Consider the following 72,089-nt stretch of genomic DNA (forward strand, 5'->3'; position numbering starts at 1 on the left):
TCTCTCTCTCTCTTTCTCTCTCTCTCTCTCTCTCTCCCCTCCCCCTGCACCCCTCCCTCTAAAACACACACACACACACACACACACACACACACACACTAAAAAAAAAAGGCAATGGGAAGAATTCCCAGTTAGGTCCATTCATTCATTTAATAAATAATTATTAAGTACCTACTTCCTGCCAAGCCCAGTGATGGGCAGCATAGTGGTGAAAGAAACATACATGGGCTTTATTATCATGGGGTTTATGGTCTGAATTATTTTAGTTTGTAAACCAGAGGCATCTCAAAATACCCCAGAACCAAAAAGAAAGGACTCCCTTTGGTGACCTAATGTAGTCAGTCAGTCACTCGCTGTCTGGTGACGCAGGCTCAGTAGGAAGCACCCTGAGCCCAGCTGTGTTATCCATAAAACAGAGATAACAAACATGGTCCTGTTAACCTCAAGGTGGCACTAAGGAATAAATAACATAATGCATATGAAATCACCGTGAGCACTCAAAGACAGAGATGCCCCCATGGATAGATAAAGGGATCACTTTTCTGCTTACTGAGGAAAGAATACAATTCTAGCTTATTAAGAAAAGCAGTTATGTGACATGGAAATAGTTTCTACCCAACGGCAAAGTTCGGAGGCTTCTGCCCATGTAGACATTTAGGTAATAAATTGGAAATGAATTGTGGAAAAGAATAATTCATTCATTCAGGTGTTGTAGAATTGTGTACCTGAAACCTGTATAATTTTGTGAACCAGTGTCACCCCAATAAATTCAAATTTAAGAAAATGAAAAAAATGTGTGTGTGTGTGTGTGTGTGTGTGTGTGTGTGTGTATTACAGCTTTTACTGCAGGGAGAAACATTTTTTGTGCTTTTTTCTAACAAATATTATTTTTGAAAGTGCGTTTAGTTGGCAAGAATGGTTATAATTAAGAGATCACTTATTATTGAACATTTTATTATTTTTCAAAAGTATTTTTTCACTAAAATGTAGTGATGAAGCAGGAGAGAACGTGTTAAATCTAAACTCTCATGGAGTATTTTACGGTATAGGTCTATAACTTATAGAAAGGTTAGCTTGGAAAATGAATGCAAATAAACACGTGTGTTCTATTAAAAAGAGAATAATTCACTCATGATTTCAATTATTTGATATGATCATATCAAGGCAACTTGGAGCCTCATAAAATATAACTTTGGAGTTTCTATCTTGTGGGTTAGATTTAGCTAATCAGGCCAAATCCTTCCCCACATGTGGGTGGTGCGAGTACCAGATGACAAGGAAGATGGAGCACAGAGAGATGCTCGTGGTGCCCCAATGGCAGTGAAGACAGGATGATGCACAAGGGATGGTCCGTATTCTCGGGGAACCTGAGTCCCCTGAGAGCCATGGGACATAGACGCTGCCCGCTGTCATTAACTGTTAAATTAGGGAGACGGGGCACCACGGGTACATGGTCTGAAGACCCTTAAACTCATCCTAGTGTCTGAGAGACCCCTAAACTAAACACGGGGACGAAGAGGCCATTGCAGTCAAAGGCCAGTGCCTGGTGGTGGGAGAGTGTCCCAAGCACAAAGCAAGACTAACGCAGACACGTGGCAGGAGAGAAGGCAGGAGGCACTGGAGACGAGACCTTGTCGCAGTGGCCGGAGTGTGGTGCGCAGAGGGGAAAGCCCGCAGCAGAGCAGGCCGAGGGACAGGTTCACAGCGAGAGGCCCCCTGGCACGCAGACCCGGGGATGAATTAGAGGATGGAGTTTCCTCAGAGCAAAGGAACTCCTGTCCACCAGGCTTCGAGTTGGAGTTGGCTTGGCTTGCGGGTGGCGAGGAAGGTCACTGTCAGACCTGCTCCTAAGAAGCGCCCCGCTGGTTTCTGGGTGCACAGTGGCTGGGGAGGGTCAGCAGGAGGCTGATTGGGAAGATGCTGAAATCTCTAAGCGGGAGCTGTGAGTGACCCTGACCTCCAATTAGAGGTCCTTCAGACCACACTTAGATACCATGCAGATGGAAGTATTTTGCCCAAGAAACTGAACACAAATTGCAAAGCCAGGAGAGACCTGAGCCTGAGAAGGAGGGCCTGGAGGTACATGGGGTTGTTCCCTGTGGCCTAGGCTCCTGTCTTCCAGGACGGACTGGAATAACCCTCTGACCACCCCCACGTATACCTTTGGTTCAGACTGGGGGGCAGGGGCTGCTGCCTTTGGGGAAGTGAATTGCTAGCACCATCTGCGGGAGGTTGGAGCCCCCACTCCTCCCCGTACAGCATTTACTCAGAGGGCGTGGGGGGGCTGCACAGGGGGAGGATTCACCTGTGGCTCCAGCACTCAGACTGTCTCCTCTCTGCACACGTGGCTGCCAGGGACTGTTGTTAGATTTACCCATTTCAGCGGTAGCACGATCCTGAACAGCTGGCCACTGCGCCTCCCCAGGTCACTTCTCACACTCTTCTGCTTTGTCAGCTGCAAGTCCCCGGGATGAGCGCTGAGAAACCAGAGGAAACTTGTTATAAAAGCAATCACACCGACAAACAAAGCATGTAGGCCCCCTGGATGCAAGTGAAAAGCCCAACAATTCATGGTGGTTTTGTTTGTTTGGTTTTGGAATAAATTCTAAAAAATGGTTATGCTGATGTGAAACCTTATATTTGAAAGATGTATCTTCATAGCGATGGCGATCCCTGACCCAATTTAATTCATGATTTCAAAAGGGGTATATTCTTGGGCAGATCAGCTATACAACCAGAACATGGGAGCTAAACATTCAGAACGCACAGATTAGTAATTGCTGGTGTTTAAAGGCAGGTTACTTGACTCTGGGATGAACAGAGATTTGAAAATGATTTGAGAAAGACATCCACGCCATAGTGAACCCAGTACAAATGTAGCACCATTTGGGGAAGAATAAGCTAGTATAAAGGCCAAAACACATCTGTGAAGCAAGCATATAAACACATGTGGTTTCATGAAGATTAGAGCAAACGTGGAATTTAGGAAGATACTATCATGAATTGAGTTAGATTTAATCATCAGTTTTCATGTAATGATTCAGAATTAACACTGATTTCTCATTTAATGAGTAAGATTTATGGCACTATAAAAGATTGAAAATATCATTAATTAATATAAAAGGCTTGGTAAAGACATCTGATCATTCACTCAAAGACAATTCAGCATTGGAAATGAAGCATGATTACCTTACATCCGGCAGACATTTATAATACTAAATTGGTAGTAACATTGAACTATAGGAAGAGAATGTAAATTTCACTCGGAGTTCGCACTGTGAGTAATGAATAATCCACTGAGAAATAATTGCCCTCATAAAACATCATTATTCATACACTTTACCTCCCAGGGCATCTTTGCACAATATTGAACGTGATAAGACTGGATCAGAAATGGGAAAATGATCACTTCCCACTGGCATCTGGAAGGGTCTATCGGTCAACAGCAAAAAGGCACAAGATCATAAATGACCAGTAAAAGCACAAGAGCTGCAAGGCACATACCTTACAGAGTCTATGTTTTATTCCTTCAGGACATTTCCCTAGAAAGAAGGGGGCTATCATTTTCAGACAAATTAAAGATAAAGGCACCTATATGTGTAAAAACACAGGTATTGGATCATTGACATCTTCCTATGAAGAGTATTACATTTCCTCCATTGTTCCCCTTCTAAAAATCTACTCTGTAAAAATGCCCTTCAATTCTATCCAACACATTGTTTCTACTACTCTGACACTTGGATATGCCCACATGCTACTTTACACACTGTGTGTGAATTGCCGTATTCTGTGCCAGACTTAGGTTTTCCAAGCCTTGCAGCGAGATTCTGCTTTCTTATGGAAATAGTACACCACTGAGAAGACGAATAATTGATAAGAAAATCCTTGACATTTCTGGGGTTTTTTAAGTGTTTTTTTTTTTAATTCTTTATTGTTTAAAGTACTACATATGAATACTTTTCCCCATTGACCTCTCCCTGCTCATTCCCATCCCCCAGCACATGCCCTCACCCCCCACTACTGACTGTGTCCATGGGTTATGCTTATATGCATGCATACGAGTCCTTGGGTTGACCTTTCAGCACCACCCCGCACTTCACCCCCGACACACACACACACACACACACACACACACCTTCCCCCTGAGGTTGGATGGTCTGTTGGATGGTTCTATCTCTCTGGATCTGTTTGAGTTCATCTCTTAATTAGTGTTTCCTTTTTCCTCAGTGTGAGAGAGACACATTGACTGGTTGCCTCCTGCACATGGCCTGAACAGGGGTGGAAAGTGAACCTGCAAACCAAGTACATGCCCATGACCGGGAATCAAATCCGTGACCTTTTGGTGGTCAAGCCAATGCTCTAACCACTTAATAACACTGGCCAGGGCTGAGTACATTTTTCTTTTTACCAGTATTTAGTTCTAAGCTGTAGAGGTCACGTGAGTCACCCAATGGGAAACTCTTAGGCAGCTCCAGAGGCTCCCAGTGAAAGTCCGACAGGAAAATTGAGTCACATGCAATTGATATGCTGCCCAAAGTTCAGAGGACTTAAATGACAAAGTGGCAACCCACAAACATATGAAAATACATTTCCAACTACATTTAAGCCACAGGAGAAGGAAGGCGACTGTTCCAGTGACTAAGAATGTTAATAGATTCCTAGTCACTCTTCAGCTGGGGAGTAGCCATTCCTACTCAGCCTGCAAAGGCTTCCGGGAGAGGAGATGTGCTACATGTTCAGCATGTCCCAGAGGGTTAGGGCTGCTAGGAGACAGCGCTAACAACAGTGTGCTCTCCTGAACTCTCACTACTAACTAGAAAACCAATGCAAATGACAGGATTGGAGCGATTGACAAGAACGAGAACGCAGACACAATCAGCAAGTCAGCCCAACCTCCTCAAGCAAACGTTCTTTGCTGCACAAGAGCAAAGATGGTGCTAAGAAGTACTTGGCTGGGACTCCTTTGCCAATCAGTTGCTGAGACATGACAGGTTTGGAGGCAGAGGCCGCCTGATTTGAGCAGAGGCCTTATTGTTCATTGATTTCAAATTTGACTTAGAGGGTTACATTCCAGTGGGGGGGTCGGGGGAGGAAAGAATTCCCAGGAAGGAATCCATCAGCCACTGTGAACTTAACCCTTTGCATGCCATAAGCGTCTACTACAGACACAAGCAGTGGACCTTCCCCACACTCCACGGGCGTCTATAGCCGCACACCTCGCATATCAACTCTGGTCGCCCAATTTGAAAATCAGACTTGTTAGTGACATCTCTGGGTTTGTAAAGAAAATCATGGTAACTTAAACTCATAAATATTCCAGGGCACATGGAAGAAACGGGGATGGTTTCCGTTTTGAACACATGACACTTAACGAGTTAAAGTTCGATCATGTCTGACATTCACTTTGTTGGTTGCTCTGTCGTCTAAATATTACTTTTTTATATGTAACCAAGAGGCATGCACATCCAAGCACTCAGCTGTGGTGCCCCCTTCACGGGGCAGAGACCGACATCTTCTAACCATGGGGTCTCGCTAGTTGTGGCCCTCACGCTAGTGTTCTCTCAACGTCCGTCCACTCGGCTGTCAAACATGAATAACGGCACCCACCCTGTAGGGTTGTTGTGAGGATCAATGGTTTTGCATTAAGGATCTTTTCAGTAGCAAATAAAGACCGGACACGTAGGATCGATGCTGCATCCCAGCACTTCTTTGCATGAGTCGATACGAATGGGAAATTGTATCTTTGGCTGCAAGAGGAAGGGAAAGAAGGGTGTGTGGTGACCAGAGGCAGAGGGAATCCAGTTGAGTACAGAGAGGACACATTTGATTGCCCGGCCGCCTCCGTTCTGCAGAAGAGGGGCAGGCGGAAGCTGAGGGGCCGCTGTGTCCCAGGATGGTGAGGGACTGTGCGGTGGGACGCACTGCAGGGCTCAGGGAGCAGAGTTAGAGAAAGCTAAGTTCCGCCCAACCTGGGTTCCAGCACTGCGCCAGGACGCAGAACAGGCTAGAAGCATCCCCAGTGGCCACTGTGCCTGGCAGGGAGGCCAACATGTCAAGGAACCCACTGAGGGCAGAGGCCAGGGCGAGATGGCTCTCTCACGCGCTTTTGGGGGATAGATGCCCAAGAGCAGCGTTTCTCAACCTGTGGGTCGCGACCCCTTTGGCGGTCCAACGACCCTTTCACAGGCATCGCCTAAGACCATCCTGCATATCAGATATTTACATGACGATTCATAACAGTAGCAACATGACAGTTATGAAGTAGCAACAAAAATAATTTTATGGTTGGGGGTCACCACAACATGAGGAACTGTATTTAAAGGGCCAGAAGGTTGAGAACCACTGCCCAAGAGGATGCTCAGGCAAAGGGATAGAGCAGCCTTTTCCTGAGCTCCCGGGAAGCGCCTCTTAGAAATCCCGCAGGCATGGGAGGGCGGGGTAGGGAAGTGCAGCGGCTGCCGATGGAGCTCAGGAGCATTGGAAGCTGGACCCGGATGTGCTTTGCACCTGAAGTTGACAGCACCCGGGTCATGTGAGTGACCTGCCCCTCATCTTTTCATTTGTGCTTCTCATGCCAACTATAGACAAGCTCCTGCAGGACAGATGCACATCTCAAATGGTCCGTATTTCCCACATCCCCCCGCACGGTGCTGGCCCAGGTGAGCACATGGTCTAATTCGTTCTTATTGACTCTCATGGCGCATAGGCCAGAGGAGTTGATCAATAAACGAGAGGAGACTTTAGAAAAGAATCAACAAACAAGACATGAATAAATGACCAAGAACAGATGGCATCCAACCAAATGCTTTCGCAGCAGCCAGAGGGCACTGGGCTCGCTGGCCAGAGCGTTGAATCTTTCATTAGGATCGGACACCGCCCCCCACGGGCACACTGCCGTCTCGCTGGTACAAGAGGCTTGGAAAGTGACCTTGGAATTGGTTTGCTGCTACAGAGTTGAAATTTCATGAATTACATGATAAAAATTAGTAATGAAATAAGCAGCTTTTTCATTGTGTTTAGGAAGATAAAAATGGGCCAAAAAGTAGAATTAAACGTAACTGTGTGGTGTTTAAACGTTCGGGAGCAAAGGACAAAAGGGGAGCCCATGGGAATAATTCATTTCGGCTTTTAGCAAGTCTTGGGAAAGTTGCAGGCCAAGCAGTTCACTGGAAGATGAGAGGAAGAGAAAACTGACCTCGGGGGAGGAAATCGCGGTGGGGCCGCATGATTTTCCTTATCTGTGTCAGTGGCAACATTGAAGTACACGAGGTGGTGACAGGACAGGTGTGTGTAATATCTTCATAGCTGATTTCCAAGGGCAAGCGAACAACCTGGAAGAGTGATTGAGCTCTCACCGAATAGCGGAGAGGGGGAGGGACAGGTCAGGTGGTTGGGACAGCATGTGCCGAGGAGGCTGGTCTGGTACCAGGGACCAGCCTGGCTCAGGTGAGAAGCAGGTGGCAGGAGCGGGGTCTGGGCAGGTCATGGGACCCTCCAAAGGGCGACTGTCGTCCGACAACAGGGAAGTGCAGCGCTTCCAGATTGGACTGCGTGACCCATTAGACTTGTTCTGAAGAAAATATGAGAACTAGAATATGAAGGGAAGTCGGAAGAGATGGACAGGCGGACAAGGATTAGCAGTAACTAGAAGGTACAAGTGACAGGTGTGTTAATCAGCTTTCAGATACTGAGAAGAAAGACTCAAAGATGACGTGGACCTGTTGGAGCTGGAGAAATTGAGGCAGGAGGCAAAGATGAATAAATTACAGGAAGACAGTAGGCAGGGCAACCTATAATGAGTTTGACACCTGTCCTATCTCATTAGAGATGGAAACGTTAACTTAGCAGAAATGTAGGTTCATAAAAAGGTAGGAGGGTACACTTATATATGCGATAGTTACAATCTCAAGGATGCCCATCTTATGCTAAATTTTTGGGACATTCCTCCATACCACGGCATTGAGAACTTCCCAGCCTCTCACGCCACCACTGTGAGGCGGGGCATGATCATCTCCCCTCCGGGTTATCTGTACCTTCTCTCTGCTCCCAACCTGTGTCCCTTCCACGGCTCCTGCGTTCCGCAGTCAGTGTGTTAGACCGCCCGCTGCCCACGCCGAGAAGACAGCCTCCCGGCCCCTCTGGGACATGTACGTGTCACATCAGCAGTTTCTGAAAGCCCTGGAGGCCCCGAGGCTCGGAAATCTGCTTAGCTTTGTTCAACTCAGCATCTCTCAGATTTATTTAACTATGCAACATGCTTTATTTTTTATCTTTCCTGTTGTTTAATACTCAAGAAACTAGCTTTGACCGAAGTCCAAGAAGCACAGTGCACTCCCTCCCTATCATTCTCAGATTAAAAGGAATAACATTTCTATTATTTCCCTTCATTATCAATGACAAACATATGTTTTATTTTGTCAAATGACAAAAAGCATCAGGTGTTCAACTGGTAAATTACTAACCTGGTATTGGCTGTTGTCTTGTAAAAACAAAAGTATGCTTACTGAGTGGTGGGAATGGGGGATAGGAAAGATGTCAGGGTCAGAGATATGTGTGAGTTTCTAATAAAAATAAGCATACACATGTCAACCAAATGAGTCTGTGTTAAAAACTTCCACCTTAGAGGCTCATCTCGGCTCACCTTGGCCTTATCAATCTGGAAGAAACACAGATCCAACTCCCGTGGCCTTGAGACAAGGCACGCAGTGCTCCCCGGAGCACCGTGAAGAGCTGCGGAGTGCCAGCAGCCCATCACACCACACTCCACATGTCCTCACCAGCCCTCTGTGCGGGACAGACCTCTCCTCTCTGAACATGAGTCCCCTCTGGACCCCTCGCCTTCCTGATAAAGTCTTCCCTTCCTGGACTTACTACATCTCCTTTCTTATGTGCATCAACCCAACTTGTCTTCCCTCCAGCTCTTCTCTATGGGAGATTTCTCTAGTGCAGTGGTTCTCAACCTTCTGGCCCTTTAAATACAGTTCCTCATGTTGTGACCCAACCATAAAAGTATTTTTGTTGCTACTTCATAACTGTAATGTTGCTCCTGTTATGAATCATAATGTAAATATCTGATATGCAGGATGGTCTTAGGCAATGCCTGTGAAAGGGTCATTCGACAGCCAAAGGGTCGCGACCCACAGGTTGAGAACTGCTGCTCTAGTCGGAGACAATCCCAATGATCTGATCAGCATAAGCTCCCAAAGGTGAACAGAGAAGATGCAGGCTCCTTTTCTGCAGGCAGAAGAGGAGCCAGTGAATACTTGCCAGGTGATATTCTTGTCACTGTCCCATGGATCTTGCCAGAACCATTTTTGATGCTAATTCATCAAAAAACAAAAAACTATAGCATCAAAACAGCCATATCGAGATGTCCTACTTTACATCCTGTTCTCCTTAATGCACTCTGTTCTCTAGCCAACTACTTTCCGATATTTATTCTGTTACATCCGAGCTGACGTTCAATTACTGTGGGCCCTGACAATCCACAGCCAGTACTGGCTACCAGGGTTTCATCCGCTCATTCAACAGATATCTTCCGAGGCCCTGGGATCGATTGTCAGAGACCTGGGGAGGGGAGAGGCAGGCGGCAGCAAGACAGACATCAGTGTAGCTTTCAGGATAATTTACATCCCATGGCAGTGGAGCGGGGAAACAGGCCATGGAGGGCTTCTGAAGACAGGGTCCGAAGGTGGATTCCAGGAGCAGCTGCTGGGGAGTTCTGAACGGGGAATTTACAGAAGCTGCTTTATATGTTTTCTTTAATTTTTTAAAAGTGTATATACTTCAAATCATCTTCCTAATAGTTTCCCAGATATAGGAATGACACCCGTTCCTCAAAGCTCAATTCAAGCATTCCACTCCTCTCCTTGGGCCATTCCTTGCAAATCCTGACCAAATGTTTTTTCCTTGTTATGAATTTTGCTCGAACATCAGGTTTGGAGAGGCCAAGTTTTGAAACTCGGTAGCCTTGCATCCACACCCCAATTCCAGCACCTAAAACGCTGTGGCATTTAGAAACCTACCTGAGATTGAGTTATGACTCAATCCTCTCTAAAAAGAGAGAGAGTAGTGCTTGCCTTCCACATATGCCAGAGGATCCAACGATGTCATGGATGGCAAGGCCCGAGCACGCTGTGTGGAACATAGTGACAGAATCTAAAAGATTCATTCCACCCATTCCCACGCGGTCATGCATGTCCACCGAGTTCCCGGAGGGGAGGGGTAGGAACCGGGAGGTTACATGTACTGTGGCTTTACAGTCTCTCCCATCCTTCGTCCAACAGAGGGAGAACCATGCAGGCCATGTCCATAGAACAAGGTTTGTTTCTTGTTTCTCTGAGCTTATCTTTGGGGTTGAAAATGCCACACACACATGTATGATCAAGCTCCTCCCCTTGCACTTCAGACTGTGTCGAACCCTGGACTTAAGCTAGGAGACAGCACCACTGTCTCTTTAAATAGACTATCAGTGAGAGTCATCACTGTGTCTGCAACCTGCATAGATGAACTGCCAGCAGATGCCTCTCGCGCTGAAGTTCAAGCGCGCAGCCCATCACAGCCGCGCTTGAACGCCGAGTCCTGCCCCGTTGCAGATGGGAGCCAAGCCCTGTCGGTGCAGGCGTTGTGTTGTTGGGAAACAAGACGGTGCCCTTTCCTGTTTATTCCAGAGGCAGCGGTTTTACGAGTTCCGCTGTCACACTATATTTTTGCAAGGGACGATTACGACCATAAAGGGACCTGTGCGGTAAAGACGACAGAGCCTGCCTTAGGCAAGAAGATGACCTTTTTCCCCAGCTGCCCGGCTGCATTGGAACAGGTTCCCCGCATTGGGGAGAGATTGATGGCCACTGAAGGGAGCCCGGCTGCCCACCGCCAGGCTGAACGTCCTTATTCTTTTAAAAAACAAAAACAAAAACAAACCCACGTGCACACAGTAACAACTTGTGATTCATGTGAGTTCCCAAACTCTGTTGGCCGCACTTTTCTCCTGAGCGTTGAGACTAAGAGCGTCTTCCCGTTTTAAATATTAAAAAGTGTAATTAATGAAAACGGATACACTTAGAGATAATCTTGGAATGGGAAATATTTTTATAAAGCATACAGTTACAAATTTAAAAAAATGAAAGGTGCTATTTATTAAAAATTAAAGGTATCACCCCCAGGGGCCAGTGTGGTTGAGTGTGGACTCATGAACCAGATGGTCAGGGTTCAATTCCTGGTCAGGGCACATGCCTGGGTTTGGGGCTTGATCCCCAGTGGAGACCGTGCAGGAGACAGCCGATCAATGGCTCTCTCTCATCATTGATGTTTCTCTCTCTTTCTCTCCCCTTTTTTTTCTTTCTAAAAGTATGAAGACTTTAAAATGCTCTCAGAGCATATACATTTATAGAGCTTACCAAACAATCTTTAAAAAGAGATGAATAGGGTAGTAAAATTAACAGGCAAAGCATGTGACCCACTACTATGGGTTGACTTGGGCCCTAACCCAGGACCTGGTATCTTTATAAGACAGAAGCTCACAGACACACGAGTTGATGGCTGTTGAGTGGAGCAGAGATTGGAGTTCACGCTTCCACGGCCAAGAAACCACGGAGATACCAGAAGCTGGACGAGGGAAGGGAGGTTCCTACCCTGGTGGCATCAGAGGGAGCAAGTCTCTGCCAACACTTGGTCTCCGTCTCCCGGCCTCCAGGCCTGGGAGAGAACACCTTGCTGTGGTTTTAAGGCTCCCAGTCTTGGTAGTTTGTAATAGCAGCTCTAGGAGATCAGCACTCCAAGCAAATGGCATAAAAGCAAACACAAGGGTCATGTCTTATGAATGCATTCGTCATTGGTCATTTCGCCTCTCTCTTTGACACCATATATCCCATTCTCCACAGACCAGCCATAATGTTCTACTTAAAAAGTACATTCAATTACATCGGACTCCTGCTGAAAACCAACCCAGACTGCTATCTTAGGATCAGTTTGGTCATAAATAACAACAAACCCGACATCAGAGGCTTAAATAACGTCACTCAGCAGGGACAACAGTCATGTAGGTCAGGAACTCAACAGTAACAGGGAGGAAAGTCCTGTGATACCTATTATTGAAAGTCTAAAAACCATCCCTCTGCATATTTTGCCTCATGTTTTAGTTGTTTAAAATGGAGGTTAAGCCCTGGCTGATGTGGCTCAATGGTTGAGCATCCTCCAGTGCACCAAAAGAGTCAGGGTTTGATTCCTGGTCAGGGCACATGCCCGGGTTGTGGGCTCCATCCCCAGTAGGGGGCGTGCAGGAGGCAGCCAATCAGTGATGTTCCTCTCTCATCAATATTTCTCTTTATCCCTCTCTACTCCCCTCTCTCTAAAAATCAATAAAGACATTTTTTTTAAATGCTAGTCATTGGGTAATTGAGAAGTAACTGTGATACATATAGCAAATGGAATACAGCTCAGCAATGAAAAGGAATTAACGACCGCTGTGATCAACAACTTGGATGAATCCAAAATACGTTATTCTCAGTGGAAGAGAAACAGTGGCAAAAAGCTACATACTGTCTGATTCCATTGATAGGACATTCTGGGGGAAAAGCAAAATCATAGGAACAGGAAACAGATCGGTCTCTGCCAGGAGCTAGGGGGTGGGGAGAGATTGATCAGAAAGTATCAAGCAGGAACCTTTGGGAGTGAGGGTGATGGAAACGCCTTCTGTCTTAATTGTGGTGATGGCTACAGAATTGTATGCATTTGTCAAGACTCAAAGAGCTATGCACCTAAAAAGGTGAAACCTATTGTATGAAAATTGTTCTCATTTATCTGCTGCTGCTTAACAAAGTATTCTAAAATGTAGAGGCTGAAAACACCCAACTTTTATTATCTCATGATTTCTGTGAGTCAGAAGCCCAGGCTCGGGTTGGCGGGGTGCCTCTGGCTCGGGATCTCCCTGCTGAATCACTTTTCCCAAGTGCCGAGTAATTTGCATACAACATTTTATTTAATCCTCACAACAACCCCATGAGCAAGACATTGCAATCTCCATTTTTGCATCTAGGGAAACTGAGGCATTCGGAAATGAGATGGGAAGCCCAAGTTCGTACAACCAGCGAACAGTAGAGCTAAAACTAAAACCAGCATCTCTTAACTCCTGAGCCCAGTTCCCTTTTCATTTAGCATCTCTAGCTCAAGTACCACCATCCAATTCCTTTACGTATTTAGACCTGTATTTATTTGATCAGTAGAATTTTTGGTCTGATTTCATTCCTACAAAAGTATACTAAGGAATTCGTTGTAAAGATAAAGGTTTAGGTAAAATGATGTTCATCATATCGCTTAACAACCAACAGAAAAAAAAAAAGCAGCCTGAAATTCTAAAATTGGCAAGTAGCTCAAAAATGTTATGAAATGCATGAATGACATGGGAAGTGCTCACAATTATGTAATCTTAAGTGTTTACAAATAGGAAGAAGTTTGCAAAGCAGGACCACAGTGAGGCATGAAACTCGATTCAACATCTGCATTTCTTTTGAATGTCACTATCTGATTCTGAAGTTCCCTGATTCTGGGTCCATATAGCAAAAAAAAAGTCTTTTCTCAAAGATGATTCCAATAACAGAACAAACAGAAATATAAAACATTGCATAGTTTCAGTAGAAAATCAAGGAGAGACCATCTACTGGGAACACTGAAAATATAAAGGAGATGGCGTCGGACTAAAGTCAGAACCTTAGAGCAGCCCAAAACACGCAATCCCCTCAGGCCACATAGGATCATTTCTGAGGACAATCATTGTAAAATGATTTAAATGCCTTTAAAATGTGCCTATCTTTTGATTGGGCAATCCCGTAAGTAAAAATTCACTCGAAGGAAAATAATCTAAGTTTGCCAAACTGTCTCACTGGTGACTACAATTACGAAACACAACAGACGTACGTACCCAACAATAACAGCTTCAGATAACTGTGATGTGTACATGGGTACAGATTTGGATAGAGAGAGAGATCCACACAGAGCATAGAAACTTGTTATATTTACACATAGTTTACGGGATGAGGACAGTGTTTTATATGCTTGCGTTTATGGAAGACATAAGGTGGTTGTGCATAGAAAGATGTCTGAAAAATACTCAACTCCAGCAGTATTTATTAAGCGTCTAGCATTGAATAGTGGTTACCAGCACACTCTCTGTAGCAGGCAGCCTGGGTGAGTGCCGTGTCTACACAGGCCCTGGCTGTGTGGACCTGGGCGGGTGAGGCAGGCCCTAGCAACGTGAGTTACACCTAACTGCTCCCAAAGGAATTCATGGGAGCCAGTTCCTCTTCATACTTGCAATGCATTGCTCCCCATTGGATGTTTGCACTTCGCAGGAAAGCACTTCTCCAATGGAAAACAGCAACGATATTTACATTTGCAGAAGAAGAAAAGAAGGGCTGTTTGTGATCCCTCTCTCCAGTGAGTACTCTCGGTGCTCAGTTTCTGGCTAGGACACCCGCATCCTTTCCACGCGGAATTCAGGGCCATCTGCTGGCCCGGCTCTCCTGGGAGGGGCCCTGAGCAGCTTGCCCGCCCGTGGTTCTCTCTGGGGCGGTGCTGTGATCGCGCTTTGCTCTGTACCTTGCCTCCACCCTTCAACCTGGAGTGATTAGACACCAGTTTTTAACATTAAATGGCTGGTTTCCAATCGACATTTCCCTCAGGTGCCAAGAATAATGGAGCGTATATTTTGAAAGTAGAAAATGAATTTGATAAAATCTGATGCTCGGCTAGGAATGTTTTCAATAGCTCCTTCACTGCAAAATAATCCCCTGCTGGAAGCCCGAGATGCTGTGAAGGATGGAGTCCCGGGCGGGAAGGGGGGGTAGGGGGGGAGTAATCCCCATTCACCCTTTAATCACACCCACAGAGGGGAGCTGGGATGGGTGCCCACCCACCTTCCACACGCCGTCTTCATTTAAGGCAGAAGAGCTGAAGCGTGCATAGTCCGAAGTACCAGATCATTCCAAAAATGTGCATGGCGTAGTTGGGGTGAGTATAGCTTTACAGTGTAGCTATTGCCAATAATTTGAGAATTTACTCCCATTCAAGCCATGAAGCCACATTCCCAAGACCTGATGCCGGCTGGCATTCCCTGCTTATTCCTCTTGTCCATCTCTGCCCGACCCCCACGCTAGGGATTGACTATGCCCCTCCCCTCCCAACCTATAGATTTAGGATTTGCCAATAGCCAGGGCTTTTAAAAAATTAGAGCTTTCTTTGGGTACATCTTTTCAATCAGTTTCGCTCACAACTTCACCAATGCGGCCTGGACATCAGACACTGTTCATTCAACTGTTGTGCAAGTTGGGGGCAGGAAGTAGTGTCGTATTTACATTTTTATCTTGGGAAAGTAATTCAGTGTTCAGCAGATCATAAATGTTGTTGTTGCAATTAAAAGACAGTTCTGGGCCAGAGCAACTTGATACTTTATATGGTATTAACAAGAGAAATTGACAAATTTATTCCAATAGAAATATCCCTCCTACTCTCTTCCTAATTCTCCAACAGGCCAGGTAAAAAGGTCAACGAGATCACAGTACGATTGCAGAAATTTGTTTCTTTTATTAGTGAGTTCCATTCCAGCCTGCATTTACAGTTTCAGTTGTATATTATATCCTTAATGTTTAAAAATGTGTTTTCTCTTTTAAAGATGAAGCCAAGAGTAGCTACAATCAGAGATGATTCATTATGCTGAACTAAAATGGGTTTTGTTCACGGTGGGGCTTTGACACTGTTACGGAAACCTGAACTATTGGGTTTTGTTTTGCTTGAGGAGAAACAAAATGTAGAGGAGAGTAGGCGAGATTTAATAGGAGTAAGTGGATTATTCATTCTGCATGCCCCTTCTCCCCTCAAATCCACCCCCAATTCTATGGTGATGATTCATTCTCCTACAGAAGCAGCAGCAACAACAAACACCAGAGAGGGAACTAGTAAGAGCCAACTACAGCACTGCCATTAACCCTGCCTCCCCCAGAGCCTCGCAGAGCGCGGGCTGCTTGCCTTTCCGGCTCTTTCCTCCTTATCGCCATGAAAGCACCTGAGTGGGCATTTAAGCGCACTCCAGTGGCTACCTTCAGGGGTGCCTCTGCGTATTTTTATTCCTTGACATCCCCACCCTGCAAAACTCTACAAGGTAGCGGCATAGGCAGCAATCAGCCACATGGGCTGCTTTCTTGAGGAGATTTGTCTTCTTCCCACTAGTCACTATTCCTATTGCATGCTGGTGTACTATTCTGCCTTCTCCAATGGGTCATGGCAGTTTTTTAAACTATATTTCATTGATTTCAGAAAAGGAGGGAGAGGGATAGAGAGATAGAGGATCATCAGTGATGAGAGAGAATCATTGATCGGTGCCTCCTGTATGCCCCACACTGGGAATCGAGCCCACAACTGGATTATGTTTTTAATGGTAATTTGACAGCAGAACACAATAATAATGAATCTCCTTTCAAACACTTACGTTATCTAGTTTGTTGTTCCTTTCTCACCAGTAAAGTTAATACATGTGCTAAAAGATGTCTGGTAAAGTGGCACTTTCAATATTTTGTTAGTGTAATTAGCAAAGTCCTGGTATTTAAAGCTATCAGACTCTCTAGCTCTAACACAGAGAAATAGGGCCCGTAGGTATCCCTGGTTTTACTTTGGGAAGAATCTCTCACTTGGCCTCTTACATAAAAAGATCTGAGATAGTAAGTTCCCTTTCTATGCAAAAGGCATAGAATAGCCAAGACCACACCAAAGAAGAACAAAGTTGGGGACTCAATTTACTCAATTTTAAGGAATTTACTCAATTCCTATAAGCCATGGTAGTCAGGAAACCATGGTATTGGCGAAAAAAAAGACACAACAAGAAAAGGCATGGAATAGAGAGCCAGAAATAGACCCACACAAATATAATCAACTGGTGACAAAGGTGAAGAAGGAAGAATCTGTTAACAAGTGGTGTTGGAACCACTGGAGTTCCACATGTTTAAAAAATGAACCGAGGTACAACCTCACCACTTACATAAAAATGGACCGAAAAGCTTCATAGATCTAAAAAGCTTCTAGAGGAAAGCAGAGAAGAAAATTTGAGTTATGTTAGTTTGGTGATAAGTTTTTAGATATAACACTAAAAACATGCTCCATAAAAGAATACAACTGAGCCCAGCCGCTGTGGCTCAGTGATTGATCATCAGCCCGTGAGCCAGAAGGTCATGGTTTGATTCCTGGTCAGGGCACATGCCCAGGTTGCAGGCCTGATCTCCAGTAGGGGGCGTGCAGGAGGCAGCTGATCGATGATGTTATGCTCTCATCTGTTTCTATCTCTCTATCCTTTTCTCTTCCTCTCTCTCTAAAAATCAATGAAAACGTTTAAAAAAAACAAAACACTAAACATAGTCTTACACAGAATTTGACAAGTAAGCTCCTAGTTACCCAACTGATTTGAAAAATGATTTTCATTTAATATGAACACAAAAGAGTTTATAGCAACTTTATCCACAACTGGAAAAAAAAAACAAGATGTCCTTCAATAAGTAAATGGATAAAAACTGTGATAAATCCATACCATGGAATATTCAGTGATAAAAGGAAATGAACTATCAAGCCACAAAATGACATGGATGACTCTGAAATACATGTTGCTAAGTGAAAGAAGCTAGTCTGAGAAGTTATACATTATCAACTCTTGAACAATGCAGGGATCAGGGGCATTGGCCCCTGCACAGTAAAAATTCTTCGTATAACTTTTGACTCCCCAAAACTTTACTACAGTCATCCCTTAGTATCCCTGGGGATTGATACTAAGACCCCTGATGACCTCAAAATCCAAGATTTCTCAAGGCCCTTAGGTAAAAGGGCACCAAACAATGCATATGTTTGACACTCTGCATCCGGGAATACCTAATGGATAGAAAATACTGTCTCCTATCCAACCTACAGTTGGTTGAGTATGTAGGGACATGGAACCCAGGGATATGTTTATGCTGATCTATGGATAGAAAACAAAATCGCGTCTCAAAGATCATTGAAAGGTCTCCTCCTTAAGGTTCCCATGAACTTCCAAGATGCTCAAAGTTCATCACCTAAGCCAATTTTAAGCCCTTTTCCAAAACATTTTTTTAAAACGAATTTTTATCTGTAAAGACAAAGCTAATGTTTTGCATTTTCTGTCAGATTAAATTTTACTCTGCTTCTAATCTTTCTTGCTTGTATATGAAACACATTGCAGGTCTCAGAACAAAATTCACTTAGACAAGCAAATGACTTTTGTGCTGTATATTTCCACACATTAATAGCATCATTTGCATGCTAAAGAAATGAAATTTTTATTCTGCTGAGGTCACCAAGGATTAATTTAATGACTTCAATCGAGTTTGGATTGCCTTCTGAGAGAGAGAAGGTTAAAAGATACATTTTGCTAAATATTTAAAATCTTTAACCTTTGTGGTATAGCTCTCCATGATTAAGAAAACAAGATAGGTACTTAAAGCACAGTTGGACCTTACTTGAAATGTTTTCTTTCTAAATTCAGAGGTAATCTGTATACATGATCCTTTTAATTAATACATAATATTTCTACTAATGTTATAATTCTGCTGTGGGAGAATTTCCAAACATGCTTGTCAGATCTCCTGTGATTTCTACTTCTTCAAACCTGAGGGCATGGAAGAGTAACTTTTCCATGTTCAATAGTGCTCATTAGATGGGTGAATCAATCTGTTGACTAATATCAAATCCCACCGCACATGGAGATCAATCCCTTGCTAGATGGCAGTGTCCACAGAGTGGAGAGCACCAAACATCCTTGAGTCCACAGGAGCTCTCCATGAATTGGGAGAGGACAGTGAGTGACCAAATACACAAAATGCGAATGATCGGAAAGTAGGGGCAGATGTTATCTGGGGCCAACTCTGATGATCAGGAGGCACCATTCCGTCCCCAGCCCACACCTCGATCTAAGGAGAAATGTAAAGAAAGGAGGAGGGAACTCTGAACAGAGGATCCAGGGTAGATACAGAGGGGAAGGGGGCTGGAGGGATGGGTGGAATGGATGAGGGGGATCACCTGTGTGGTGATGAATGGTAACTAGTCATTCATGGTGATCACTTGGTAGTGTGTACAAAGGTCACGTGAATGGTGTACACCTGGCACTCATGTTGTATACCGCTTTTACCTCAATTTAAAAAAGAAAAGAGATAAACCAAAGAACTTATATGCATAGCCCATGGACACAGGCAATAGGGTAGTGAAGATCTGTGGGGGCTAAGGGCTGGAAGGAGGTGGGTAAAGGTGTGGGGGGTGGGAATGGGCAATATCTGTAATTTTATCAACAATAAAAAAATATATTTAAAAAAATTTAAAGAAAAAGAAAGAAAGGGATCCCAGACCCCCTCTCTACCCACCATATTTCACCAACGAGCTCTACTATCTGATTTTGGTACTGTTAAGATTCCTTAAATTTTTCATTTAAGGAGACTCCCCGCAGCAAACAAACGGCATATAAGCCATTTTGAATAATCACATGAATCTCATTGCCAAATGATTTCAGACAAATTATTTCCTCATTTCCCTTGTAGATCATCGCCTGGGGAAGCCTTTCTGACCTCAAGGCCTAGCACCCTTTACTCTCCACAAACTAGGACCAACCACATATCAGGGAGCGAAGGGTTGGGCAAGGACTTCCTCATTCATCATTCGATCCCTGGGAACATAGTAGGTTCTTCAATAAGTATTTATTGTATCATTGAATGAAAGCTTGTCGTCACTAAAACGCAATGTCAACAAACGCAGTGTTGCAGCACACCTTGCAACGCTTACCCCACTTAACCGTGCATGATATCCTAGCCAACTCGCCAAAGGTCTCCTTACCCTCTCATGCCCACATGGAGATGTTGATATGTTCAGAAAGTTACAGTTAGGTCTGACCAAGTCACTGAACCCATACCCCCTGCCCTGGGAACTGACCTTCAGACCAATTCACAACCGGCATTTCCTTTTGCTTGGACCACATGCCACTTGCTAAAACCATTCTCTCTCCCCTCCGGACTTTCCCAGGATCTGGACCAGCCCAGACAATTCTCCGCCCAGAAAAAGTCCTTTAGAACCTCTGACTCCCCATCCCTGGGGGCTGGTCCATTTGGGAGCTCAGCCCGTCTGGGTCCCTGGATGACCATCCCTCACCACTTCTGGCCTCATGCGTTCTTCCTTCAGCGACCCTGACACTTACAGAATGATCAGTGACAGGTTCTGTATCTGCTACTCTGTTCCCAGCATCATTTTTCCTGATAAAAATAACATAGGGCCAGTATGAAAACTATTTTTTTCCAATTTAAAGAATTACAAAGTTCAATCTCTAATGATAATATTTTTTTTAAAAACAGTTAAAAGTCCATTGGTTTCATACATAATAACCGTATTTAAAAGCTTTTGGCTTAATCACTGTTTTACATACTATAAATGTTTTAAGCATCCCGCTCCTGGCCTGCCCCTGGCTAGGAGTCAGGCACCTTTGCCATCTGCTTTTTATTAATTTAGGCATTTCCCTTCCCATTTAAGTGAGAAGAAAAGAGAACGGAAGTGAAATTTAAATGAGGAGTCTTTGTTACTTGATTATAATGCCAGTGAAAAGTTTGATATGGATCGAGGTGGAGAAGTATTACTAAATGCAGCTTTTCAATTATCTATGGATTTCGATTATCCAGGGATCCCTCTCCTTTATTAGAATAAGTAGCTGTGAGTGAATGTAACTTATTCGGATAGAATTTAAATCTCACCACGCTCAACTTCATTATCTGGAACTGGGCTTTCATTTTCAAAAACTGAAGGGAATTTAGGAAATTGCATAATTAGTTTTTCACTTTCTTTGAAAAAGCTGACACCAAGTGCTTCATGCATCAAGAAAACAATACAATAAACCAGAAAGATTGTCAGTTTGCCTCTTTTTAGTACTTTGCTCATTGTAAGAGTTATATCATAGCCCTGAAACTTACTAGCTATAATACTTGGGCACCATTTTGAGACATAAGAATATACGTAGACATACAAGTTTCATTCGTGTATATTACATGCATCTACACAAATAACCTGTAATATCAAAAAGTCTTGAAAGAAATTTCTAAACTGAAATAATTAAATGTGAAAATAGTCCACTTTTTCCTGGATGGGTGTGGCTGTCCCACATGAACTCCTGGCATCGGAAGGGCTTACTGGGATCCCTGTGGTTTAGTACCTGGGCCAAGGATTTGATTCATGACCTTCTGCCAGTTAGGACTGCTGTGAGACTCAGTTTTCTTCAGGATAAAATGGGTATAATAATGGGTTTATGAGAAATAGATTATATATACAGGGTGTCCCAAAAATGTATACACATTTTGAATAATTATAAAGGCAGTGTTTATTAAATACATTTCGTTTTCAACATGTAATAGAATCAGCTGTTAAAGTGTGTGTACATTTTTTGGGGACACCAGATAGATAGATAGATAGATAGATAGATAGATAGACAGACAGACAAACAGAATAAATAGCAGTTGCACTATGGTTGTTACTATCATCTTTGACTTCTCTCTTTCCCTCGTGTCCTTATCAAATCACCTGAGTAATCGTCTCAAGAAAACAATTTCTGTAACATCTGTGAAATGCATCCACTTCTTTGTTCCCTTCCACCCTTCTCACCTAGGGCCGCAGTACCACTTCCTGTGCTGTAGCAATAGCCCCCTGACGGTAACCGTTCTCGCTCTCTCCGGCCTCTCCCCCTTCATGTGCCCACAGTCCTGCCAGCGATTCCTTTTAAGAGTTGAGTTGGCCACGTGCCCCTCCGGGGAGGACAAGCCTTGGTGGTTCACCGTGTGGCATTCACCTCAGAGCCTCAGCCGGGCTTTCGGATGCACCTCGTGCTCTAATCCACGTGCCAGTGTCTTCACCCTCAGTACCGCCTTCCGACTTTCCCCTCCCCCGTCAGCCCCGGACACAGTCTGTATGTATCCATGTGGCCTGAATATGCCTCCACAAGGCCTTGCAGTTGAAGACGTTTCACTGGGAGGATCAGGTCCCTTCATGATTTCCTTTGGGCTCGTGACTGCCCTGAGACCAGAAGACCTGGCTAGACCTTAAGCAGCACAGTGCTTTCTGTGGCGAACCCACAGGCCGTCCCCAGCTCAGCATCTCGGCACTCGGGGCGCTGCGGAGGGCGTGAGCATGGCTGTCCTGTGGACACCGGTTATACATCCGGGTGAGCAATACCCGGGCAACACTCTGTTCCAAGTGTTTCTCTCTGACACGATCAGGCCTGTCCAGCAGTTTATGTTCCTGCCAAGTGGATTCTGTGTAATTTTTTTAGTTGATGCCATTCCCTGAGAGCCAAATCCCGGTGCTGAGCTGTACCTACAGCCCACTGTTCTTTGCAGCAGGCAACGGCGTGAATACGCCTGCGGACTGGACTTCCCCACCCCCCTGCCAAGCCCTGCATCTCGCCGAGGAGGGGCCTGGGTGGGAGAGGGACGAAGGGAGCGTTTCTGTGGGCTTGATCAGCCCGGACTTGCACGGGGAGAGACGTCGTCATCGCCTGGTGGCTGCCAGGTGACCTGTGGGTTTTCCATCTGAAAGAACTCGCCGGCCGCGATGCAGAAACACACACCAGGCACGGCTGTGTGACAGCTGGGCCAGAGCGACCTGCCGCTTATGCTGGTGCCATGAACACCGAGCGCTGGCGCCGGCTTCTTCATCTGCTCACGAATTTGACTGTGATCTGGACACTGGGAGCGTCCGCCATCAGCACCCTGGTTACTCATTTCCAGTCAACGGTTCTGGTCTCGGATGTGTTCAGCCTTCCTGTTCTCTGAGCTCCTGTCGTGGCTACAGCCTGAGTCACCCAACTCGGTGCTTAATTAAATGTAAGCCTTTAATTGTGTCTTGGACATAAAACAGAACCTTCCATTTCCGTAACACGGGCAGATGTAGAAAGTCCTGGAACATCGTGGGGTTTTTATGAAAACCTCAGGATTGGCTCAACCTTGCCATTCCTGACCGTTAGGCTCACTATTCAGAGGGTTGAAATATGATGGCAGGAAGGGGCTGGGGCCCACTTTGCAGGCGACAACGAGCCATTTTCCAAGGAATAGTAGGTTTTCTTGGCAGGAAAAGAAACAAACCCACAAAGCCCGAGATAATTTCCTTTCTGCCGCCTAAAGGACACTGTGTATCTTAATGCAAGATTTGGAGGTGCTTTTCAAACCTCTAAGTATTTTGCAAGAAAAATAAAAAATGCCCTCCAACCTCAAGAGAAATGAGAAAAGGAGACACGGCATTCAGGGCCACAGCATGCAGGGCCACACTGAGAAACTGTTGCTTCTGAACTAGGAGATGCCAGGGGCCCATTACTCTCAAATTACACACACAAAACTCAGGACAGTTTGAAGCAGGCTAACATTTAAGAAGAATACAGTCTTTTCAAAAAATCAAATCGTCATGAAATTAATAAAACCCCCTTATTTATTGAGTGCCTGTATTGAACCTGTATGACATTATTCCACAGGTAACCAGGCCCAGATATTCATTTATGTCCGAATATAGTCTAGCCAGCCTAAGTATATGTTAACTACAATATGGGATCCCTATTTCTCAGTAAAAAGTCGTGAATTTACAGACGAGGAACAGTGTCCCCATTTTTTCATGTGAGCTGAGCTATTCATTAAAACTGTGATATTCTGAGGCATGGGCCAAAGTCCAAAAGTAAAGGAAAGCAACCAAAAATGCTCCTGGTTTCATATAACCCCACTTAGTCCCAAAGGCCTTTGTTAAAATGGCATTCCGTTTGTTTTGTTTTTTAAAAAATATGTTTTTATTGATTCAGAGAGAGGAGGGCGAGAGAGAGAAACATCGGCTGCCTCCTGCACACCTCCTACTGGGGATCAAGCGTGCAACCTCAGGCATGTGCCCTGACTGGGAATCGAACTGGTGAGCTCTCGGTACAGGGCTAGATGCTCAACCACTGAGCCACACCATCCAGGCAAAATCCCATTTCCTTTCGGCGGCCCCTGCAAGTACCAGCTTAGACTTAAGGACCTCTGTGGCCCTTTAAGGCCTAGATGAGGAATCAAACGGAATCCTTCACTCTCCTTTCTTGGCACATAACTCTTCCCACGAAAACCAATGTGGTTTCCCCAAGTCCCTCAGGCCCCTGAGCATCTACCCTTTGAAAGGTAACTCCAGAAGCCGTGAGGGCATTTTGACAAGACAGAGTAATTCACCTCCATCTACCCTTCCCATCTGTAGGTAGTATGACATTCCCACACTCTGTCTAGCGCTGCACATCAGCTTCAGAGCTAGCAGTTCACATCTTCTGATTCATGCCTAAGAATGGCATTTAATTATGTTCTTCTGCTACAACAGGCATGGATGATAAGTTTACTAGGGACGAAGAGCAGGGAGAGACCAGGAACAAACATGAACTGCCCACAAGCTTTGACACCACCTTTGAAATATTCTGAAATTGGCTGTAAAGCAATTAATACCTGCGGTTTATGTATCAAAACATTTCCATGTACAGTATTTCACGTACAGTTCCTCCCAGGAGGGGAAGTGCCGTAATTATCCACCCCCACATGCATTTCCCTGTGAAGACACTGAAACCTTGGGTGGGTTGAGTCCCTTGTCCAGTGTCACCCAGCTAGTAAGTGGCAAAGTAGAGAATTGAACCAGGTCTAGTGAATCCATACCGTTGCCCCAAACCCAGGGAAAAGGAGAGAGACTGTGGTTGAAAACAATAAGATGCAGATTAACATCGACGAGAGAAGGTAAGGCATGCAGTCCCTGTGATCTATGGACCTTCCTGGCTCAGAAGAGCAGGCAGCAAATATAAATATCTCCATGAAATATGCATGCCGTTGCGCTTAGAGAGAGGAACTCTGTGGGCCAGACGCAATGTATAATGCTCCCTACAGTCACCCTTGTGTGACACTCATGATAATCACATATTCCAGTATATGTGCTGCCAGAGCGAGCACGATAATCACATCTTCCATGTTTATCTTCGCCAGCAGACTGTAATCTCCCCAGAGGACACACCATCAATTCCCCTGAGCACGCACACCGTGAGGGAACACACGGCAGTTCTTCTTGTCCTTCTCAATTCTGGCCAGTGTCAGCTCTAGAGTCCCTCGGCGGCCCGGGACTGTCCCCAACACCTCTGTCTCACCCTCTGCACACTGTTGAAGGGTAGGTTTATGTCTTAAACATGTGTTCTCTGAAAAGCGTTTTGAAGCCCAGACGTGGAGTAGCCAACCGAAGCCAACATACACTTATGTCTTTTTTCGATGAGCACTCAGAAAAGAGTCCTTAAAAAGTGGCAACCCATGGAATCAATGGGAAATGGCAGGCTGTGGAGATATATGGGGTCGTAAAAGACCAGTGGATGGCTAGAGCATGGTAAGGAGGTGACGTTATGCGGAATTTGGAGTCACACAAGGAAGAAGTGGGTTGTCTGGGCAGAGCTCAGCCAGCAGCAATATGACACGTTGGAAAGAGCTCTCGAGCCAGAAGTCTGCATTCCCTCCAGACCAGCTACGCAGCTCTAGACAAGCCATTGACATCTCTGTGACTTCCTCCCACGTGGGGAATACAAAGACATTGACATGCCAGGCACAAGCCCTTTAAGATACAGACACGTGAGAGGCAGTGACGGGTGAGCTATAAAATGTCCTGCAGGTTCAGTCTTATGGAAACAGACGTGACGACACAGGTGATTTTAAATGGCCCCTAAACCAGGGTGATAAGAGAAAACCGTGGCTCGGTGTCTGTCTAACGGATAACGTGGTAGCCAGTTTTCCACTGTATACGTTGAGCTTCAGTGAGCTATCATTCCCGCACACCCAGTAGGGCCAGTACCTAACATGATGCCTCTGGTCTTAGTTGAAACCTCCATCATTTAAATGGTTGTGCGGTTCCATCCCCATGACAGCGTTCAGAGAGCCACGGGCCACGGTCCTGAGACTCAGCAAGGTGTGTTTGCTTTCCTTGATTTTGTTTTCTTTAGCGGGAGAGGTCTACTGGCCACCGAGGCAGTGTTTAAAGGAGGCCCCTGCTCTCCTCCGCTAACAAAGATAAAGGCCTCCTGTCCAGATGGCCCCGGGAAACACTGGGTTGAAGGAAAAGAAGCGTCTTGGGCAGTGAACGGATCCATCCACTCCGAATAACTGCCCCAGACAAATGGGCTGTGAGATGGGCAGTGACCAGCCTTCCCGTCATTAGACAGGCCTGCAGGAAGCCTGCCCCGCAGTGTCTCCGTCTAATGTAATAAGGGCTCTTCTTAGGAACTTGTCAGGGGAAGTACTGGTGGCGGCAGCACAGCTCTGACCATGTGGCGGTCGGCAGACCGAAGCCACGAGTCGCCCATGATGCTGAGAAGTGGGGGAGGCATGCGTCACCTTTGGGCAAGTTTCTCTAAACAAAATGCGGGCGAGGTAACTGAGAATTCTGGACACCTTACGTGCTGTTTTCATAGAAGATTCAAGTCAAGGGAAGGTAGATGAGAGCCCACGTAATTTCCATTTATTTTTACAATGCGGTGCAGTGGAGGTGGGGATATTGAACTTGGTCTTGGGAAACCTGGGCCACAGTCCTTACCCCTTCAGTAAACTGAAATGTGAGCGTGGGAAACATTGGCATAAATAATTTTCTGAAGGCGTTTTATTTTATTTATTTTGTTAAAATATATTTTTATTGATTTCAGAGGGGAAGGGAGAAGAAGAGAGAGTGAGAGAGAAACATCAATAATGAGAGAGAAGCATTGATAGGCTGCCTCCTGCACACCCCACACTGGGATTGAGCTCACAACCCAGGCATGTGCCCTGACTGGAATCGACCTATGACCTCCTGGTTCATAGGTCAATGCTCAACCACTGAGCTATGCTGGTCAGGCTAAAGGCATTTTCAATTATAACATTAGATTAGTCTTGATTTATAGTCTTGATAACTAAAAACAAAACACCAACCCACTCTTGTTCATCTTGTGGCCAATCCCATGGCTATTTCTATTCCACGTCTGTCCAGAAGTCAAAAGCAGAGTCTAAATTCAGGCATCTCGCAAAGACAAACAGCCCGGGGCACCTTCACACCAGTGTATTCAGGTCACGGCCAAGGCATGATCTGAAGTCTATCCTCCAACTGCGCCCTGAGTAGAGACTTTAAAACTGTTCTCTGTGCTCAGAGCTCTTTATTGAATGTTTTATGAAATCAGGAAACTGTGGAGGAGAGAGCATCACTTTTCTTTGTCAGTCAACACGATGCCATGACAACGGGTTGAAATGTGAAACATTGTCAGATCAACAATTGTTTTTGTCTACATGATGCCAAATAAGGAGTTTGATTGATTTGTGGTGTGTGTGGTGGTTTTTTTCTTTTCTTTTTTTTTTTTTTTTTTGCACAAATTTGTTCAGTTGTTGAAGCACGTAGATACAAGCCTTTAAATAATCATAGGTTTTATTTTCCTCACAGAGTACAAGCCAATTTCAAGCATATTATCTCATTTTTATTCTGACTTGCCCCACCACCCCTGGACTCTGTAGAGCAAGTAGTATCCTATTTGTATAACAAGGAAGGTCATGTGTGGCATTTACATGGCCTGAGCATAACCATCCCCAATAATCTGCTGTATGTTCTCTAAGTGGAGCTGAAGAGACTACCATTTTTGGACATCACACAGTAGAGTGTAAATTTTGCCCAAATACAATGTCCAGTCAACAGTATTCAATTAGAGCCTCCACGTTCCTGTTAGGTTATCTATCGGCCGTCCATCTACAGGCAGCTGGTGGACACCCTCATTGAATAGCCCAGGGCGGGAAAAGCACAGTCCCATTCCACTGGCTTCCTTTACTTCCAGTTTAAATAGTTATCCCCTCCCATACGTGGACTCCTAATTCGGTTCCAGTGACTGAGTCTACCAGAATGTCTTCACTAACCTGGTGAAGATATGGATGCTTGAGAAAGTGGTACTTTGGTCAAGCTCACTTGATGATAAGGGTTCTAGTCAGGACTTTCTGCTCCAAAGCCTTTTCTTTCAACCACCTTTTAAAGTAAGCCAGTCAGAGAAACACAAATACCCTGTGATTTCACTTATATGTGGAATCTAATGAACAAAATAAAAACTAGCAAAATAGAAACAGACTCAGAGAGACAGAAAACAAACTGACAGTTTTCACAGGGGGAGAGCGTTTGGGAGTGCTGCGTGAAAAAGGTGAAGGGATTAAGCAAAAACAAACAAACAAACAAACAAAAAACATAGACACAGATATCAGTGTGGTGATTACCAGAGGGAAAGGGGGTTGGGGCAGGTAGCTGAGGGTAAAGGGGAATAAATGGTGATGAAAGGAGACGACTTGGGTGGTGAACACACGATATAATATACAGATGACGCATTGTAGAATTGTGCACCTGAAACATATAAAAGTGTATTAACCAATGTAATCCCAATAAATTTAATAAAAATATAAAAAATAGCCCTAACCGGTTTGGCTCAGTGGATAGAGCGTCGGCCTGTGGACTGAAGGGTCCCAGGTTAGATTCTGGTCAAGGGCATGTACCTTGGTTGCAGGCACATACCCAGTGGGGAGTATGCAGGACACAGCTGATTGATGTTTCTCTCTCATCTATGTTTCTAACTCTCTATCCCTCTCCTTTCCTCTCTGTAAAAAAATCAATAAAATATATTTAAAATATATAAATATATATATATATATAAAATATATTTTCGGATTATATGTCAGACCCTAAAACTCTGATTACCCTGGAGATTTCCCATCCACTGCCCCCATGGCCTCTGTTCCCCAGGGAAGGGCAGGTACCAAGTAGAAAGGGGAACTATTGTGCAGCTTAAACTATTACCCCCAATCTTGTGCTTATTTTATTTATCCCTGAGACACAATCTTCTTTAAAGCAAAGTATTATTTTTTAAATATATTGTTACTGATTTCAGAGAGGAAGGGAGAGGTAGAGAGCGATAGAAACATCAATGATGAGAGAGAATCATTGATCAGCTGCCCCCTGCTTGCCCCCTACCGGGGATCCAGCCTAAAACTCAGGCATGTGCCCTGACTGGGAATTGAACCTTGACCTCCTGGTTCATAGGTCAATGCTCAACCACCGAGCCATGCTGGCTGGGCTAAAGCCAAATATTATTGACCAAAAAAGATTTTTTTTTTTTATTCTTTGGGCTCCCATTAAAATAGCAAGAGCTGGCCTTGACCCTTGAGCTGTGGATGGAGAGGACCTGCTGTCTGGATCAGCCTAACCTGAAATCTACTCATCCCCTCACTCAGCTGGCATTATTGAGCGCCAGCCATGCAGGGAACAAGACAGACTCTCGGCAGTTCAGGGAACACGCAGTCCAAAGGTAGCTAAGTAACAAGGAGTGTGATGGGTAGACATGCAGGGTGCTGTCAGGGACATCTCACGGGGAGTGATCTAGCTGTTCACCCAAAGAGACAAGATACTTATCCTGAAACCTGATGTGTGACTGTGAGTTAGCAGGAGGGGAGCAGGGCCAGGCAGCTGGGAAAGCATAGGAAAAGGCTGCGATGGTTAGTTTGAGGTGTCAACGTGGCTAGACTATAGTTCTCAGTTATCCAGTGAAATGCTCACCTAAGTGTCACTGTCAAGGTATTTGGTAGATGTGGTTGACATCTGCTATCAGTAGATTTTAAGTACAGATTTCCCTCCTCCTCTGGGCAAGCCTCTTACACTCAGTTGAAAGGCCTTAAGAGCAAAACTAGGGTTTCCCTGAGAAAGAAGAAACTTCATTCATTTGTGGATTGAAGCTTCCACTCTTCCCCTGACCCCGAGAGTTTCAAACATGCTTGAAGCAACAAATTTCAGACTTGCTAGCCCCACAATCATGTAAGTCAATTCCTTGAAAGAAATCTCAGATATATTTACATACACACACACAAACACACACACACACACACACACACACAGCAAATACACAGTACAATTCTTCTTTTTCCTCACAAGTATATGTATGTATAGATGGTATCAGGAAGTGGGGTGCTGCTGTTAACAAATACCTTAAAATATAAAAATGGCGCTGGAATTGAGTAATGGGTACAGACTGTAAGAATTGGTTATTCTTTATGCTCAATGGTTTAGTTTGACGTTTTCTTGAGCCAGGAAATAGAGTTCATCAAATCTTAGTGGCTCAGCAGAACTCACCGAAGAACCTTTTCCTGAAATTAATGTGTATTGATTCATTAGCATAATAAATGAATACTTTATTCCTAAGCATACCCAGCTGGGCATATGACTGAGCATTATCCTCTCCAAACAACACAAACAACAAAGAGGATTCGAAACTCTGTGTGTAAACATTTCCAATCAAAGAAAGCTTAATCTCATCCTTGAAAACTGGAGTACTTTTTGTCAGTTGTTTAATCACTTCCAATTTACAGTCAGGGGCCTTCATTTTCAATCTTCATTAACAAGCACAGGGCAATAGAGATGGATCACTGTATTAATAAAGCAGAATTATTTTGTGTTATTTATACAGGACAGCAGTAAAGTCAGGCCGAGAAGATTAAGCACTCAGCATGCTGTAATTTATGTCACAGTAATGTCCTACTTTGAAATCAGATTCTGGCTTCAACAATGAAGTAGGACACATATTCAAAACAGAAAAGGGGGGTGGAAAAATAAAAAGCCAGCTTCACATAGAATATGGAAACTCTTTGGAAATGTTTAAAAGAGAGATCACTTGAGGAATATTATCTCAGACAAAGAAAGGTTAACCATGGCTTATCCTCTCTCTCCCTCTTTTATTTTGTTAAGGTTCATCTTTTTATTTTGTTGATTTTAGAAAGAGGAAGGGAGAGGGAGACAGAGTTGGAAACATCGATGATGAGAGAGAATCATTGATTGGCTGCCTCTTGCATGCTCCCTACTGGGGATCGAGCCTGCAACTCGGACATGTGCCCCGACTGGACATTGGACCATGACCTCCTTGTTCATGGGTCAGTACTCAACCACTGAGCCCCACCAGCCAGGCCTCTCTCCCCCTCTTAATCCTCCATATTTAGCCAGTGTCACTCTAGAAGCCACCGTCCTGAGAGCAAGTGGGGTCAAGTGTTCCAAGTGTCCTCTGACTGGTCTTTGATCTCCCTCTGGCCCTGACACTTCGAGTCACTAGCTGGGGAAACACAAAGAAAACACTTCAGCGCATTTAGAATACTCAGTTCTTGAAGGAAGAATCTCCACAGTAAAAACTAAAGGCTCAGAAGCGAAGCTGGTGCTGGGAACAGTCTTAGCCTTCCTCCTGCACTTGTCCTTACGAAACCGGTCAAGTCCATCTTCGAAATGACATTTGGAGAAGGAATGACAATAGGGTTCATTGCAATGTTCCTGAACCCTGATTTGGAAAATGTGTTCAGGCTGCACTTCTTAATCCGGGGCCTCAAGAGAGACAGGCAGCAGTGCATCAGGAGAAATGACCGCCAGAGATCGAAATCTGTGGCATTGCTCGGGTGAAACAATTTCACGAAATAATTTTGGGGGAAAGTTTTTATTTTATTTTTTTTTACACTGAAGAGGTTTTGTCGCACCCACAGACAACTGGAATTTCTTTTTGGGTGTGAGCCTAGAAAGGGGAAGTAAGTGGCTGTCAGATTTTTCACTTTTGTGCTAGAAGGAAACCCATTGGACCAGTGGTTCTCAACCTTCTGGCCCTTTAAATACGGTTCCTCATGTTGTGACCCAACCATAAAATTACTTTCGTTGCTACTTCATAACTGTAATGTTGCTACTGTTATGAATCGTAATGTAAATATCTGATATGCAGGATGATCTTAGGTGACCCCTGTGAAAGGGTCATTGGACCGCCAAAGGGGTCGCGACCCACAGGTTGAGAACTGCTGCATTGGACGAACAGCACTGCGGTTGAACGAGAGAGAACGAGTCCTCTGAGGGAGACAGAACACATTAGGGTCTTGTCCTTGTCCTTGAAATGGGTGTTTTTCCAGAACAGGAATCATAAGAGCTAATGCAAGCACTGACAAATGAATGTGTTATTCTCTTTTTTAAAATATATTTTTATTGATTTCAGAGAGGAGAGCAGAGAGAGAAGCATCAATGATGAGAGAGAATCATTGATCAGCTGCCTCCTGCAAGCCCCACACTGGGGATTGAACCTGCAACCCTGGCATGTGCCCTGAACGGGAATGGAACCTTCTGGTTCATAGGTGGACGCTTAACCATTAAGCCACACCAGCTGGGCATGAATGTGTTATTCTTAACAAATGAGTTTAGAGACTAGGGAATACTTTATTTCAACAAATCTCAATGAGTGTTATAGGAAAAGAAAAAAAAAAGGTGCTGTCCCAGAATTCACGTAAATACCATTCCCAGGGAGACAGACTCCCATGATCATCCGTCTCTAAGCAATGCTCCCCTTTAAGGCCATCATTTTCATAAGACCTCTCACTTTAAGTTGAACTATCTCCAAATTGGTATTTGTCACCAGGGGTCCTCTTTTTTTCTAAACTCATTAAGGAACGCTAAGGCTGGCCATCCTAATTAGTCTACAGGGTAATTACTTTTCACACATAAGAAAAATATTCATATTTTTCAGTCCAGATAGATGAAAAGTTATTTAAATGGAAAATACAGGGTAAATTTACTCTGGGGGATAAAACTTAGAAGAAAGAATTCTGATTCATCAAGCCTTAAACCATTGTACCTTGTAGAATGGGAAGGTGAGACAGGAGCATGTAGCTTCTTAAACGTGTATCTTACATGACACTATTCACTGTTTAACACTGGCTAACATGCAACACACTTGCTAAATACATCTCCCAGACCAAGCCCTCAAAGTAATAAGCAACATTAGGATTGGCACGAAAGAGTGAATTCCAAAACACCCACGTGTGTGTTTCACTGTGTGGCCATTGCCAGTGGAGGGCCATCTCCAAGGTCATTGCCAGGTTCATCAGGAATGTGCCTACTTGCTGTACTTTTCTAAGCATTCTCTCAGGAAAGTTCCCGGTTCTTGAGTGCTCCTTCTTAGTTTAAGTTGAAACAATAAATCCGACCTGGTTTGAAGGACAGAACTTGCACTCAATGAGGCTAACGCGCCCTATCTCATCACCTGCCTCCTTGACATGAGCTGAGCAGATAATCCAAGTAGCTCATTATCTAAAGTCTCCCTTCCCGGCCTTGGCCCCATCAGGCAAAGTGGTCATTATTTCCCAAGGATACAGGTTAGTCTTTTTTTTTTTTTCCCAAGCCCACATTTGATTGAAAGGAGAGAATGCCTAACACAACTCATTTCCTTTTCCTGTGCAAAAGCCATTGGTGGGACAGGCAGACTGATGCTGGGGACAGCTTTTGTTCTGAAGAATTTTTCAGTCTAGGAGGGATTGTCAGGAAAGCTTCTCCCTCACAATGGACAAAGTGTATTTGGGTCACTTGGTAAATAAAATTCCAAGATTGCCTGCATCATCAGGTTTATTTCATTTGAGTGCTCTTTTTTGTAGGAAGAATTTATAAACCAAGGATAAAAATGTCCTGATTATACACTGTGAGCCATAAGAGCTCTATTATAACATTAGAATTAAAAGACCATGTCAACTTGTATAGAAATGTGTTTGTATAGGTATAGAATGCATATTTACAACCACATATACCAAGTTACCCTTTTAAGGTAATTCATTGTTGTTGTTGTCTCATTCAGATTGCAAGCTTTGATCCCGTGTTAAAAACTAGCTAAATCTATGCCTTCTGTCTTCTTGTCTTTGTGGGCCATCAAGATGACACTTTTACTTTCCTTCAGCTGATGAGCATGATTCAAGTTCATCTATTTACAATTTATAACTATTTCAGGAAGGATTCAGTGAAACTTGGCCAGGGGTGGTGGGGGGAATTTCAACTTTCAGTTACTTTCTTTTATCCGTTATGCTACAAAGCCTCTGGAACTTCCCTTCAGCTTTGCCTCACTGCTTTCCCGAGCAAAACGCCAAGATCGCCCCTTGTCCTTCACCTCCCCGAACACTCCGTGGCGCCTCTCCTGTGTGCACTTCACTGGAATTACTGAGCAAACCAGTTTACCCTCTGAGGCCTGGCAGTGTGCTTCCCAGCGCGGGTCTCTCTTTTATATAATGCTTATCTGTGTGGCTTGATCAGATAAATATTCAGAAAAGGTTAGTCTTGTAAGAGAAACTTGGATTATACCAATTGATTCCAAAAGGGTCCTGCAAATTCTCTCATATCTCTATCTCTATCTCTTTTTATATATCCAGATAGATGATCGATAGATAAATAGATTACAGATAGATGAGAGATAGGTAGATAAGAGATAGATGATAGATAGATAGATAGATGAGAGATAGATAAACATGCTCTCTCTGCTTGCTGTACATAGTGAAATTGCCTGTCTTATAGCTATTTGCTTAACTGACTATCTTTCAGGTAATAGAAGCTATTTGGGATGTCTGTCTTTCTGTTCTTGTAGCATAATTTCTTTTGGTTTATGGCTCAATAAATAAAACATCCCATCTATTAAACCAACTCTTAAACTTTGAATTACCAAGGTAAGGATGTGGTGAGGATGCAGTTACACAGTCAGTCAATGGTGGTTTCCATGGGAACTAAATAAGTCCTGTGGCCCTCATGCCCGCCATTCCCGCATATGCCACCCTCCCTTACTGGGCAGTTACTGGCAGATGGTAGGCAACTGACGTATATTTGGTAAGGAACTGGATAAACTGAATACTTTCAAATTCCAAAGACATCACCTTATCTATTCATCCTCATCAGCGCTGAGCGGAAACCTTTCATTATTTATTAGTGCACCCAGAATTACATTATTGTTTACGGTTTTTTCTTTCAGAATGAGCCTAACACCTGTTTTGTTTTGTTTTATTAGTGATTCCTTATGGCATCATAAACCTCATCTAGAGTCCACGCAACTCACTTAAGCTCTTCTGTTGTTTTGAGATTCTTACTTAATTTGTCTTTTAATAAATTAACATGTTTCTCTTTAAATATTTAAATTAGAGGCCACTATAAATCACTCATTATTGCATGGGCCAAAGTTCACCCTTCTCTCGGTCAGAGGCCCTGCTGACATTGACGTCGCCCCCGCTCTGGCCAGAGAGCTAAAGTGGCAGCAGCAAGGCCGTGCTGTTCAGCGTTGCCTTGGCGAGGGAAGAAAGGAGGCAGGGAGGGAAATCAAACAAAAGTCTGTGGCTGGTGTGTCTCTTCTCTGTGTCCATCTCCCTGAAACCGGAAAAACAGAAGGAGAATTGAACTCAGAGAGGGTTTGGGGACCTACAACAAGTATAAAGATGACATAATGCTTCTGACCCCAGCTCTGTCTTTTACCTGAGAGCAGCTCATCCTTTTGCTGTAATAAAGGTGATGACCTAGGCCAGTGACGGCGAACCTTTTGAGCTCGGCGTGTCAGCATTTTGAAAAACCCTAACTTAACTCTGGTGCCGTGTCACATATAGAAATGTTTTGATATTTGCAACCATAGTAAAACAAAGACTTATATTTTTGATATTTATTTTATATATTTAAATGCCACTTAACAAAGAAAAATCAACCAAAAAAATGAGTTCGCGTGTCACCTCTGACACACGTGTCATAGGTTCACCATCACTGACCTAGGGTCTCACAAGGACGAAACCATCCATACACGAAGGCACTGGTTCTCTTTGCTGTGATCAAGGGACCTCAGTGTCTGTTTGGAGGGAGAGGCAGAAGCCAATTCCAGACGCCGTAGGAACCACCACCCGGTCAGGGAGTTCATTTTAGAAAGTTCCTGTTACCCACACTAAGGCCAAGTTCTTTCCCAGAACCTATGCATTAGTTTGAGTTCTTATTACCCGACCACTCACTATGGACTTCCAGCCCTATTTCTGCCAAATTCCCTGCGGCCCTGATGCATACGTCACACGTACACACAGGCCTTATGCTTCATGGTGTAAAACCCAGGGGTCTTGAAACACGCTGGTGGCTCACAAAGTCTACTTTGCGTAAACCGTTCCCATCGACTCAAAGTCTCCCTCTGCCCCTCCTGCTCCCTCTCTCTTCCGTGCTGCACTCTCCTCAGGCCTTCCTCCTTCAAGGCGGCATTTCCGTGTCTTCCCTGCTCCCCCAGGACATGTGGGAAGGCGTCCTCCTCCCTCTTCAGGCCCTTTGTCCTCCGGCGGCACCCTCTGCAGGCCTCCGCCTGAGCCCTGGCCACACCGGCTTTATTCCTGCATCTCTTCTCCGAGCCTACAAGGGCCTTAAAGGCAAAGACTGCTGATGGTGGCCTTTCCCTGTCCCTCGTGCATGAACCAACACTGGCATGCAGCCCCTTCTCAATCCGCATTTACTGAATAATGCATTTATCCACGAGAAATGTGTGCCCTTGACAGCAATAAATATTTCACACAAAGCGATGGTGCGCGAATAAAAGCGCAAGCAATAAAAGGACATTATTTTAAACTAATTTGGCAGGGCCTGGGATTCTATGTCTATAAAACCTGCTGCTTATCAGAAGCCGGTGCAGGGCCCAGCAGGTGCAATGCCGGCGCTTGGGGACTCTCACGAAGCATAAGGAAGTAGTAGGGGCTTTTTTCTTCCTAATGGCTAGAGAGATAAATTGGCCTTAAATGCTCTGGCCTCACGGGGCTGTACATAATGCCAGAGACTACCATTTCGATGGTCCTTTAAGTAATGTCTTTTATAAACATGAGCATGCAAAACACGGAGTTGAGAATTGCTAGACCAAGCCACATTTAGAGCAAACTTAAAGCCTTATAGAATTTTCCTGCTCTAATTTAATGTATATATTCCCAGAAAAATGTATACACACACTTTGAATGACTATAAAGGCAATGTTTATTAAAATACATTCCATTTTCAAAACTGAGCTATCAGCTGTTAAAGTGTGTATACCTTTTGGGGGATATATACACTGGTACATATATCACAATAATTGGTCTGCACTCAGACTGTCACCTGTAATAATGTCAGGTGTTTATGGCCGGCTTTCTGTGGATACCTGATGTACTAGGAAGCCTTAAGCGTTGGCTCAGTAAGGAAGTTTAAGTGCAGATTATTCGATCCCTCCTTGCACTGCATTCAGCTTTGTGCCCTTCCTACAGGGCTCGCCTTAGCCCGTGCCCTGCTCCTGCCCTCCAAGCCCTCGTTGCTTCAGACAAGCGGGGTTTAATGGAGAGAAAGCCAAGCTGGGACTGCGACTCAGGTGTGAAGGCTGTTTCTCTGGGCAGATGAAACCCCCTGACCTGACTGCGAGTTCCTCCCCTGCCTTCTGATGGCTCTGATAGCTTTGATCCTGTATATTAATTGTCACTCCCTTTCCTCTGCAAGGTGATGGTTTTCCCTGGGATCCTATTGAGGCTGATGGATGCTCGGATCATTCTGACCGTTTCACATAGAAAGAGAAAGATGAGCATGTGTGAGCGGGAATGCCAGGTCACGAGCTCTCAGATTAGCCTGACTATGAGCACATGCTTGTGCAGATTATACAAGGTGCAGTCTGATGAATAAAACGCAAAGCTGGTCATCAGAAGGAAAAAACAACAAAACCTGGTTTCTCTCTCTCTCTCTCTCTCTCAATTCTCACCTGAGGAGTGAGGATATTTTTCATTGATTTTTAGAAAGAGTGGAAGGGAGGGGGAGAGACAGAGAGAGAAACATCGATGTGAGAGAGACACATTGATTGGTTGTCTCCCACACTCACCCGGACCAGGGCCAGGGATCCAACCTGCAACCAAGGTACGCTGACCTTGACCGGAATCAAACCTGGGACCCTTAAGTACCAGGGCTGATGCTGTATCCACTGCAGGCTATGGCAAAACCTGGTTTCTTAGGTATAGTTTCTAATACTCTATCTTCGTGACCAACAAATAGATGTGCCTTTTGGTTTACCAGTTCACCCAACTGGAAGGCTAATTTGTGGATCATGTTCAGGGCCATGCTAACAGAATTGAGAGGAAAATACAGACTTTAGGCTGCCTGGTTCCACCACCACCTCACCCCTTGCTGAACTGTGTGGGTCTTCAGCACAGGGTTGGTGGTCTAGCTCACATTGTGCAGAGGCTCCATGTGTGTCTCTTAAACTAGACTTGAACTTCACTGTAATATATCAGTTTACTTAGTATAAGTGCAAAGGTATCATTTTTATGTTAAAAATATATTTTTATTGATTTCAGAGAGCAAGAGAGAGGGAGAGATAGGAACATCAATGATGAGAGAGAATCACTGATCGGCTGCCTCCTGCACACCCTACTGGGGATCAAACCCGAAACCTGGGCATGTGCTCTGACCGGGAATTAAACCGTGACCTCCTGGTTCATAGGTCGACGCTCAACCACTGAGCCATGCCAGCTGGGCTGTAAAGGTATAATTTTTTAAACCAACCCTCATTTTCTTTTCTCCCTGATTTCTTTATATATTTTTTTCTTATTATTGAGCACTTATTTTTAGAGGTAGCCTCACATTCATTATGCAACCAGGCAGAACATAAACACGGGATGAAATAAAGAAAGAACATTCAACATTTTCACAGAGGAAGAAAGAGGAAATTGGTAAATTTACTTTAGCATGTTTCTAGTTTACCTTACATTATAAGAGTATCATGAGCCGGAGGTTTCTGTTTTGGGAAACTAAGGGTTCTGTAAAATGTCTTTGCTAAACTGGACTCCTTAGGGTGAAGCAGGTTCTCTTGTGAAATCCAACCACATCTTTATTAACTAAAGGCCATAATGAAGGTTGAATTTCTTGCTGGAAAAAAAAACTGTCTTGGGTATAGATGCTGATCTAAAACCTACCTCATGAATTTGCTTATTTTCTCTGCTCCCTTCAGACATTAGCCAGCTAAAGCCATTACACATACATTAATTACTCCAATTAGTCCCAACTGCACATGCACATACATTCAAGACTTGATTCTCTGTGCTAAAAAAAAAGTGATTAGGCATGGCACAAATAATACAAGCGAGCAAAAATTCAAATCCCATGTACTTTGAACTAATGACTGTGTTATATATTTTTGGCACAGCTCAGTTAACTTATTATGCTTTGCTTAATTTAATAATGCAATTGCCTTATGTTTCCTTATTCCATCCCAGTGATGACAGGGAGAGCAGGCCCAGATTTGTAGCAGATTTGAGAAAAGCCAGCCTGCTAGGTAAGGATTTTGTCATAGTCTTTTCTTTATCTTCAAATATGTCTTTTTAATGTAGCTGCCCATCCTCCTTACTGTAGCTTTAATGCTGCACAGTGTCCAACACACACACACACACACAAAAAGATTATCCCCATGGGTGTCACAGTAGGGTCCATACATTCATCTCCTGTGGTTAAAAGAAGTTGGAGGGCAGCCAGTCCCCACCTAGGAGTCATTGCAACTTTCCTTGGATTGGGGCAGCTAACTCATTTTCTGAGTGTTAACCTCTATAAAGTTGGGCCCATTGGGATCACCCATTGTAAGATGGCACCGTTTAGTGCAGTGGCCCTCAGACTTTAGTGCTCAAAACCAAATAATGTGGAGAGCTTGTGAAAACCCGGATGGCTGGACTCTCACCCCCAGAGTTTCTTATTGGCAGGTCTAGTACGAGGCCCATCTTATCTAGGTTTTTGATTGGGTTGTGGGTGTCTCCCTCAACCCTCAGAGCAAGTACTTGAATGCTCCTGCACTTGGGTCCTTTTTCCCCCAAGGACACTGCAGGGTATGCCTCCGTTGGCAGCAGATGTTCAAGTCAGTGTGTCTGCTCATTTCCACTGGGAACTCAACCATTACTTATCTGCCCTTTCAGCACACACATCACCACTTTCTCAAAGGAAAAGTAACTCCTGCTGGGGCCGCTCAGCTGCCCCCTTCCTTCCTCCCATCCTGGTCTGTGAGCCTGAAGCCCCCTCACCCAAGTGCACCCAGGCCATTGGGTGATAATCTGAAATCAGCCACTCAGCTTCTGAATTTTCAGGGTTTGTTTTAATAAAAGCATCTTAAAGTCTATAGATTCTCTTCAAATGCTTTTTCTACAAACATGGAGCACACTTCAAGGGAGATTTCAATACATTTCTCACAATTATTATTAAGTATAGTAGCCAAAAATTAGTATACATATAAAAGATGGGAGCAACAGAATGAAAATATTAACCTAAGAGACCTATATCAAATCTGAATTGAAAATTTGGACAGTACAACTCATGAGTTTTGATGTCGTTTTACTGTTACTCAGTACTAAATTCTTACAAGGTTTCTGCATAATTTCTTCTTTGACTAATGAGTTCCCTAGACGTATGTTTTTTAACCAAGTACATGGAGATTTAAATTTTGTTTCTCGGTAGTGGTGTGCTTGGATTCCTTTGCCTTTTGTGTATCTAATATAGGTTTTGGTTTTAGTTTCCATGAGGCTTACATGAGACATTGTATGGTTATAGAGTCTGTGCCGAGGAATCCACTCGTCATCTCATGGTGGTTTTCACGTATGCAACAAATTGCTTTTCTTTTGCTGCTTTTCAGATTCCCCTTTCATCTTTAACTTCTGACAATTTAAATATGACGTATCTTGGAGTGAGTCTCTTTGGATGTATCGTTGGAAATTTCTTTAGGCTCTCTGTATTTTTATCTGTTTCTTTTCTCAGTTATGGAGGTTTTTAGTCGTTATTTCTTTGAAAAAGATTTCTGCCCTCTTTTTTATCTCTTCTCCTTCTGGGAACTCTATAATGCATATATTGGTCAGCTTGACCATGTCCCATAAGTCCCTTCCTCATCCTTTTTTTATTCTTTTTTCCTCTATATCTCTTACCACCTCTTACATATTTTTTATTTTTATTGTTCCTCTTTATTGCATTCTGGAAATTGTCTCAGAAATGTCTTTCTTTTATCTAAATCTCTTTCCAACTATGTCTGTTATGCTAATTAATGCACCCATGAGGGTCATTATATCATCAATTTATTTTTAACTTCTACATATCCACTCTGATAGTTTCTTTTTTATCTTTGTAATTACACTACTTTCCTTAAAAATCCCTCATAGCTATTCTATATGCTCTCTCCAATAATGACGTTAGTATATTCCTAGCTAATCTATGTATGTTGTTTCTCATCTCTACTGGCACAGTGGCTTGGTAATCTTTATTTGAGATCATAACTGTTTCATTTATGTGACTTTGATTGGTCTAATCTGAGAGAATTTTTCTCCAAAGAGGATTTGCTCTTGTTCTGACCACTTTAGAGGTTTAGACTCCAATGGGTGTTTAAGACTTAGCTTTCACTTCCTTGCCATTCAGGGATTACTGTGCCTGTGACAGAGTTCCTATAGGACGCAGTCTCAGCACAGCCATGCTCTGCTCTGCTTCCACACCCCTAGGCTGGCTCCCTGACACTCTTGATCCCATTCTTCTCTAAAGCATGACTACATTTTTTTCTTCTTTTGTTTTCTTTCACCCAGAAAGAAAAAAATTATAAGAGTTTGATCAGCTGTAGATGAGAGAGAGAGAGAGAGAGAGAGAGACTGACTCTGATTTTCTTGGAAATCTGGCTAAATTTTAAGCACAATAAACAATATTTCTGCTGGGATAGGAAAGGACAGCAAAGATCTTCGTTGCCATGGTAACACCAAAAATTAGATATAGAAACTTGTACTTCTATATAAAACTATTGAAAAGAGCTGGGTGCAAGAAAACCCCAAGGGACTGGTCTTTAGAGAGAATAGCCTTTATCTATGACTATCAAGTAGGGGCTGCTCCTGGAGACCCTGGGAGCAGAATGCCCGCTGAGGCTGAGATGCGTGAGCCACTGGCGGTGGTGGGGGAAGGGCCGGAGCTATTGACGTTCTGCAGAATCTGAAATACAGCAGCAACGTACTTGACGTAAAACTTCTTCCTGGCTCCCTGCTACTGCTTTGCTGGGGGTGGGGCAGTAGAGGAGTAGCTAAGGAGCAGAAGGGATCTCTAGTCTCATGGATCCAGTGTGAGAACCTTTATGCCAAGACATTTAAAAATATAGATGGAAAGTTAAACGCTCCTCAAGAAACACAGTTTTAACTAAGATAAGAAGATAACCTCTTACTAGCTTGGTATTAATAAAATTTGTAATATTATACTAGTAAATGTTAAATATAAAATACAGGGAACAGAAATAAGTAACAAATATTAAAATAATGTCATTAAAACCATCCCACAAAGAAAACTTGTAGCTCAGAAGGCCTGTTGAATTCAAACATGTAAAGAAGAAGTAACCAGTCTTAGAGCAAAACCTTTCAGAAAAGAGATAACAGTCCTAATTTAACTTATGAGGTCAGCGTATTTCTACCACTAAAAACTTACCACATAAACACAAGAAAATAAAAGTATACACCGCTTACTTCTTATAAACATAGAGGCACAATTCTTAACAACATTTAATAGGATCTATGCCTATGTGAATTTATCCCAGGTAAGGAAGATTGATTTAAAACCTAAAAATCAAAGTCACTCAGCTCACAGGTGGAAGAACTGAGGTTCCAGCCCAGGTGGCTTTGCGCTCCATCCCTGAGCTGTACCTGGAGCGCGTCGGCCCAAACTCCCCAGAAAATGCAAGAGGCAGGTTACCAGGCGGTCCAAAGGCTAATGGTCCTGTCTGTGCGGATGTGAGATCGAGTTGCAAAGAAAGGGAGTGGAACAAAAATCAAAAGTTAAGGAAGAAAATGAGGCCATCTCCAGCTCTCTGGCACATCCCCAACTAATTACCAAACCATTCTGCTGCGTTTGGTTTTCAGAATGACCTTCGGAAATTCCCGAGACAATCGGTGCTCCATGAAATGCGCCTCCAGCTGCAAGATCAGTTCCTATCCCCTCTGCCTCCCGCCTGACTGCCAGCCTCGCTCAGAAAGCTGCTTGTCTGAGCCATGTCGGCTCTTCATCAGCCACTGAGACCTCGAGCACCAGACACATGACATCCAGGGTGGGAGAGCCGCCGTCACTTAAATCTGGGCCGAGTGAGAGCTTACGATGGCCAACACACAGCATTAGAGTTGGGCGTTTAAGTTCACCGAATGCACCTTTTTAAAAATATATTTTTATTAATTTCAGAGAGGATGGGAGAGGGAGAGGGAGAGAGAAACATCTATGATGAGAGAGAATCATGGATCGGCTGCCTCTTGCACTCCCCCTACTGGGGATTGAGCCACAACCCGGGCATGTGCTCTGAACGGGAATCAAACCATGATCTCCCGGTTCACAGGTGGATGCTCAACCACTGAGCCATGCCCGGCGGGGCCTTGTGGGGTTTTTTGTTTGTTTTTTTAAGGTTCTTTACCTGTTTTTAATTCTGCAAGAAGACTGTGGAGCATGGAACAGATCAAAGGACCCCCAAGCAAGTGTGTGGGGGAATCAGACAGAGTCCTTTGCAATCATAGAGGATTTCTCTCCAGCCATATGCAAGCACGAAGGGAAAGATAGAGTGCAAGGTCAGCCCGCAGCCCCAGCGGTCCTTTCCCAGCATGCCCCGCCCAGGATAATTACCCTACGCAGGAAAATTACCTGTGCTGTCCCTCAGGCACAGACACCAAATAAATCAAAGTCCACACAAAGCTCGAGGTGGTCGGCCCGCCACGTTTCTGTTTCTAGGGCCTCCTGATTCTCTGAGTGATTTATTTATTTGTGTAAATGTTGAAAGTAATTCATTAATATTAGAGAAAGGCTGGGCTTGATCTTCAGTGCTTGAGGAGAGCGGACTGTTTGTGAATATATTCTCTTTCCTCTCCGCCCTCCCAAGAGAATCTCGTCTCCTTTCATTATATTCCAGGCTGAATTTCTTAGACTTGGGGGTCACCGGGCTGGTATGAAGTGTTAGCCTGCTATTCCCTGGTGAAATCTGAGGCGTATGTAGGAAAGAAATGCTGGTTTGGGCATTCGGCTTAATTTTTCATAAGTTCTTTTGAATCTTGAGAAAGTTCAACAAATGTAAAAATGAAGGCAGAGAACTATCGTCTCCAGGATCCCATCTCTGCTCATCTCTATTCCGAGTCAACTTCCTCATCTCTGCTGTTCCAGAATCTTCTATATGCTGGAAACAAAAGTAACTGGCAATATGGAAATACGGATGGTTGGAACCGAAACAGACAGCACAGATAATCCCGGAGGAAAACCACATCCCTTTGGCTTTTGCAAAGTCACGTGGTGGAGTCTGAGGGTGAATGGACTCCCCACCTGGAGAATTTTCTGCAACCCGTACTGGCCCTGGGCCAGCAGGTCACTGGCCATTGATAGTGACAATGAAAAAATCTAGTTGTTTTTCTTAATGAGGGTATTTACTTCAAATTTCTAGGCATTGAGTTCCTTAGGGAGAAAAGGAGGGGTCTAGAAAATGACAATGATGTTGTGAATTCCTTACACAAATATGTTTCAGATCCTCCAGCCATTAGAGGCACACACAGCACAGCATGGGCGAGTCCTACAGTGGCACTGACAGCCAGCGGTGAGTTAGTCGCAAGAGCCCATTTCCTCTAAGGGCAGCAGCCTCTGGGGTCCAGGTCCTAGCGCTGGGATTCCTGAAATGAGTGCCTGCCCTGCACAACACTCCACTGTATTATGTATTTTATGTATAAGGTTATATAGAAATATCGATTTTATAGACATCTTTTTATTATATAGCAGTCATTTGCATATCTGCCTTCCCAGCCAGAAGGAAACTCCTATATGATAGAAAGGACACTTGTATTCACTTCTTCATCCATAGAACGCTGCACATAGTAGGAGCTCAATAGATGGTTACGAATGAACAGATGAGTGATAAACAAAGGAACGATGAAAGCACAGTTTCCAGGCTGACCAGCAGCTATGACTCCCTGAATGTGTGCTTTCGCCATTCAGGTTCAAGGTCTTAAACTTGGTGATGATTCCTTAATATCCCCCTGCAGACCCCATCCCTGACCTTCACTTCAAACTAGTCTTTACTCTCATCCACAGCCAAGCCTTCGCTTGGAGCTCCGTTATCCCTCCGTGTCCAAGGAGACCCTGAGAGACCACCTTCAATATTTTAAGTGAAAATTTTTGCACAAAAGGAAGGGAAATGCCTTCTTGGAAAACACTGCAGTAAAAGCAGGGATGAGAAGTCCCAGGAAAGCCTGGCCCCCGGAGGCCATGCCCAGACCACAGGGACGTGCCGCCCGTGGGGAGGGAAGGGACCCGTCTCCTTTCTGAGAAGGGACACACCTTGCTCTTGACCGCCAAGGCCAAGCAGATGCACCGAGCAGGAGACCAGGACGGTTCAGGGACAAGATTCACGACATTCGTAAAACTGGTGGAAGCCCGTGGGCTTGAAGGGCCTGCGACAGCCCCCAGGAAGCCCCCGCATGGAAACATGTAGCAGGCAATCACTTGTTGGTCTCAGACCCACCACGGGACCACGTAGTGAGAGTGGGGATGCTAGTCTGTCTTTGGGGACACAAAGGAAGGGAGAAGGAAGACCTAGACGGATGTGCCCTTTACATCATTTCTCTCTAAAACTACACCCTGGTCCTTGCAGGCTTGGGGTGGCAGATTCTCACCCACTTCGCTCTTTTCTGAACGACGCACTCTTCGGGGGTTGCTGGCGATGGGCCTCTCTGTGTGATCTTGGTCCTTTCCAGGCGATCTGCCCTCCCTGCGCTGAGTGAGGCTCTTGGGTTAATTGACTTGCAGGCTCAGGCTCACAAGTTCATTGCACTTAATTGCTCTTGGGTCGACCCGTTTCTGTTTTGGTTCCTTTTTGGGGACGTGTTTCAGGAAGGAGGGTATTTCCTCAGGATCCCTGGGAGCAGGTGGCGGGGGGGGGGGGCGCGCGGGGAAGGTGCATGTCCTAGATCCCACCCATCCAGTGCCCTATCCTGGGCTCTTGGCCAAGCCCGGCAACATCCCCTCATCTCCATTCTCATCTCTGCACATAGGGCCAAGGCAACAGCAGCGCCGTTAGAAAATATCGTGAGCTTATTCCTTCCAGCAAGAAGAGAGTGACATTGCTCACACAGAAGAAGTAAATCAGTGTCAGTAACTGTACCGGCCGTTTAATAAGAGTCTGTATTTATTGAGCACTAATTATGGGCCAGGCTCTGCAATGAGTGATTTACAAACATTATTTCATTAAACTATCACTGCAGGGTTATGAAGTAGGTACTTTTATTTTCCCCAGCTTACAGATGATGTCACTAAGATTTAGAGAGGTTATGTAACACGCTCAAGGTCACGAAGCTAGGAAGTGGATGAGCCAAGATGATAGCCCATATCTGTCTTCCTCCCAGAGTTTGTCCTTTAATTAATATACCATAATGCCTTCCCTATTAATGCAGGAAAGCAGATAAAGCTCCAAGTAAAGGATAGTCGATTTTAAAAACAAGAGACAGGTACTTGCTAAAATGATAAGGTGATTGAATGTTTAAAAGAACTCAACAATCTCATGAGCAGAAACACATTAGCATGATGGTGTTTGGAAATATGTGAGTCTTTCTTAAGGGCCCCCCGTGAGGACATCTTCATGGGAATATGGAATGGGTCATAGTTAAGTCCATCAAAACTCAGTGGGAGTAACCAACACTCAAGTGAATGATGAAGGGCTAGCCCTTGTGTAGAGTGGCTAACGCACTCAGTCTCTATTGGCTCAGTGTCCCAGACCCCATCCACAGTGCTTAATGGGAGCTGGTGATTCCGGGACCCTCTCCCTCCGGTCTGGTTGGCACCACACGTCATCCACTCCTTCTGCTGATTTTTTTCAATATCCAGAATCTCAGTCGCTCTCCACTCTGTATCGATCTCTTACCTCTGTGTCCCTTCAGCTCTGGGTATGGGCCTCCCCTCCTTTGCATCCCTCTTCCTGTCAGGACTTGCTGTTGGCATGTGAGTCTCCAAAAATCACTGAGACAAGGACCTGTTTTAGAAAATATATAAAAATGGAGTTAAGTTGCAATTTTCTAGATCAAAAGTCAAACAATTTCTTAAGAAGTCCACCCTAGACACTCATTATTGTCTAAGTGATATCATTCAACTGTTAAATGACATTAAATTGTAAATCTGTATCATTTGTTCAGTAGAACAAAAATTATTATCAATTAGGTATATATTGACACAGCTGAGAGATGGGATGTCATGGAGTTTTAGAGAGTAGGCCCTGGAGGCAGACTAAGATTAAATGCTGGCTCTACTGCTTCTACCCATGTGACCTTGAGAAAGTTATTTCATTGCACTGTGCCTCAGTTTTCTCACATGTAAAATGGGGATAATTATATTAACTGGTCCAAAGGGTTCTTATGACCATAAAGTGAATTAAGATATAAAAACATTTATGAGATTAGCTAGTGCATGGTAAACACTCAAAGATGGTATAATTGTTATAATTCAGAATGTCAACAGACCTGCTCTAATAAACCAGAGAAATGGTTGACAGATTTGCGTAGGCTGACCAAGAAAACATATGCCTAGGTTCATAAATAAATATGTGCCTAACATTTATACTCAGTCTATGCAGTAGCCCAGGTCTTATAAAGCAACCACATAGAAGTACTTTCTACAAATTCTTGCCCAAAAATAGAAGAGAAAGAAAAGAGAACTGATCTATTTTAAGACTTTGTGGTGGTAGGAGGACTATGGGATTTGATATCAGAAGATTTAGATTCTGCCTCTTAACATTTTCATTTATGAGTTCTGAGAACTTCTGAGCCTCTTTGCTTTTAATTGCAAAAATAATACCACTAACCATAGCAATGTCCTAAACTTAGGTGGACAAAATGAAATGAAATATTGAAACCATGTTATAAATTAGAAGCCACTACATACTTCTAGCGGGTAGTGTTTTGTTCTTAAAGCATTTTAGAGCATCAGAGTAAAGCGTGATCCCTGTTAAACACCGCTTTGTGCCAGGCAGTCTGACATGTGCTGGAGGTCCTCATAGCAGCTCACCACGCAGATCCCATTAGCTCTGTTTCTCTGGTGGGAAATCCAGGGCTCAGAAAGCTCAAAGTCTCACAATTGTTAAATGTCACTGCAATTTTAGCACAATTTTTCAGTTTCCAAAGTCCAAATAATTCTTTCAGTTATATAAGAGCAAACTTTATTGCAGCGGTTCTCAACCTGTGGGTCGCGACCCCTTTGGCGGTCGAACGGCCCTTTCACAGGGATCGTCTAAGACCATCCTGCATATCAGATATTTGCATTATGATTCATAGTAGTAGCAACATTACAATTATGAAGTAGCAACGAATGTAATTTTATGGTTGGGTCACAACATGAAGAATTGTATTTAAAGGGCCAGGAGGTTGAGAACCACTGCTTTATTGTATCTCTTTACAGGTACAAGTGATTAAATACAGGCATAAAACATAGTAACTTCCTTCAGAGAATGTATAGTCAGTCTGCTGAGGAATAGTAATTACATATTTTTAATAGTTAGAAATCAGTACATGATCACATGGCAGAATATTTGCTTATCAATGAACATGATTTCAGCTAGAAAAACAAACCCTAAAAATGCAGAGGTTTACACCAAGGAACTGATGTCTCTCTTGTTTAACAACACAATGCGGATGTTTCTGGGCAGTGAGCAGCCTTGCTCCCTATGGTCATGCACGGACCCAGGTTCCTTCCACCTTGTGGATCTGCCTTCTCCTTGGGCCATGGAATCCTCTGCCTTCAGACAACAGGAGAAAGAAAGAGAAGCTCTGCCTGCTTCTTAAGAAAGTCTCAGCCCAGACATAACTCTTCTCACCACGCTCATTTCCCATTGGTGCTAGCTAGTCCTGGGTCACACTGGCAGCAAGATGGGCTGGAAAACGTAACCCCAACAACTACTCCACACTATATGAGAGGGTTCCAGTTTCAGCAAGAGCTGACTGAGTATGCCACATACAACAAGTAACAAAAGTTCCCTAAAGGAACACCGTGGGACCCGTTGGGATTTAGAATCTAGAAATTTTCAAATTTCAGCAAGTGTGCCCAGCCCCTGTACCATATTCTACATAACACCCACCTCTGAGTCTAGAGGAGATCTCTCTACTCAAACAGCCGTATTTCTGCAGTGAAACAAATTAATATTCACACTAACGTGTGGTCATCTCACATTAGCTGAAGTCAAGGTTTGCCACTAAAGAGGCTTTCTGGAAACATAGGACACATGGATAAACGTTGAGATTTCTGAATCGCAGGTAAGGAGCTGTGAGCTTGCATCAGGACTACTGATAGGGTTCCCAGACATAGACGGGAAGGACTTGTGTGGGTGCAGAAGAGCTCTCACTCAAAAGGGAGGAAATCAGGCCCTGGCCCATGTCACTCAGTAGTTAGAGCATCCACCCCATGCACCAAAGGGATGTGGGTTTAATTCCCAGTCAAGGGCATGTATTGGGGTTGAGGTTCCATCCCCAGTCCCTTTCAGGGCATGTGCAGGAGGCAACCAATCAACATGTCTCTCCCACAAGCCATGTTTTTCTTGCTCTCTCTTTCTCTCCCTTCCTACCTCTTCCTCTCCCTCCTACTCTCTCTAAAAATCAATGGAAAAAATATCCTCCAGTGAGGATTAACAACAACAAAAAAAAAAAAAAAAAAAAAAAAAGGGAGGAGATAGGACTGGCCAGTTACCACACGCTTCAGCTCCTGAACAACTTCAATGTTCTGGTCTCTTGCATTTCCAAATGCACCGAGCTGTTAGGCCAAGTGACAGAAGAAGTACTTAACCATTTGTTACGCACGCCGAGCAGCTGATACACAGCACTTTGCTCCATTGACACCACCAATTAGACGAGCTGATACCTTGAAACCTATCACTAAAATGCCCTTCCCACCAAGCCTGAGTCATCGCCAATAGGCACCTGTCAATGAGTCATAAATCTTTCAACTCAGTAGTAGAGCAGCTTATGTTTTTACTTTTAGGAGATAACGGTTCCATGTTGGACTCCTTTTTTTCCATTAAAAATTAAGAGATCATTTAGGGGTTTCACGGTGCTCTTTTTAAGCTGCTTTTAAACCCCGCATATTCTCTTTGACCGAGGACATGTCTCAAGCCAAGTTTTTTGATCTATGTGCCGAATGCAGATGACCATACAGAAACACACTATATTGCTACAATCTCTAGCAATTCAAGCCTGATAATAGCAAAATCTGGCGATGTGACCTTGATGTTAATTTTTTTTATTATATAATTTTTTTTCAAATATAGGCCAGTTAACTTTCTCATGACTTTAGCTATGTTATCCGATCCCCAGGTTTCTAACAAAGGCACTAACCTCAGGCAATTTGGAAAGGCTTTGTTGCATGATAATGAGAAACTGAGCAGCACATACAAAAAACCTGATATTTATTTAAACAGCATCATGAATTAAAAAAAAAAAAGCTGTTAGATTGCAATATTCATCTCCTGACAACAAACTGGTTGAAAATGCTGTAAAACCTAAAAATAATGCATTTTAATTTTCTTAACAGCTTGAAGCAAAATTGGATGTTTTAAAATTAAATCCATATAGGGCATTGACTGGTGGGTCTTAATTCAAATAATGAAGCTGTCTATGATATAGTATTTCATATTAAATCTAAGACATTAGCTCAGGCATTTTTTATGAGTATAAGAAACAGATTATGACAATGTATATGGCTCCCCTACCCTCTTAATTGTTACCACACTCTTTAATAGAGTAGTGATAATATCTTCGATATACAAGATGTGCTTTTGTGACTAGTAGCCTGAAGATTCTCGAATGAATGTACAACAGAAATAAAACACAGGGAAGCCCAAAGGTGGTATCAAAAGACCAGCTTTAAATACCAGCTGTGATCTATGGGTGTCCGTGGGCAGGTGACTCTTTCCTCCTTGGTAAACCAAAGACATTAGGCTCACTGATACCAAGAATCCATTTCCACTCTAGCATTTGATGGTTTCAAATAGTATTACTTCAGGAATAGGAATCAGTTTTACTAGAAAGGATGTGTACAGACTTCTGTGGTTTGTGACTCAAGTGGCCCACATGACAGGAACTCTTCATCACCACTTTCTGGTTTTCCTGGCTCCTCCGTACCCATTGCACATGAAACAAAGTCACATCAAATGGGTTAAACAGGCAAACATGTCTTCATACAAGATTATCGCAATAGAGGCAAGAGATGGAACTCAACTCCAGTAAAAGAAAAGGCAGGTGGATGTTTCTAGCAGTAGTCTGAGCCAATGGAGAAGTACTAGGGGACTTTAAGAGTAGGTTGGTCAAGTCATTAGATACTGGGAGGTAGGAGCCCTAAAGTCCTTGAGAAAGACATTCCTGGTTGTGGGTGCAGAGACAGAATGTGCAATCTCAAATTTGCTAAAGTAAGTGTTAGAGGAAAGAAAAGTTTATAGCCAGAAAGTAACCTGCCTAAAATTTAGTCAAGCTAAGAAGAAAATGAAGGCCATCTTGGTCCCTGTAAACTGCACATTGTAGGATGAAGGAGGCCAAGCAGGAAGTCCCCAGAGGCCCACGAGACCTGGAAACGAGCCGCACTGTTGTTCAGATGCTCACATACAGCACAAGACACTTAACCTCTTCACAGGCAGCTCATTTACCACCGTCTCTCCAGTGCCCAGCAGGTGCCTGGGCGTCGCTATTACACTTATATTAGCATATAAATATTATTTTCATGTAATGTTATAGTTATATAAAAACCTATAACGTACAGATATAAACAAAGAACTGAGGAAGCCTAAAAAAAGGAGCAATGAATTCTTAGTGGTCGCTCTGATCCTTTCATATCACATTTGAATCTTCCAAACCACCATGATTACATCTTATAAAAAAACAACAACACAACAGTCATTCAGGCTAACTCACTGCTGTACTTTAAGGATCCAACCAGGAAATTTAATTTCAATCAAAGATCCGTAATTCCCTAAGTATGCTCCACCCCGGTTTATGAGTTATATCAAACCCAAAGGCATTTTCTGACATGTCACTTTTTTCCTCTTCCTAAGTCTGTTCAATTCATTCTTTTTGAAAAATTCAGAGCTTGTGTGAAAAAATTACGAAGGATGTCACACCCTTCCCGGCACTTCCACAGAATTTTAAATAACTCAGAGGCCATCGGTGAAAGACCCTTTCAGGATCTGAAAACACTCACTAGGCAATTAATGATTTCCTTCCTCTTTCAAGAAGCAAATGCATCTAATCAAATAGGGTGGTTATGCACGGCGATAAATAAAGTAACGCCCACCAGTGTCTGCCCACAAAGTATATATATTGCAGATAACAGTGGCAACATTCTGAGAAAAGCTCCCCTTATCCAGAAAGTGCCCCCGTTTGCTGTTTAATAAACAGAGGAAGCACTGGTGAAAGCTCCCTCCAGTGTTGTCATGAAGAAGTGATGAGTGAGCATGACGGTCTATTATTTATGTCCCAGAAGAGATCAAATCAGAACAGCTTTGTGCCATGGGAAGCCATGCCATCATGCAGGGAGCTCGGCCGAGATGGTGACCAAACCTCTGCATCCCCCTCTGCCTCCCAGGGCACGCTGCCCGCGAGGAACCCAGCGATGCTCAGACACAAAGCAAACCTCCCTCTGGGCACGTGGCTGAAAGTCAAGGGCTGGTGTCTGAAGTTGCTAACACACTAACCTTTTCATTGCATTTTTTCTTTCCTGTCCTTGAACATCCAGTTTTTGTTTTTGCTTTTACAAAGGAGGAGAGCGAGGCCTTGTCCAGAGAAGGAAGGCATCCCTAGTTGGGGCGATTCTAAGCCAATGCAAGAGGCATCCTTGCCATCCATCATATTACCTTGGATTGTCATTAGCTGGTTACCTATTTGTTTGTGCACCAGCCCGTGACCAACTCAAAGGGAATTTTATCCTAATGGGTCTCAGTACTGTGTTTGATGTAATATTTAGTGCGTGGATGGCATACACTAAATATTTCTTAAAAGAATACACAAAAGTGAAGCTCATCCAATCTGTGAGTGATATGAAGCTAAGGAAATAGACAGCTCATTCATTGAGTTACAAAATCAATAGTCCAAAGTATCTCAAATGGAGCTGAAATCTAAGAAATGACACTTTCAAATCTTCTATTCAGAATTTTTTTGAGAAAGTCCCCAAATACAGACATGAAGGGAAATTGGCTCAACTGCAATTCCTAAAGAAAAACGTATGGATCTTGGCTCACAGCACACGCAACATGAGCCAAAGCGACATGGTCTGTGAGGGAAAATGACAGAGGGCTGTGGTTGTAGTGCCGGTCTCAGCATCCTCACCCCGAACCCGCCCATCGGCCACCAGAAGCGCGAGGCTCCCCTCCCATGTCAACAGGGAAAGAACATTTTAGCTCCAGGGAGGAAGGAACTTGCTGCTGAAAAGATCTGGCAAAGACAGAGAAGCAAAGGGCGGAGGATAGACAGGGGTCTGCAGGAAGCCCCCCCAGGAAAGCAAAAAGCGAGAGGGAGACAGAGCTGAACAAATGGAGCATCGGAACAGGACCCCCTGGTCAGAAAGGACGGCCTCCTGACGCAGCTCGCATCCCTCTGAGAAGCAGCCGTCTGACATCTCCCGTGGAATTTCCGCGTGAGAGAGTGGCCCTGGGAAGACTAAACGAATTAAAGATGAATTACGAAAATATATTAGGGCTGGACAAGCAAATGATGTTGCGAAAGAAGCGAAACGAGTTGGGAATAGTTTGAGCTCAACTTGTATTAAACCGTGAAAAGGAGCACCTTCCCGGACCGAAGACTTGCTGTGGAGAAGAATGGCCCCAAACCTGTTCATCAGATGGAAGATTGACGGCAGACACAGGCAGAACAGTGGAAGCAAGAGAAGCCTAGAGCTCTCCTGCCTGCCCTCCTCGGTGGAAGCCATGATGTTGGACGTGGCCATCCGAGTCCAAAGCAATGGCTCCATGGAGTTCCAAGAAGGGCCTGACTTTGGTCTAAACATATCTAAGCAAATGGAGGTGAAACCCGGAGCATCACCCAGCCCCCCCCCCCCCCCCCCCTCAGGCCCCAATGGCTGTGGCCTCCATGTCTTCACTCAATCTCAACGTGAACCCACGGCCATAAATAGGCTATCCTGGAAGTACCCATGTGCTTTAGAGCCATAAAATGTTGGGCCATGCGTGGAATTTGGGATGCTACCTTCGAGAATGTCCTCCCCATCACTGTCATCGCCACAGAGGATAACCAAGGTGTTGTTTAAGGACACGGGGAAAGCCCATGATTGGTCTGTCCATGGAATGGGTTCACGCCTGGCCTTCATGTCAGTTAGCTCTCAGTCACTTAGATCTGCAAACTCTCCCCCGTGTCTACTAGAACCGAACCTCCAGTGCTTGATGACACCTTCAGAATTAGCATTTGAGATCTGAGTGGCAACCAAGCAGATAATTCTTTCTTCTAAAATGATAGCAAGCTCCTCAATGCCTACCTAGAAACTGATTAATCTGCCTTTGACCGGGCCATGAGAGGGGTTCTAACATCTAACTTCTGGTTGAGGCTGAAGGTGAATTTCATTTTGACCAAGGTCAGGGAGAGCTTTCATTTTTTAGGTGCTTCCTGACTAGCAGACTGCCTGAGGCTCCGGTGTGTGGTTGGCCTCACTTCCTGGCCTGCTGAGGGTCCCGGGTCAGGGCAGGCTGGCCTTAGCAACATGGCTTCTGAGAATAGGGCTTCATTTAAAACCGATTGAACTGATAGAGACACCTTTCACAGGAGATTCACACATGAAGATTGTGGCTGAAAGCTTGTTTTTCAAAGAAGTAAAATAACACAGGAGACCAAATGACCTCCAGTGTGTACGCTCATCATTGCTTGTCGTGAATGGAAGTCTGACATTTTTTAGACGGGAGGAAAAGAACACACTCATTTCAGGGGCATTATTCTCAGCTTAATAACTTTCCTTTTGTTACTAAGTTATTTTCTAGGGGCGGGGGGGAACAAAAGCACATGTATCTTTGAGCTGGAGACATAATTTTTATGTACTACCAAAATTCAGTAGAAGAAATAAGTCAATGCCAGGCTTCTTAACTTAAAAAAAATCTTAGTTCGCATAAAAAGAGGGGCTTTTATGTTTTAACAACAACAAGAGAAAGTAATATTCAATTTGTTTCCAGCTGAGTGATAACCCCATGATGATGTTTAATACTGTAATATACGCATATATCTGTCATCTCACAGGGTGATGAAAAGCTATTTGGGCTTCTGTTTGCTTTTATTTAACTAAGTCACCAAATATGAAAGATCAAATATATTTTTAAATTTTTTCCATTTGAGTAGGCTTTTAGTAACATGTTTTGGAGAAGTTTAGGCTCTGCCAGAAGTATTTTAATATGTGACCATTGAATCGAGTCTTCTAAGTGTCCATCATGGATGGTAACTGTTGTGTGTCCTCCCAGGGGAGGAGGCAGGGAGAGGGGTCTGTGTCCTCTGAGTATACCATTGGTCACACTGTATGCACAGTTTTCTTTTTTTTTTTTTAATATATTTTATTGATTTTTTACAGAGAGGAAGGGAGAGAGATAGAGAGTTAGAAACATCGATGAGAGAGAAACATCGATCAGCTGCCTCCTGCACATCTCCTACTGGGGATGTGCCCGCAACCCAGGTACATGCCCTTGACCGGAATCGAACCCGGGACCCCTCAGCCCGCAGGCCGACACTCTATCCACAGAGCCAAACCGGTTTCGGCTGCACAGTTTTCTTTTCAAATCAAAATGTTTGAAGTAAAAGTTACATTAAATATGAGCCATCTCTCCATTTATTTGGCTGTTTCATGTCTCTCTCTGAAATTTTTATATCATGTGTAGTGTAGTTCTTATATATATGTAATTCAACTCATGCTTAGCTAGTACATGCTTTTTAATGTCAATTGGACATGGATACATTTACAGAGCACTTTTTAATTTTATTTTTTAATGTAATGTTGGCTGGGATAGAGAAATAAAGTTGATTTATCTCTACTGGTTTTGTAGCTTGTGATCTACATATGTTTTGACTTCGAGTAACTCTTCCTGTACACAATCACATCTTCTGCAAATGAAGACATATTTGCATCTCTTTTTCCAGTTCATTTGGCTTTTATGTCTTTTACTTCCCTATTATAAAGACTGGGAGCTCCCATGGAAAGCCAAAGAGAAATGTCAAAAATGGAGACCTTTATCTTTCCCCCAATCTTACAGCCAGTGAGTATGATGTTGGGGAAGGGTTTTGCTGGTGCTCTCTTTCAGTCTGAGGAAGTTCCTCCCCCTTCCTGCTCTCTTGAGAGCTTTTCTCATGATTTGGGTTGTTTCGTCAATTTCTTTTCCCACCTAGAGATTATTATATGGTTTTTGCCCTTCATTTTACTAAGCAGGAAGGAAGAGATTTTAAGAATTGTTCATGGGAGTGAACAAATGGAGGGAACAACAGCAGTGAGGGTTCTCCAGAAAGACAGAACCAATAGGATAGAGAGTTGGATAGAGAGGGAGAAAGGGAAAGAAGGGAGGAGGGAGGGTAGGAGGTGAGAGGACCAAAAAGAAAAAAATCCTGAAGTTAATAAGCAGAAAATGGCCTGATCAGGTTTGCGTTTTTGAGGGGGTCATTCTGGCTGCAGTGTGGCGACTCATTAGGGGGCAGAGGGTGGAGAGGGGCCCAAAGAAACGGAATGTAGACCAATGGGGGGTTAGTGTACTGACTGAAGGCTGGAAGTGGTTGTGACTTAGAAAAGTTGATGAGGGAAAGAAGTTTGGGTCCTTAAACTTATTTAGAAGTAAAACAGACAATCTTGTTGATACATTGAACGTCCCCTGTGTGTCACCCATGAGATGGGGTGGGCAGGTTGGTGATGATTCCATCCAGAAGTATGAGTGCCATAGAGACATTTACAGATGAACAAAGTACAACCAACAAAACACAGCGTGTCTGTCCTCACATGAAGAAGAAATAGAAAGCCCATCATGAGAAAAACACTCCTGATTTTCAAAATAGGTATCAGAGTGTTCTTTGAGTTTCACAGCAAAATCCGCAGATTACGTAACGTGCTCTGCTTTGTCACGGAGCCTGCAAGTTAGAGAGCAGTTTCTTCTAGAAGGAACAAGCACCCGGCCTAACTGGAGCACCGAGGAACAGCTCTCAGTAACATTCTCATCAGAACTCATTCTGGCATCGCGCTAAGTTCCCCAGACAAATGACCGACTTTTCCACATAAATTTCCCTTCTCCTCGGTCCTCTCAGCCAAAGCTCTACCCTGACTTACTTTAAATTCCCTTCCTGTTTTTCTTCTTGCCCATAAAGTAAATGCCAGTACTTTCACCTCAAAGTGCCTTCTCCATTTTATTGTCTTATAACAAATTCTCCTCAGTCTCTAATAGCGTTTTCTACTGAGAATGAAGCCAGAATAAAACATCATGGGAGTTTAAGTTCTTTGGAGGATCTTGGTTATGTTTTTCTCCAAAATATCCCTAAGACCTGAGATGGCACCTGAGATACAACCAGGGTTTAATAAACACTTGTTATATAAACAATAAATAAGGAAGGAAGGAAGTTAGCTTACGTGTCATTTTCTCAGATCAGTCTTCTCCAACCCCCAAGAATAGCTCGTGTTCCTGAAGGAAAGCAGAATATGTTACCTCCATATTCGCCGATTTGTCATATTGATGATTTTGAAGGCACTTAAGAAACAGCAGTGCAAAAACATTCCGACTTTCCTTTCTCTTTCTAAAAGCGAGAGTTAACACGCCCATGTGAGAGGTACCCTTCCTCCACCAGGAGGAAGAATCCCTACTCATCACAAACATACAGAATTCGGGGAAAGAATTCTGTACAAACAAACCCCGGTCAACTCACCCTTATCTTCCTAGTTACTTCTTCACCATTTACAGCTCTCAGCCCAAACCCCTTATCTCATCATTTATTCACAAATGGATGGTTTCTTTGTTGAAAAGGTATAGACAGTTGCTGCTCTAGTCCCTTCTGCCTGTCTTCATTCTCTTACGAAGGCTCCCATGTAGCATTTTAATAGAATCTGTGTGCTTTTTCCCTGTTGATTGGTTTATGTCAGGTTCAGTCTTCAGCTCGGCAAGAGACCCAAAGAAGGAAGAGGAGAATTGTTCCTTCCCTGCATTCCCTACTGATCACTCTTTTATTTATTTAGTAATTCTTTATTGTTGAAAGTATTGCATATGTCCCCCATTGATCCCCTCCAGCCCGCCCCTTCCCCGCCTTTGTCTGTGTCCATAGGTTATGCATATGTGCATACAAGGTCTTTGGTTGATTACCTCCCACCGACCCACCCTCCCCTGCCTTCTCTCTGAGATTCCACACTCAGTTCCATGATTCAAGTCTCTGGATCCGCTCTGTTCATCAGTTTATTTTTGTTACTTAGATTCAACATATGAGTGAGATTATGTGATACTTGTCTTTCTCTGATTGGCTTATTTCATTCAGCATCATACTCTCCAGGTCCCTCCATGCTGTCTCAAAGGGTAAGAGATTCCTCTTTTTTACTGCTGCATAGTATTCCATGGTGTAAATGTACCACAGCTCTTTTATCCACTCATCTACTGATGGGCACTTGGGCTGTTTCCAGATCTTAGCTACTGTAAATTGTGCTGCTCTTAACTTCCCATTCTTCTCCTTCAGGGCACTATTCACAATTTCAATGAAACAATTAACTAGGTAGTTGTCTGTTGAACTTACTGTATTTGATAGAAAGCTCTAAGGTCCACACCAGCAGGGATGATGCTGTCTTACTCACTGTTATCTTCCTGGTGCCTAGTACTGTGCCTGGCACACAGCAGGTGCATCAGCTCTAGTAACACAATAATGTCACTATTTGAATGTGTGTGGCCAATAAATGGAAAGCAAAATAAGCAAGACTTGCAGCCTCTTAGATAAGGGGAGGGACCTGTAGCTTCAGGTGTACCCCAATTTTGCCATGAAGGGCATGGAGACCCAGAGCAGTTAAGCGGCTTGCTCGGTGTTTCGTACCTAATAAGTAGTCTGGGCTGAATTTCAATCCCAGTTCTCTCCAGCTCCGTGCCTGGAGCTTTGAAATGGAAACACTATGCCCTGCTGCACCATTTAAGCAATGATATATTCATTTAAAGCGCGAGCGATCACATTTCAGTAAGAAAAAGAGTTTGTAGTGTGAGATGAATCAATCAGCCATATGGAAGGAAGAGGAAAAAAAGAAAAAAAGAACAGGCCAAGAGCTTCCTTTCACTTTGTACAATATGAATTGTCCCAGGAATCAAATCTGGCACATTCTGTAGAGCAGAGAAGAAAATTACCCCACGATGGATGCAAAATGCATCTTGCATTTTGTCTGTGTTTCTGAAACCCTGAAGAGGATACCCAAGGGCTTGTGGAGTTGAGGCCTTGATGTTGTGATGATCGGTTTTTGTGACTTACCCTGAGGCAGCAAGATGAGGGCCGGAGAGCTGAGAGCCAACCTCGGGCACAATGAATTCCTTAGGCAGTGAGGCAGCGGGCAGGGCCAGGCAGCCTCCTCAAAGCAGAGTGGCTGGGTCTCGGGACTCGGAGTCTCCAGACAGAGCCAGGGGCAGGAAAATGGCCCATCAGCCATAAAACATGGACATCCGTCCTCCTTGGGCTGGTTCCCCGTCTTCAGCAACATCCCAAGTTCACAACCAGATGCTTAAGCCTGCTACTTAGAACAGAGGTCTAACAGCATCGATCTACCCTCTGCTTGTGACAGGCACCGGACTCTAACCATCGCAAGTAGCTGATGGAGTTCATGGGTGTTAGTTATAACTCCATCCAACCTGCCACATGGGCTTCACAGCGTGTCACTTTCTGTGTGGTTCTGCAGCCCAGCCTTCGCCATCCTAGGATCTCATTCCCACCTTCCCATGGTCCTTAGCACAGAATTTCAGAATCTGAAGGCATTTTCAACATCTGCCTCCAGTAAAACATAGAACACACTCAGTAATGGTCATGAAAACATCGGTCTTAAAGACTCAGAGCCTGTGTTGCAATCCTGCGATGGAAATCACTGCCTCATGAGGCAGCCTCATGCCATCCATTGTCAGACAGCTCAACGTCACTGGAAAAGTCTCCCGTCATTCAACGAGCACTGGAAAAAATACTGATTTCTTTTTATTCCTGTCTTTTTAATTCATCATGATCGTCAAGAGAGGGGGGCAAAATATAGGTATTTATTTCCAATTGATTGGCATGGCTCCTGCTTCCAATGGGAAGGTGAAGAGCTTAGAGTTAAAGAAATGTGCGCAATGAGACCCTTACAGCAAAGAGAATTCTACTTTAAAGAAATGGAATGTAAACATGACTGTAACCACAGCTGCCTGAAATCCACAGATGTGCCTGAAAGCCCTGAGCCTCCAAAAGCCTTCACTAGCTCCTTGGAGGGCATTGCTTACACAGGTGCATCTTTAGCGGGTGGCATCTTCCCGAGACTACAGACACTCACCCATGAAGCCCTGTTGTCCTATTGCTCTCAGCCTCTTGCTGTTACCGTCTTCCTCTCTCTTCCTGCCTCCAGATCTACTGAGAGTGGGAGAGAGGAAGTTAATCTGTCATTTTGGGTCAGGAGGGAGACTAGAAATAGGTAGGTGAAAGGTCATCATGGCATTTTTCTGCCCCCCTCCTTTTTTTGTTTACCCTCCCTTTTTTTAATCCACTGTTACTTCCATTGGCTACTCTAAGGGTTGCATAAGAGAATAAATGTTGTATCCTTCATTTCCACTGTTGAATAAACTTGTCATGGCTATTTAAAGTGCAATTTGGTTCTCTGATGCCATTCTCCACATCACATTTAGAATCTTCTGCTCATTTTCTTTTCTTTCACTCAAGATATTGATGAATATGTATGAGAACCAGCGCTCGGACCACCCCTGCGGCATGTCATCAATAAACAGCTAGCTATCGACAAGGCCGCCAGAGAAACAAAACTTCTCAGAATAGATGCCCCTCCAGGAAATTCCGACTTTGACAACTTAGAGTAGAAATCAGAAGCTAATAGTAGCCTTCCCAATGGCCAAGTCACTATCAGATACTCCCACAGAAACCCAGGCACCTCAAGACCCTTACAATCTAATTTCCCCAACGTTAAACACCATCCAGCCCAGTCTATCCATGCTCCAGCCTCAAAAGGGTTCCACAATTCTCTTATTCCTGAGAATCTATTTGACCAGGTAGGAACATGGGAATGCAGTTCAAACAAAGGAGTATCCGGTCTTGAACACAGAAATAGAGCAGAACCCAAATAAAGCATTATTTCCATTGATATGTGCAGCCAGTGCTGGTTTGGTACCCAGGGAATTCTGGGACGAGGTGATCAGAGGTGTGCACCCCAGTGCAGCTAGAGGTGAGGCAGGCTATGCCAGGGATAAGGTGCTAAACTGGAGGAGCAAGGGGCTGAGTTCGGCACATTTTCCCTCTGCCTGGGATGTTTCTCGTTGGTATTCCTCAACTCTCAGGTCAAATGACCCTTCTCAAAAAGGCCTTCTCTGCTCCCCCTTCTTTTTTAAAAAATATATATATTTGTATTGATTTCAGAAGAAGAGAGAGATAGAGGCATCAATGATGAGAGAGACCCATTGATTGGCTGCTTCCTGCACACGCCCTACTGGCGATCAAGCCTGCAACCTGCGCCTCTGCCCTGACTGAGAATTGAACTGGGACTTCCTGGTTCATAGGTTGATGCTCAACCACTGAGTCATGCTGGCCAGGCTGACCCCCCGTCTTTTATATACTCTCAGTACCCCATACATTCTTGATTTCATGGCCAGATTACTTTTTTTTTCATAGTTTTTACACATCTTAACTTGTCTTACGTAGAGTTCTGTTTTTACTTGTCACTCCTCATATAGAATGCAAGTTTCATAAGACCCCGGGGACTTTTTCTTCGGAATATGACTGTGCATGGTAGAGGTATTCAGTAGACATTTGTTACATGAATGAATGAATGAATGAATGATAGAATCCATTCATACCCATCTCTCACAGACATTGTCATGCATAGTGCATAATCTGCCTCTCCGATTTGCCTTGATTGGCCTTACATTTCCTCCCAATGGGAGACAGTACAGTACCTCCATTCCTTCCTAAAATATCTGAAATCTTTTGTTGTATTAAGGATGCCCTATTGCTGCAGAAGGCCTCCTGTAATCCTCCTAACACTCTGGGAGAGCGGTGTTATTGCCCCATCTTAGAGGTCAGGAAAGTCACCAATGGTACACAAACGGGGATTCTGACCCAGAGCCCTGGCTCTTTCCTTCAAATGAAATTCTAAGCCTTGCGGCATGTGTGGTGCTAAAATGGAAAAGGCATGAATGTTGGGAGTTTCCTAGGCTCCTTTTTGCTTTCTCTTGGTTTTCATGTGAGAGAGGGGGGCATGATGGGGTGGGGGGGCAGGGAGAGGGAAGAAGAGGAAGGGAGAGGAAGGGAAGGGAAGAGGAGAGAGGAGAGGGGGGAAGAGAGAGAGAGAGAGAGAGAAAGAGAGAGAGAGAGAGAGAAGGAATGAATAGATCCTTTGCCCATCTCCACCAAACATTTGCTACATCCTCCTGAAATGAATGAGCTAACACTTTCAACTTCTAATCTCTTCCCCTGGGTCAGGGTAGTATATTAAAAGGAACCTTGACTTTGACCATAGGAAATACCAATTCTAATGCTGACATCATTATGTGTTAACTTTATGGCTTTGGGCAAATTACTTACCTTTTCTCAACCTCAGTTTCCCTATCTCTGCAATGAGAATATCATTCACCACATATAACCATTGTGAGGCTTCAAGGAGAGTTTATATTTAAAAATCCTAACGGTGTGTGGGGCCCCAGAAGATCTCCATCAGTTTGCTCCCCTCTTCCTTATTGAGGTTCTATTCTTCCTTTCTATTATTCTAAATATTGTTAAAAATTCTGCACCCAATTACAATGGGGCTGAGAGGGGGGCAGTTCTCCCCCCCCCCCCCCAATACTCAGGACACCATCTGGGCATCCTGCAATTAGACTCAATCCTGCACTATCTACCCAGAGATATTCTCCAAGGGTTTGGGGAGCTGTGAGCCAGGAACTATGGATGAAGACCAAATATATACAAGGAATATTTTTCTTGTTATAAATCATCATAACACAATTATAAGAATGGTTTAGGCATGTCTATATTTGCTCAAGTCATAAATATATGCCCGCCTCGGCCATTTCGTTTTCATCTCATAAACCATGTTCAGGTTACTGTTGGTGTTAGGAATCTGTTTACTTTTTTATTCTTTGACCCAGACCTCCTGATAATCTACAAGCACAGAATAAGAAGCTATCTGACGTGGTGATTTTTTTTCTAGTTTTAACTCTAAGGGATCTTAGAAAGAATTATAGTCTTAAAATTTGGAAAGAGATTTAGAGGTCATTATTTCCACAAGCCAGCTAGAAAAAACTTGCCTGGGGAGCTTGGTTAAAAAAAAAAATAAAGATATTACAACCCAGCCCCATACATTGTGATTTAGTAGGTATGGAAAAATACCCAGAAATTAGTATTTTTATGAAGCTCTCCACAGGATTCTGATACTCAGCCAAGTCTGAGAATCAGTAAAATATAGCCGTTTTCAAATGTTGTTAAATCAGTGGAAGACTTTTTTCATTTCTGTACTTGGAACCCTAATATGCAAAAGTAATACAAGAAGAGCTGTTCTAATTAAGGAGGGGGATGAAAACCTTGCCCCCTCCCCCCTAACGACCCCCCAGTGATGACTGAGGACCAGTGAAGACCTCAGATGAAGAGTACAATTTGGAAACTATTGATCTCAACCGAGTCTTCCAAAATGTTACTGAGACATGATCATTCAGCTCCAATTTAAATGCTACTAGTGATGTAAGTCTTCCTTTTATAAACAGTCCTTATGACTGAGATGTAGTTATTTCTTTAAGAAACCTTTTTTTAAATTTATTGACTAGAGAGAGAGGAAGGGGGGGATGGAGAGAGAAACATTGGTTTATTGTTTCACTTACTGATGCATTCATTGGTTGCTTCTTGTATGTGCCTCACCGGGGATCCAGCCCACAACCTTGGCATCCTGGGACAACACTCTAGACAACTGAGGTACCCGGCCAGGGTGAGATGTAGTTATTTACTTGCTGGTAATATATCACTCCCCCAGACCTCCACAGGCTCGTGTACTTATATTATTCAATGGCCCAGTTAAGCATAAAACTAACTTCTCCCTGGGGTGAAGGCTATGCTTTGTCTTCCCATCTCTGCCTCCTGGTACTCTAACCACCCTCTCTTCTGTCTCCTCCTTCATTCTCTCCTAACTCTCTTTTCTCTCTACACAGTCATAATATAACAAAGAAATAGCACCAAGAAGGACAAAATGTTAAAAATTTTTCTTTTAAAATCTAAAATGGGAAACCTGTCTTTTGACAAAGAGGAAACAGCACACTAGCTTGTCTCACCTCTTAATGTGGTTTGTAAATATGCCAAGGATTTTTAAGATTGTCTGCTTATGCTACAGTACCCGCTCAGCAAAATATTTTTGAGCACTAATCCTGGGCCCAGCCGTGTGCCAGCTAGCACTGGACCCACAAAGGGAAACCTGCTTCGGCTTCTGCCCTCCGTGGACTCACAAAGTAGGGGACAAATATATGAACAGCTGTGTTATGGATAATGAGGAAAGTGCCAAAATGACATAATTGGGGGGAAGGGGAACCTAAAAAACAAAACCAAGGAAATAAAGAGTAAGAAGGGGAAGCGGACTAGGTCCACAGGGAAGAGCTATTTTTATTGGGCCAAGAAGAAGAGTTAATAAAAGGACCAGAAGAAGATGGAAAGGAGAAAAGGGAGAGGATGAAGAGATCAGTAAAATGACAAGAAATCTGTTTTCTCAAGATTAAAAAAAAATTAAAAGCAATTAAATACTTTGAATTTTTTCCGAAATAATGAGGAACACAAGATCTCTAAGAAATCTCTGTGCTTTCCAATTGTGAATGCTGATAAACGGTGAATTCCGAAATAAATCTGAGCAAAAACAATCACAATGTGCTTGTGTCTGCATCACAACTCAAGAGAGAGATGCATTCACTTGAGATTGGCAGCCTGAACTGTATGCTGTTAAAGAACCTGGGGCTCAGGGTTGTGGTCTGATGGGGTAAGAATGACTATTTTCATGGTTAGCTCTCCAGAAGTAGTTGACTTTTTAAGCTTTGTATAAAAACAATTACAAAAAGAGCATGGTACAACATAAGAGGAATTTGCATTCACTTGAGAAGGAAAAAACTTGCCATGGACCGGCATGCATCTGTGTTGATAAATTAGTATCCCTGCCTCCAGGGCCCCCTCTCCATCGCAGAGAAGCCGGACTTCGTTCCCAGGGTCCTGTTCCCCGCTAGGGAGAGGTCTCCGTGCAGGAACTGAGACCCTGAAGAGAAGTAGAAGGCATCCTCTCTCGGAGGAGGGTCAGCCAAATGCATGGGCAGAAAGCAGACTTGCAGCTGAAAGCCAGCTGATGGGTGATCTTAAGAATCATCGAAGACAGTGCTACCGACTAAGAGAGTCCGTGGGAGCTCCCCTGAGGCTCTGAGGTTTGCGGCCACATCCAGGTGAGCTCTTTCAAAACCACAGGCTTCACGGCTTACAAGCAGACGACAGCCTGTGACAGCTTCCTTGCCCTTGGCCAGAGCTCGGCCATGGCTCTGTCAGGCCCCAGTTCCTCCTGCTGGAGTCCGTGCTGCTTGGAATGCGTGGACTGGCTTCTTTTTTTCCTGACGGAACCAGACACTGAATCCATTTTAGAAAAGGCTTCGTTGCTGCTCATTGCATCTACTCGGTCATAAATACATTTTGACGATGACAAATGTTGAGCTCGTTACCAGAATCAGAGATTGAATAGAGGTTGGTGGGTAGGAGTGGGCTCTGTGGAACCACGTTCCCGGGGTTCACTCCCAGCTCAGCAAGCTTCAGGCTCTGTCATTTTGGGGAGCTTCTGAACCCCAGTGAGCCTCCATTTTCTCACCTGTGAAATGGGGCAATAATTGGACCTGTCTTGGAGGGTCACCTGGGAGACTTTATAAAAATCTGTGGCACTGAGTAAACTTTAAATATTTGTTACACTCATGATTACTTTTAACCTTTCATCTGTCTCTGGTATCTCTTAAGAGCTCCTGTGTGGTGAATAGTGTCAGAGAATCGCTCCTTGGCCAAAATGTAGTCAGACTCCCCTGAGCCCTCAACTGCAGGAGGCCCCATCATTGGCTGCTGAGCCCAGTAGTAGCAAAAGAAAAGAAAAATCCTGCTAAGCATGTTTCATAGAAAAATCCCCATTCTCCATATATAACCAAGTAATTTTTCCCCCGAAACCTTGGTACTTAACCAAATTTCTTAGTAATTTTCCATCCGTTTTTTCACCCTGCCTGTGGGCTATCAACCCCCAGGTGTCCCACTTGTGTATGGTGTTGAGTGCAGTGTCTCCCCCACTGCAGTGGCCTTTCATAAGGTCCTTCTTGCCATTTGTGACGAATGTCCAGTGAATATTTTTCTTTCACCATAACCGGAGAACTAAAAATCTAATTTTAAGCAAATCCTTTTACACTTAATCTAATCTAATCATCTTTATGCACTGAATCTAACCTAATTTAAAGATTCTCTTTAGAGTTGGCCTCTTCTTTTTGGATTCTCTATGGCCTATTCTTTCCTTCTTTCTTAGAGTCCTGTTTAAAATGCCTCCTGGGGTGCAGGAGGACCTTGTTTGACCTTGTGTTAGTCTTTGGATGGGTGCCATCTTGAGTCCACTAGTGTTTGGCTGGCTTTATCCTGTACTTGGCTGTTGGGCTCCTCTCTTTGACTGATGAAATTGTGATCCATTATTTATCAGTTTGATCAGAACGTGGTGGCCCCTCTCTGCTGACTCAGCCTTTGCTGGGCTCTTGGTGGGGCTGACTCAGCCTTTGCTGGGCTCTGAGTCTCCCTGAGACTACACCTACACCTGGTTCAGCCGCTTCTCCCTTCCTCAACCCTGCACCACCAAAGACTCCGCTGTGATGACACCTGCCTTCCTCTGTGGCCCCAAGGCAATCCTACGGGAGTTCAAATCTGTGTCCCTGCCACACGGGACCCAAGGGAGGTCTTCAGGTACAAAACAGACCCTCTTTTGTGGTTGGCCATGAGTCCATATTGGCAGGGGCTGAGTGATCTCTTCAGCTCACTAGTGGGAAGAAGGCAAGAGTCCTCCCCCATCTAGGATTTCAAAACTGACAAGATTATGTGGACCCATAGATTTCACTCAATATCTCTCCAATTCCAGTCTCAGATTCTTTCAGTTGTCTCTACCCATGATCCTCTTGGGGTAAAAAAAATGTAGAGTTCCCTTTTAATTTTTCTGTGTCAAAGTAACTTCATCTCTCTATGGAAGAAACTCTATACAATGACATCAGCCCAGTGATTTATATTTTAAATGGGAAGTAACAGACTTAAAACATGTCTCTCTTTTTAAAATATCCAATTAACTTACTGTAATATTCTACCAACTCTCTATTTCTATACAATTTTCTTTTATAACAATCCTAACCCCTAAAACACACTAACAAAAACAAAAAAGGAAATACTCCAGTAGCAGAGCAACTAAGATTAAGCAGAACGATTAGTAAAGAGGATAAAAACAAGATATAATAAAAAAAAATCAATAGCGTTTTCTATACTAGCAACACGGCTTGAAATTGGAATGGGACAAAATAATTCATTTACAATAGCAACAAAAAAAACTATTAAATGCCATGGCATTAATTTAACAAGAAAATGCAAGACTTTTGTGAAGATCATAATAGAAATTTTATTAAAATGCACAAAACCAAGTATAAAACAATGAAAAGATATGTTTTATTTTGGGGAAGACTTACTACCACTAAAATGTTAATTTCCTTCAAATTAATATATACTTTTAATTTGAAGCCAAAAGTGTTTTTTTTTTAAGGGATGGAAGGAATGGAAAAAATTATCTTAAAGTCAATAAGGCAAAATTACAAGAAATTATAAAGAAACAGTGTAACGAAGAAGGATTTACCCTGCATGATACTATAAATTATTATAAATTCTCTGCAATTCCATAGTATCATAGGGAGAAAAAATAGATCAATGGAAGAACACAGGTAGTCCAGAAATATATCACAGCATATGTGGAGATTCACTATGTGACAAAGGCAGTTTTCAATCAATCAGCAAAAATACCGTTTATTTAATAAATGTGGTTGGCAAAATTGGCTATCCATCTGGCAGACAATAAAGTTGCACCGGGCCTCACACGGGTAAGATATAAAAATAAGTTCCAGATGGATTAAGAACTTACACATAAAACAAAATACATAGGGAAAGATAGATAATTGAGTGGCAATATCTTAACTAAAATGGAAATCTAGAATCTATAATAAATAAGATGGGTGTATTTGACCAAGTTAAAATGAAATGTTTCTGTGTACAAAATCACACTATCAACAAAGTAAAAAAAAAAAAAAAGATTAGGAAAAATATTTGCAGTGTATTGGACAGAAAAAAAATTATATCTATACTATATAAAACAATCTTTATGAATAGGTAAGAAAAAGTCAGGAAATGGTCAGTTGATACATATAGGCAAATTTAAATGTGATAGATGTGTAGTCAGTAGACTTATGACCTCATCAGTAGTTAAGGACACATCAAGTAAACTATCACAGAACTAATTTTGGTCCTATCAGATTAACAAAATTAAAATTAAAAAGAGACTCTCTAATGAGGATGAAGATAAAATAAAATCTAAGAAATAGAAATCATTTTGTCGTCTGGTAAATCTGTATCTTAATATATATTAAACATACAAATACAGATAACCTTTATGCCAGTCAGCGTTCTTGGCTGTAATAAGAGACATGTGCTCTGCATAATTTAAATAGAGAAGAAATGTATTGGAAGGAGATTAATCATTGACAGAATTCACAGGAACATTGGAGAATGAGGCAAAGAAAATGGACAAGGATCACTGAAATGTGAGCAGCTGGACCCTCAGCCAAGGGCAAGAGGAGGGACAGCCAGGGGACACTGGGCACTCTTGTTGACACCCGTGATCTTTTGAAAATGAATTGCCAACAAATTCAAAACCTGAAGCACTATACACTTTCTCTCTCTCTCTCTCTCCCAAAAATAAAGGAAAAAAAGAAAAGAAAAGAAAAGCCCAAATGTGATTTTTTTGTACTGGTTTTGCAGTAAATTTGGTTTTGAGAAAGGAGCTTTAAAGAGAGCAGTTAACAGCCCTAGCCAGTTTGGCTCAGTGGATAGAGTATCAGCCTGTAGAATGAAGGGTACCGGGTTCGATCCCCGTCAAGGGCATATGCCCAGGTTGTGGGCTCGATCCCCAGTGTGGGGCATGCAGGAAGCAGCAGGTCAGTGATTCTCGTCATTGATGTTTCCATCTCTCTCTCCCTCTCCCTTCCTCTCTGAAATCAATAAAAATCCTATATAATAAAAGGCTAATATGCAAATTGTCCCCTCGACCGGGAGTTCGACCAGGAGGCGGGGCCAGCTGGCCAACCACCCGTGGCCTCTCCCCACAGCTGGCCTGATCAGCACTGAGTGGGGCAGGCCAGCTGGACCCCACCCGTGCACGAATTCGTGCACTGGGCCTCTAGTGTGTGTTGGGGTCCAGAGAGGCTTGTTTTGCCCTGTGGTAAGAGGAAGGGGTGCATTTTAAAGGAACACTCCTCCCATCGGAGTGGAGCAGGGCTGGGTTTGGAATAAGCAGGCGACCATTACGGGTAAGGAAAAGGCATCCCATTGCGCCTAGATGTTTGTTTCCTTCAGAATCTTCTCTTTGCATCATCTTTTGCAGAGATTGCTTAGGAATCCTGGTTAACGTTTTGCTGTTTTAATAAAGCGTTCTGTTCTTCTGTTAAATTCGAAGATTAGAGCCTCTAAAGCAGTGGTTCTCAACCTTCTGGCCCTTTAAATGCAGTTCCTCATGTTGTGACCCAATCATAAAATTATTTTTGTTGCTACTTCATAACTGTAATGTTGCTACTGTTATGAATCATAATGTAAATATCTGATATGCAGGATGGTCTTAGGCCACCCCTTGTGAATGGGTCGTTCGACTGCCAACGGGGTCGCGACCCACAGGTTGAGAACCGCTGCTCTAAAGCCATGAAACCCACAAAATGGAATTCATGTTCAAAGCCTTTCCTCGCTCCATGGCAATGCCCTGAACTTCAAGCAAAATTCCCACATAGTTTCCAGGACCTGCAAACCACAGGGAAGAGGAGCACACCACGGCTCCTGTCCTTGAAGAACTGGACCAGAACACTAACGAGAAGAAAGAAAAGAAAGAGAAGGAATAATGAAGAACCCTGACAGTGACACAGAGCGAACAACCCAAAGATTGCGGCCTAAAATAAGACCAAAAGATGCTAGGACTTCGTGTTTTGGCCAGTGAGCATGCAGCCCATTGCACGCTCGTATTTTTATCTTCCACATTTTGTTAGTAGCTTGAGGCCAATGTCACATGTGGGCAAAGACTGAGGACCAGATTGTCCCCTGCATGCCACTTAGGGTCCAGCGTGGAAACAACTTCATCTGGCTCAAATACAGTTTGAACTTGAACCAGCTATTTAGGTGTCTTATTTTTATGATTCGTTTATCTTTCATTAGATAACCTTGTTATTTTCTCTTATTTCTGGAGTCCTTCCACTTTAAAATGTGCCGGCTACAACCTGGGGTTTTATTTGGTTATTTTCGGCGGGGCGTTATAGAACTGTCTTGTTTGTGTGGCTGGGAGAGTGGATATGTGGGCCGTGAGATTTAATTAAGATGAGTCATTTTATGAAAGAATTGGCAATGACTGATGCTTCAATAGAACATCACCAACTGATCTGATTATTGAAAAATGAACAAAATCAGCATCAAACCGCTCCAAACTAATTCTGAGTTTGAGTCATTTCACCTGCTCCTATGGAATTCTAATATATTAAGTTCAGTAAATTATAAATTGAGAGACAAGGAGAATTCTTCTTGAAGGAAACAAACAAAGAAAAAAGGCAAGCATACCTGTAAGATGTTTAAATGGAATTTTCATTGGTGGGGCATTAGAGAAGGAATGAAAGACATATTTGAGATGCTTTCTTTCATTATGTTTGTCACTTTGTTTATTTTGAGACATGGAAGTAAATTTGCAAAGAAGTATAATAGGCACATGCAAGGGAATTTTATATAGCCTCGTTCCTTCATAATATACACAAAAATCGGATGTCATTGTCCCAAAAACCAGATGTCATTGTCCCATTTCTTCTCTCTCTCTCTTTCTCTCTCTCTCTCTCTCTCTCTCTGTCTCTCAAAAAGCTTCTGCAGTAACTGTGCCTTTAAGTGGTAACACAGCTTTCCGAATTCAATCTTCAGCCCCTAGTTTGATGCAGAAGTTACAAGCTTGTAGAAAACACAATCTCGCTGAGGAGTTTCACTAAAGGGCTAAAGCAGTGATGTTAGTTCCTTTGTTTTTCTTTATTCTGCATCTTATACAGGGACACAAAGAGCTCTACCATGGGAATTAGTTACTTAATCATAAAAATACCTGAAAGTGGCCCAGTGCTGTAATTGTCAAGCACAGCCCTCAACAAAGTTTCATTGAAGATGCATTTGCCAGATAGGGTAGAACCTTGAACTCCTAGAAGACAGAAAGATAGTCAACCAGAATGAATACGAATTGACTAATGAAAGCAGCTACAAGTTGGTAATAACCCCTATTTTCAGAAGAATTAAAAAATACTTTAAAACCTGACTTCTATAAACTTTGGTGTGTGGGGTTTTTTTTTGTTTGTTTGGTTTTGTTTTGGTCTGGTTTTAACTCAGTTCATGACACCTTCTTATTTTACTATCCCGTTAGGGACTTTATTGTTGTTGTGATTGAAACAGTTCTATCTTAGACTAGAAAATGGAAGATGCCCTTTTAAAGGAGAGAGCCTTTAAATGTACCTACAAAAAACTGTAGTCATAAATCTCAAAATAAACTGCTCATCCATTATCATGGTGCTATAGACTAAATGCTGATGCCCCTCAAAATTCATAAATTGGAGCCCCAGCCCTCAGAGTGTTGGCATTTGGAGATGTGTCCCTTGGTAAGCAGTTAGGGTCAGATGAGGTCATGAGGTTGGGGCCTTCATGGTAGGATGAGTGCCCTTATAA

Source organism: Myotis yumanensis, unplaced genomic scaffold (assembly GCF_028538775.1).
Source record: "Myotis yumanensis isolate MYYU_CA2020_CCGP unplaced genomic scaffold, mMyoYum1.0.hap1 SCAF_17, whole genome shotgun sequence".
Taxonomy (NCBI): Eukaryota; Metazoa; Chordata; class Mammalia; order Chiroptera; family Vespertilionidae; genus Myotis; species Myotis yumanensis.